Here is a 65,320-nt window from a genome sequence, read left to right on the forward strand (position 1 = left end):
CGGGAGGAGCGGCGGAGCCGGGCGCGGACGGACGGACGGACGGACGGAGCGGCCGGCGCGGGGGCATGAAGTTGGGCGCGCGCGGGGCTGGGAGCGGGGCCGCGGCGGAGCCGGGAGCCGCCCGCGTCTAGAGCCCGCTCGGTGCGCCATGGAGCTCGGGGGCCCCGGGGCGCCGCCGCCGCCGCTGCCGGCGCTGCTGCTGCTGCTGGGGGCCGGCTTCCTGCCCGGTGAGTTCCGGGGCGCCGGGCGGGCCCCGTGTCCCCCGTCAGGGCGGCCTCGGACCTCGGGCGGAGGGGGGAGGCCCGGGCTGCGGTCCCGAGCCGCGGGTGCGCGCAGCGGGTTGGCCGCGGAGGCCCCCGCCCCCCAGGCGCAGAGGCTGTGCTGCGGGGCCGCCGGGCCAGGAGGGAGTTAACGGGCCGAGCCGGAGCCGGAGCCGGAGCCGCAGCCGGAGCCGCGAGAGGGGCTGGTGGGGGCGGGGGCGGCCCTCCGGGGAGCTGGACCCGGCAGCTCCAAGTTGGGCCGAGAGAGGCGGGGCCGTCGCTCCGGTCTTCATCCGTCAGGCAGATTTCCCTGCAGACGCCCCAGCCGCCTCCCGGTTTGGGGGAGCCCAGGGGGCTCCCGGCCCTGGCGGCGCCCCCCGCCCCTGCTCTGCGCCCCCAGGCTCCCGGGACAGCTACAGCCTCAGCTCCCCCAGCCCCCCGCCCGCGCCCCCATCCCTGGGCTGGTCTGGGTGATGGAGGGAATCTGGGCGCTCGGCCTCCCCAGGGAGGAGTAGTCCCCCACCGGAAGAATAAGGTTGGGGGCAGAGTGAAGGGTGGGGGGGGGCTAACACTGACCTAGGGCGCTTGTGCACCCCCCTTAGCACCCCATGCGGGACTCACAGGTGAGCAGGGCCGGGCCTGGGGCAGGCACCTGGACCCTGTTCCCACCCCCAAATCCCTTCCTGATGCGGTGACCCGGGGGCAGGGGTCCAGGGGGTTGGCCTGGACCAGAGCGGCCCCTCCCCAGGAAGCAGAGTGCGTGGGGTCACCCCTGACCCATGGCAGGCTGTCAGAGAACAGGGGGTCCTGGGTGATCAGTCAGGGCTGCTGCAGCCCCAGGAAGCAGGCTCTCACCCCGACCCAGTCTGGGCCTCTCCCTACCCGGGCCTCCCCCCCCCCCCCAGGGCCTGTCCCCACTCCGGGAGTCCTGCGGTTACCCTCACCTTGGGCGTCCAGGCAAGGTTTTCAGAAGTCAGCTAGTAGCTGCAGATTCAGCCCCTCCTTCCCGAAGGCCCGTGTGGTGAGAGTAAGCCGAGTCAGCACTCAGCAGCTCCGTTGTGTGTATTTGGGGTGCAGGGTTGTCTGTATTTGGGGTGCGGTGCGGGCGTCTGAGGGGTCTGGAAGGGCTTCCCTGAGGAGGTTACACTTCCACCCAGAGGACAGGAGGGAAACCGAGGCCAGGGCTGGGGCAGGATGTGCAAATGTCCTGAGGTGGGTGGAACTGGAAGGAAGCCAGGGCTGGTCGTCCTGCCTGGACGCCTGCCACCCTCTGTCCCCACAGTGAGCAGCCACGTGGAGACCCGGGCCCACGCAGAGGAACGGCTGCTGAAGACGCTTTTCTCTGGCTACAACAAGTGGTCCCGGCCCGTGGCCAACATCTCCGACGTGGTCCTCGTCCACTTCGGGCTGTCCATCGCGCAGCTCATTGACGTGGTAGGTGCGGGGGACGGAGCGGGCCGCCTGGAGCCTCGGTGTCCCCGCAGCAGCAGAGCTCGCCCTGGGGAGCACCCCCGTGTGAGGGGAGGCGGGCCTGGCGCTGAACCACCCACACGCCCCCGTGGAGGAGCCCGAGGAGGGGGCGGCCGGCAGGCCCTGATGGCACTTGGGCACCGCCGTGGTACCGGGTGTGCCCCGGGCTCCTCACCTGTGAGCTGCGCTGAGCCGCGTCTGAGGGGCCCCGGGGGCAGGCCCACGGCCCCCTGCACGGACAGCAGGGCTGTCTGTGGCCCTGTGAGGGGACACCGGTCGCTCTGTCCTCAGTGGTGTCCCGACTGGCACCTTCGGGCCTCCTGGACCTGGGCGTCGAGGGGGCCCTGCCCTGTGCTTCTGGCGCCTGGGGTGCAGCGCTCCGAACCCCCCGGCCTTTGCAGACGTGGCCGAAGTGGCTGTGGACTGTGCCCCCAGGGCTCTTGCCACTCAGGGGCGCAGGGACCACGTCAGCCGCAGCGACTGGCCTTCCCCTGGGCTCCTCGGGGCTGGTCCCCTCCCTGCGCCGCCGCCAGCGTGCCCAGGAGATGGTGACGGGGCACACGCGGGGCTCACGCGGGCCGTGTGCGTGGAGCGGGGACAGGCCGTGCCCGGGCCGCGTGTGCCAGCTGCTGAGCGGCCTCCACACGTCCTGGGCAGTGGCCCGAGGCCCACGGCACGTCTGTGGGTGGTCGGGGTGGCACACACTGTCCGTTTGCAGGGCCTGTGTCCGGGCAGGGCAAGCGCACGGCCTCGGGGAGCCTGGAATCCGGGTGCTTCTGGGCCTGGGAAGCCGGCCGGGCCCTGCCCCTCGGAGCTGGGCCCGCGGAGCTGGGGTGGGGCACGTGCTCAGGCCGCTGGGTGGCCCACCCTGGGTGCTCAGGGGAGGCAGGGTCAAGGGCAGAGCCTGGGGGTGGCAAGAGGCCCGGTCCCCCCTCCCTGAACTGGCCGACAGGGAGCTCGTCCTCATCCCCCGGGGGAGGTGGGAGGGCAGGGCCCAGGCCTGCGCCTTTGGAGCACAAGACCCCCCAGCCCCCCCGGCCCATGCAGGCCCTGGACGCCGATCCCGTTCGATGGTCCCCTGGTTTTCTTTGGCTTCGGTGGTCTTGCCCGGTGGCCTGCGCTCCTGGTCCCGGGCCATGGAGGGGAAAGCTTGGGCCGTGACAGGCACGGCCCCCACCCCTGTGCAGCCCCCTCCCCGTGGGGCAGAGGCGCGGGCAGCTGCTCTCTGGGGGAGGCCTCTGTGGGTGGCGGGCGCTCCTCCCCCCAGCGGCCAGCCCCTCTCCAGTGGGTGCCCAGGGGGCTGGGGCGTGGCTATGGCTCCCAGAGGCCAGCGTTCAGCCCCCACGGATCCCACGGATCCCACGGAGGGGCTGTGAGGACCCCGAGGCTCCCGTCCCTTCAGGCCCCGTGTCCCCGCGTGGAGTCTCGTGTCCTCCCAAAGGCCTCAGCACGTGCTGGGCTCTCACCGCCTGGGGGACGGCCTGTCGTGCTCCCCCACAGACACTGTCGGATGCTCCACTAACCAGCGGGAGTCGGGGGTCAGTGGGGACACTGGCTGGTCGGGACTTCCCAGCACGTGCGGTCCACCTCCCCACCTGGACGGGTGACCCCACGGTGGCCAAGACGGAGCCAGTGGGTCTCCCGCTTCCACCTCCCCGTTCCAGCCCCTTACTCATCCACCTCAGGGTCCCGAGGCCCCGGACCCCCCAGCCCCCCCCGGTCCTAAAGGCCCTAAAGGGGCCGCTGTCTCGGGCTGAGCGGGTGGGACCTTGTGCATCCCAGGGTCGCGTTCGTGGCAGCAGGAGGGGCAGGTACTTTCTCCCCTAGGAGCCTGCAGACCAGCCGGGCGGGTCCACCCAGGAGGGCGGGGGTCCAGGAGGGAGGCGCTCCCCCCGCGGCCTGGGGGCCATCTGTGCACCCCCCTCGTCTGACCATGGCTGGGGGAGGGCCAGGCCCGGGCCACCTGCGAAGTCAGACAAGCCGTGTCCCCACTGTCCTTCTGGAAAGGTTCAGGGTCCTTCTTCTTGCCTCTGCGTCCCCTCGGGCTGACCATCTGCACTTGGTTGCCTCCAGGGATGAGGGACTCACTCCTTCCTGGGGTCACCTGTTCCCCATGTTCAACTGAGGCCTGTCTTTGTGGGCAAAGAAACTCAGGGCTGGGAGAGAGAGAGAGAGAGAGAGATGAGGAAGCAGAGGGAGAGGGAAAGGGAGGGAGAAAGAGAGAGGGAGGGGGAGAGACACCCAGGGGTCACAGCTGCCCTTGACCTTTGTGTCCTAGGATGAGAAGAACCAGATGATGACCACCAACGTGTGGGTGAAGCAGGTGAGTGAGCGGGGATGGGGGGGCCTCCACCCCTGGTTCCTCCCAGCCCCCCCCCTCACCGTGGCCTCCCCCTGCCCTGGCCCAGGAGTGGCACGACTATAAGCTGCGCTGGGACCCTGCCGATTACGAGAACGTCACCTCCATCCGCATCCCCTCTGAGCTCATCTGGCGGCCGGACATCGTCCTCTACAACAAGTGAGCCCCGGGACGTCAGCGGGGGGAGGTCAGCGGTTGGGGCGGCAGGCACCTGTGTCCACGTGCAGTGACGCAGGGGATCCAGGCGTGAGCAGGAGGCGGTGGCTGTGTGGGCTCCCCCGCCCTCCTCCCCCTCCCCGCTCCCCCTTCCACCCTCCGGAGCCAGTGCTGAAGCCTCTGGAAGGGAGAGGAGGGAGCAGGGAGGGGTGGAGGGGCCGGAGGGTCTAGGGGGCGGCAGGGGCCGGGGCCCTGGTGCAGTGTGGGCCGGGGTCTCGGGTCCGTCCCCGCCAGGCGGGCAGGGGGCACCGTCCTCCCCACAGGAAGCTCCCAGACTGCCCCCCCGCCACGGGCCTTGGGGACCTCTCCCCGGCCCAGGCCCCTCCCCGGCCCCTTTGGTCACGGTCGGTCGTGGCCGCTTCTGAATCTGCTCACGTCCACGGCTTATTCTGTGCCGGGAAGCCCGCGTTTGGCGGGCGTGGCCGAGGCCAAGGGGCTGCGGTTGTCCTTCCCGGGACCCCTGCTGGGGGCTCCCGGGCCCTCCTGTGTCCCCGTGTCCCGCGAGTCCCTGCCTGGCCAGCAGCGCCTGGGCTCAGAGATCAAGCAGATGGAAGCACTCAGGTCCCTGGGCCCCCCGCCCCCCAGGCCCCGGGCGCTGGGCCTGACCTATAAAGCGCTGCTATTTGATTAACAACCACTGGGCTCCTCTCCCAGCGGAACTGATTCCAGGAATGGCCGCGGGGAGAGCTTGATGGTTTTCGGGCCGCGTGGGGGGGTCCGCTCGTGAGCTGCTCTTCCCTCAGGGCAGGCTCCCTGCTTTCTGCAACCAGCCCCCCAACCACCAGCCTGGGGGCCCCCCGCCGCCCCAGCCTTCCTGGGCTCCCCGCCTAGCACCCGTTTCCCGGAGGGGCTGATTCAGAGACCCCGTAGTGGCGTCATCGTCCTGGGACGCCGGGAGCATCGTGCTGTGGCGCGAGCTCTGCCCCCCCCCCCCCCCCCCCCGGGCACACGGTGCCGGCTGAGAAGCGGCCTGGGACCCGGACGGAACCCAGGACTGCGGCCCAGGGAGCGGGGCGGCCGCCTCACAACCCCCCTGTGGGTCGGGGTCGGCACAGACGCTGTCCGGGGACGGTCCCAAGCGGGGGCCGACGCTGGCCGGGCCACAGCCACCAGCGGGCCCGTGTCCAGGGGCGGCGGGGGGCTGCTGACCAGGCTGCCGTGGGCTTGAGGGGGTCAGGCGGTCAGCCCGGCTGCTGGCGTATCTGCTGGCTGCGGGGGCCCCGGTTGGAGGCTGTGCATGCGAGCCCTGCTGTCCACTTGGGGCCGAGGGTCTCGCGAGGCCTCCCACAGCCCCGCGGACGGGGCTTCCCGGGGCCAGGAAGGCTCCTCTGCTCTGCTGGGGCCGCAGCTCCAGGGCCGAGGCCGGACGTGCTCGAGGTGCGCCCCTTCGCCCCAGCGCCTTCTCCCCTGCCCCGCACCTCAGCCCGCCCAGCTGGGGCCTCGAACCCAGGCCCCGGGCGAGATCGGCCGCTCGGCTGCCTTCCGAGAGCAAGTGGGCGGTGGACGTGAGATGCTGCCTCACGGGGAGCGTCTGCCCGCAGGTCCAGACCTCAAGTCCCAGGGTGGACGCCCTCCTGGGAGGTGTCTCGGGGATCTGGGCCAGGTCCGGGCTGGGGGCACGAGGCGGGGGCCACGGCCATGGGGGTCAGCGGGCTGTGCACCAGGAGAAAACTCTCGTCCTGTCTGTGGCATTGAACCCCCGAGACCCGGGCGCAGATTCCCAGTCCTGGGGCTGCTTTTAGTGAACTTCTGGAACATTCCCTGCCTTTCCTGGGGCATCTGGGCTACCTGGGCTCGCGCCGCTGACTGGAGCCTCTCATCTCCCTGCAGAATGTTTGCTGAGCCATGTTTGCTCGTCTGCTTTGTGCCTCAGAGGGCAAGGCTGTGGGTTTGGAGCGATGTTGCTGGGGGGACGGTCCTGCACCCCCCTGAGAGCCTCAGTCCCACGCTCAGTCCAGCTGTGGGTCCCGAGTGGACAGCCCCTGCCACTCCTCCGTGGATGCATCTGCAGGTCTCCGCCTGCCTCCGACCTAGACATCAGCGCAGAAGGGCTCGTGGAGGTCATAGGACCGGACCGGCACGGAGGCCATCGGGGGCCTCTGAGCTGGATGTCAGGCGTGGGGAGGTGGCCCCTGGGCTGGGGCTTCTAGGCTGTGGTGGGTGTGGGAGGCAGGGGTGCGGGCAGCTCGGAAGGCCGGGTTCTGAGGCCCTGGTGGGGCACCTGACTCACATCCAGGGGAGCAGCTGGCAGCCAGGGTGGACTGGGGCCCGGCCGGGCAGCTTCCCTGGCTCGGCGGCGGTGCCCCTGGGTTGTGCCAAGGCGGCATGGGGCACGTGGGTGCTGTCCTTGGGGCTCGTGAGGCCGTGGGGAGGTTCCCCAGCAGCGCTTCAGAGCCGAGCCGTGGGACCAGCGACCACCTCCACTGTGGGCCCCACCCACGGGCAGCGGACAGCTCAGCTTACACCTGCTGGGGACCCCGACTGGCACCCATGGGCTTCCAGCTGCGCAGCAGGGCCGGGCCGACTCCTGGAGCCCTTGAGGGGTGAGGGGTGAGGGCTCAGGGTGGTGGCTGCTAGCAGGTGTCCCTGGGCTCCCATGCACCGGCCGTGCGTGTCCTTGTGGGGGCACCGAGGGAAGCCCGGGGCCAGGGCCGGCAGCCCCGCAGCCTGCCCCAGACGGCACCAACACCCTGAGGCTGAGGGCGGGTGGCCAGAGGGGCCCTGTCCTTCCTGCTCAGGTGGCCTGGGGTCTCCCCCAAGCTCGAGCCGCATGCCGGGGGGATAATGCAGAGAGAGCACTGAAGGTGCTCGGAGGTGTTGGCACACTCGGTCTGTGGCGGGACGTGGGGCTGCTTGGCCCCCAGGGTGGCCCGCAGGGCATTCGGCTCTGTCCCGGGGGACCTGGCAAAGTTCCGCAGCGTGCTGCCCGGCAGCCACTGTCGTGCCCGTGCCCTCATGTCTGCATGGCATGAGCGGCCAGGCGGGCCGTTCTGGGTCCCAGGCGGGGCTGCTCGGCCCCCCAGCCCACCGGGACGGGACATAGGGATGTGGTGGGCGCCAAGGCCCTCTGAGGAGCCATCCCCCTGCCTTCCGCCCTGGGCCGAGGAGCAGGAGAGCCTGGGGCTCCGTCTGCAGAGTCGTGCCGAGGACAGGAGCTCCCCGACCTCAGTCCCTTCCAGGCTGCCCGCTGGTTCCCAGCTCCCGGACAGGAAGGGACCAGGCGCCTCCTCCCTTGGTGCTGGCAGGTGCATGGCCCCGGTCCCTGTCCGGCCCGCCGAGCAACCACCATGGTCACCAACAAGCAGCTGTGTCAGGGGCGGCCGTGGAGGGCAGCGCGATGAGCGGGGGCGGATGGGTGACGCGCCCGGGACCACCCGCCAGCCCCCGGGCCCCGACTCTGGCCAGTGGCCTGCCTTTCTTTGCTCCCCTGTGAAGCAAGAATGTGCGAGAGAGCTGGGCGGCGGTGCGGGTGGGTCTCACGCCCCTCTCTTCCTGCGCAGTGCGGACGGGGACTTTGCGGTCACCCACCTGACCAAGGCCCACCTCTTCTACGACGGGCGGGTCCAGTGGACACCCCCCGCCATCTACAAGAGCTCGTGCAGCATCGACGTCACCTTCTTCCCGTTCGACCAGCAGAACTGCACCATGAAGTTCGGGTCCTGGACGTACGACAAGGCCAAGATAGACCTGGTGAGCATGCACAGCCGCGTGGACCAGCTGGACCTGTGGGAGAGCGGCGAGTGGGTCATCGTGGACGCCGTGGGCACCTACAACACCAGGAAGTACGAGTGCTGCGCCGAGGTCTACCCGGACATCACCTACGCCTTCGTCATCCGGCGCCTGCCGCTCTTCTACACCATCAACCTCATCATCCCCTGCCTGCTCATCTCCTGCCTCACCGTGCTCGTCTTCTACCTGCCGTCGGAGTGCGGCGAGAAGATCACGCTGTGCATCTCCGTGCTGCTCTCGCTCACCGTCTTCCTGCTGCTCATCACCGAGATCATCCCCTCCACCTCGCTGGTCATCCCGCTCATCGGCGAGTACCTGCTCTTCACCATGATCTTCGTCACGCTGTCCATCGTCATCACGGTCTTCGTGCTCAACGTGCACCACCGCTCGCCGCGCACGCACACCATGCCCGCCTGGGTCCGCCGGGTCTTCCTGGACGTCGTGCCCCGCCTGCTCTTCATGAAGCGGCCGTCCGTGGTCAAGGACAACTGCAGGCGGCTCATCGAATCCATGCACAAGATGGCCAGCGCCCCAGGCTTCTGGCCCGAGCCCGAGGGGGAGCCCGGCGTCCCGAGCGGAACCCAGAGCCGGGGCCCCTCGCGCTCCCCGTCCTTCTGCGGCCCCGTGGATGAGCCGGCCAAGTCCCCGCCGGCCTGCAAGTCGCCCTCGGGCCAGGCCCCTGCTCTGCGGCCCTCAGAGGCGGAGGAAGCGAGCCCCCGCCCCTCGCCTGACTCCTGCCGCCCCCTCACCAAAGCCCGGTCCCTGAGTGTCCAGCACGTGTCCGGCCCTCCCGAAGGGGCGGAGGACGGCGTCCGCTGCCGGTCCCGGAGCATCCAGTACGGCGGTCCCCAGGACGCCGCCGCCTCTGAAGCTGGGGGCCCCGTGGCCGGCTCCCCCGCCTTGCTCCAGGCCAGCTCGGCCGAGCTCCCGGCCCCAGAGCAGCCCTCTCCCTGCAAATGCAGGTGCAAGAAGGAGCCGTCCCCGAGCGCCGTGCCCAAAGCCCGGGGCACCAAAGCGCCCCCCCGGCACCTGCCCCTGTCTCCGGCCCTGACGCGGGCGGTGGAGGGCATCCAGTACATCGCGGACCATCTGAAGGCCGAGGACACAGACTTCTCGGTAAGTGTCCGCCTGTGGCTCGGTCTGGAGGTGTCCCTGGCGCTGTCCCTGGGGGGACGCTGCTTCCTTTCCTCTTGGGAGGAGGGCGTGGCCCCCGACACCCAGCACTGGGCCCCTGAGCTCTGGGGGACCTGCAGCCCCCCCACCCGTCCTTTCCCTCCTCCCTGAGCATCCAATACCTGCGGGTGGCCCCTGGGGCCCCGTGTGGCTGGTGCGAGCAGGGGCGTCCTGTGTCACCAGGGCGGGGAGCCTGGCACAGGGAGGCCTGGCCTGGGAAGTCGCTGGCCACTGGAGTGCCTCTGGGGAGGCACGGGGGGGGGCTGCGCCCCGGGGCAGGGGTGGGAGAGGGGGAGGGCAGGGGCGGGAGAGGGGGAGGGTAGGGGCTGTGTCTGGGGCACAGCCCGGCCTCGCGGGCCAGCACCCCACATGTCAAGCTGGAGAGAAGGGGCGGTAATACGGCCAAGCTGCAGGACCTGGGCCCCGGGGACCCCGGGCAGCAGGAGGGACGTGGGGTGTCTGCAAAGGTCCAGGCTGGGGGGCAGCCCTCGGGTCAGGGGGCGGGCAGAGGGAGGGAGAGCACGCCGCCCTGGGCCCAGCCCCTGCCCCGCGGTGTCCCCCGGGTCCTCGTCGGCCGTGTCCTGCCGTGACGACGCTGCTCCTCCTCGTCCCTGCGTCCACCGTGGTCACGGCCCTGGCCCTGGACCACCCAGGGGGCCCTGCGAGCGGCCGAGCCGCTTCCCCAGACGCCCGGCCGGACCTCAGGAGGCAGGGGAGCCATTCTGGAGGTTTCTGGAAGGTCTGCCTGGGAGAAGCTGCTTCTCGACCTCATTTTGCTGCAGCTCTTGAGCAGCGGGCAGCGGCCCTGAGCCGCTCGGGGTGTGACCCGGACCCCGGGGAGCCCGGTGGGCGGGCGGCACTTGGCAGCGGGGGCCCAGCCCCTCGTTTGTGTGCGGGGCACGTGCGGCCGCCGTGACCTGGTTCTGGCTTCAGGCGGCGGAGGCCCCGGGGAGCGAAGTGCTGCCGGGGACGGGCCTCGGAGGCTCGGGTGGCTTTGTCCGCGAGGCTTTCATCCTCGGGGTGGGGGACGCACGCAGGGGACCAGAGACAAAGCAGAGGCCGCTGCAGCTCGGCCGCCCCAGAATGGACGGACCCGCACGGACTTTTTATTTATAAGTGACCTTGCCTGCTCTCCGGCGTCGGCTTGGTTTTAAACCATCGGGGAGTCTTGGATTCCATGAAAAAACAGCAGAAGGTGGCAGCGGAGAGCGCTCTGCACCCTGCCACCCCTTCCGGAGCCCTGGGCTGCGTCCTTTCCCGTCCCCCTGGGCCCGGGGAGGCTGAGGCGGGGGCTCGGGAGCCAGGCCCGAGGAGCGGCCGGCCTGGTTGGGGCCTGGGGTGCGTGACCGCGGCCCGCCCCAGCCCCCCTGTGCTGCGGGGTCCCCGGGTGCACGTGGGCAGCACCGCGGCCTTTCCCCAGGGGGGTGGCCCAGGGCCCCTGCTCAGTGGGCGGCATGTGACCTCCCCGCTTGCCCTCTGGCCTCGGCGTGCAGGACCCACCTCAGGCCGGGCCTCTCCCTCAGCTCCTGGCAGCTCTGCCCCACGCGGGGCCGGCCCGCTGTGCCTGCCCCCCGCCTTCTGCTCGTGTCCCCCACCCTGGAGGGGCTTTAGGGCCAGAGCTAGGAGACCCGCCGACCCAGGAGGGCCAGGGTGTGTGGGCGTCCCCCGTCTGGGCCTGGCTGTGCTCATCTGCTAACTGGGGCTCACGGGCGGCTTCCCACGGGGCCCCTCCCAGCTGCTGCAGCGAGAGCGGATTCCACCGTGAGGCAGCCTGGACCCCGGGGCCCGGGCAGGTGAGGTCAGGTGGGCCCAGCTCCGACCCCCGGCCGGGGTGGCAGTGGACCCCGCGAGGGCAGGCCTCGGCTGGGCAGCCCACGTCCCTGAGCCCCTCCGCCAGCCACCTCGGGGCAGGGGGTCACCGCGCAGGGTTGGCTCGTGTCAAGGAGGGGACGCGGAACCCGCCTCAGGGTCGTCAGGCTCTAGGAGGCACCCGTGGCAGGAGGCCGGGGGCGGCGGGCGGGCGGTGACCCGTGTGTCTGTTTGCAGGTGAAGGAGGACTGGAAGTACGTGGCCATGGTCATCGACCGGATCTTCCTCTGGGTGTTCATCATCGTCTGCCTGCTGGGGACCGCGGGCCTCTTCCTGCCCCCCTGGCTGGCTGGCATGATCTAGCGGGGCGGGGCGGGCACCCGCAGGCCCGGCGGCGGCTTGGGGAGGTCACCGGGGGTCTGGGTCCGGCCATCCGGGGACTGCTATGTTCTGTGGGGCCGCGCCATCTGCCAAATTGTCCCCCAGTTTCTGCGTCCTGCAGGGGGGCCTTGGCAAGGGCCACTGTCCCTGGGGGACCCTGCTGGCCTCTCGCCTGGACGGCCGAGTCCCGCCCACGTCTTATTAAAGTTGATCCGGAGCATGGTGACGGTGGCTTCCTGCCCAGGGTGCGCGTCTGCCCGGCGGTCCCGGGGCGCACTACTCCCAGCCCCCCAGCCCCAAATGCCCCTCTTCCCCGTGGGACCCTGGAGGCCCGGGCTCCGACCCCGGCCTGGCACCCTCCCTTGGACGACCCCAGGGCCTGGCAGCAGACCCTCACATCTCATCCCGGGGGGCGGGGGGGGCAGGGATGTTTTGTGTTATTCTGGGTAAATTAGGAACCAGGCGAGTGTTGTGCTGAGGGTTGAGTCCTTGGGCGTGGGCAGGCCTGAGGGGTCGCGGGACGTCTGCCATCCTGGGTCCTGGGAAGTCCTGGGCCGGGGTTGGCGGCCAGAGTCCCAGGGGCTCCGGGGCGCGTGTCTGAGCCCCCCAGGCTCCCTCTGTGCACAGTCCCCTGGACACCCACCCTGAAGCATGGACGTGGCAGCATGGTGAGGGGTCGCTGGGGATGGCTGACCTGGCTGACCCTGGGACCCTCGGCAGTGTGGGCGCCTGAGAAATGTCACGGGGGTGGGGGGTCCCCACGGCGGCCAGCACAGCCGAGGAAGCCCAGGGGCCCCCAACCTGGGGACCTGGTGCCGTCTCCCTATGACCCTGGGGCGATGTGGGGTGGGCTCTCCCGGGTTCTTCAGAGGCCTTAGGCCCTGAGTACCAGGGAGGGGGGTGAGGACGTTCATGGGGGACAAGGCCCAGGAGGCTGAGGAGTCTGGGCCCCCTGTTGATGCTCAAACCCCAGCTCCCCAGACCCCCTTACTTCAGGGGTGCAGGTGGGAACTGGCCCTGCAGCCCTCTCCCTGCCCAGAGGTGCCTGGGTCAGGAGAGCGGAGCGGATACTGACGTTCAGAGCCCAGCGCAGACTGAGCATCCGATGGACCTTGCTGCTGCGGGACTGGGGTGCGGGTCGGCTGGGGGCAGCTACACCCTCGCCCCCCCCGGGGCACCTGCGCAGCATGGACCCCAGCTGGGGCCCGGAAGGTCCTGGAGCCCAGGGGCGGGGCAGGGAGCCCAGGATCCTAATCCCGCAAGGTTGCCTCCCAGCCCCAGGGCATGTGGGTCCCAAGTGGGCCGTGACCTGCCCCTGCCCCTGGACGGCTGGTCCCCCGGAAGCACCTCCCTCCGTCCACGCGTGCGGGGGCTGCGGGGAGGGGCCCGGGCGCTCGGCCGCCCATGTGCTTTCCTGGGCGGGAGGAGAGCACGGCGCTGCTGGCAGGTGTCTCTCTCCTTGTTTTCGTTGTTTGGTTCTGATTTTTTGAGACTCAAAAATTGACGTCCGAGAATCCCCCCGAGAACTCCACGCAGGTTCCCGTCGCACCCGACGAGCCGCAGCCGCTATCCGGCATGTTTGCCTGCAGGGCTCTTCTCTCCATTGAGGCAGACTTCCCAGGTGGCCGAGCGCCTGCTCTCCAGCCCTCCCGTCAGTGAGTCTCCCACTCAGTGCGACACGGAGGCCCCCGGGGCCGGGGCACAGGGGACGCTGACGCCGCCGTGGCCGGGAAGGCGCAGCCCTGCGGTGACCCAGTGTCCGTCCTGTCTGCCCTGAACTCGTACCAGAAGCTGCGGGGCGGCGTCCCCCGTGTGCGCCCCCGTGTGCGTCCCCCGCTCCAGGTGTCGCGGCTCAGCGCCATGAGCGGGTTCTCCTCTCCCTTCCCGTTAACCATGTGTGGATATGGGGATCGGGTGTCATGAGGACATCCGGGGCCTAAGGGGCCGGGAGAGGGACGGCCCGGGGTCGCGGTCCCCAGGAGCGGCACTGGCACTTTGGCAGCGGCCGGGCCCCACCCCTCCCCGAGCCACTGTCGCCTGCCCACCGCGCCGGGGCCGGGTCCAGGCGACGAGGGGCAGCCCGTGACCGAGGGCCCTGCGCTGCCCAAAGCAGCCGGTCCCACCGCCCCCCGGCCGCCCTGACTGGGGCGCTAGGGCCACCCTCGCACAAGGCTGCACGCGGCTTCGCTTGGTCGCCCGCACGGCTGAGGCGGACACGGCCGTGGGCACAGGCGTTGAGCTGCTTGGTCACGGGTGCGGGTGACCGTGTGCCTCTGCTTTCCCGGCCCAAGTGTCTTCAGGTCCGCTTGTCCCCACCCTGGACGGCTCCGGGGCCAGCAGGGCTCGCCGGCCTTGGCACGCGGAGCTCAGGGCGCCGGCGCCTCCGGGAGACCTCGTGGCCCCCGCGGTGGAAGCTGCTCCCGCCGGAACCCTCGGGTTCGTGTCCCCGGGTGCGCCTCTGCAGCGCTCACCTGACCCTTCTACAGCCTGGGCTCTGGTCCTTTCGAGTCTAGAATTTTCCCTTCCTCTCTGAATAAAAACGGGAACGTGGGGCCGGGTTTCCTGACCTGCGCTCGGCACCGCACGGCAGCGGCGTGGCTCAGCAGGTGACGGCAGGTCGCCGCAGCCTGGGTCCCGGGCGCACCGCCCGACGCCGCAGCTTGACGGCTCTCCCTCACGGGCCGACCGGGCGCCCTCCCCGTCCTGCCCGCTGTTGACCTTCGCGCAGCCACCCTCAGTGGGTCCCCGGTCCCTCGGGCTCTGTGTGTGGCCACCCCCCCCCCCAGCCCTGTGGCCCTGCCGAGAGCACGGGCTGCTGCGTCTGCATCGTGCTGGTTGCACCGCGGGTCGCGGGTGGCGGGTGGCCCCGCGCAGGGAAGGGCGTGCACCCGCCGAGCGGGCTGTGGTCGGTGGCTAACCCGTCGCTGTGTCCTGTTGCCTGCCCGCCCCCGCCCCCCGTGGCTTCTGGCCTGGGGGATGCAGCTCGCCGCGGGGTCACCTGCATTCCTGCAGCTCCGCCGTGAGGCCGCCTCTTACCGGCCGTGCGTCACCGGCTCTGCTACGTGTTCTTGAGCTGGGCCAGCTTCCCGCCGTCCCGTGCGGCCTTCTGCGGCAATCCCACTCTAGACAGTTCGGTTCTACATTCTTGACACTTGTTTGGGGCCCAGCGCATGTTTGACAGGGGGTGTGGCTTGCCGCGGGGAAGGTTCCAGAAATGCCAGGCAGGTGGGTCGGGGGGGGCGTCTGCTGTGGGCTCTGCAGACCCGTCTCGGGTCTACTTTCCCTCCTGACTCCTGAGCGGGTGCCGGTGTTGTAGGGTCACTCCGGGGTGGCCGCGTCCTCTCCGCTTGGTCACACGGAGGGGGGCTGTCCTCCCGGCGAACGTCCCCCTTCGAGTCTGGCGCTGCCTGTGTTCTGAGTCCACCTCTTCTGACGATGACGGAGCCGTTCGGCTTCCTCTGGGGTGAGTTTCCACGTGTCACGGCCAAACTGGCTCAGGTCCGTGGACCCGTGGACGCCCCGTGGCTACCACCCGAGCCGACAGACGGGGCATCTCCGTCCCCAGGAAGCCCCGCCCCTCCCCAGGAGACCGCGGCCCGGCCGCCGTCACTCTAGAGGCTCGCGTGTTCTAGAACCTGGTGGACGATCCTCCTTTGCGGGTGGCCCTTTGGCCCGGCGTGTTGGGGCCGGTCCCCCGCAGCTGTGTGTGTGATCGCTCGAGTCCCCGCACACACCGCCATTTGTTCATCCGCTGGTGGACACGCGGGTGGTCTCGTGTGCGGCGCTGTGGTGGCTCATGCCGCCTCGCACACTCACACACGCGTCTTTGTGCGGACGTGTTTGCGTGTCTGGGCCGCACGCCTGGTGGAATTTCGGGGCCGCGGGAGCCTGGTGCTTCGGTCTCAGCGAGGAGCTGAGAACCCCGCGAGCACCCCCGCAGCCACCCCGACCCCCACCCCTGGGCCAGTGTCGCCCGCGGGCTTCCCTCGCGCCTCCCTGGGGCCCGGAGCGTTGAGCGCCGAGCGCGGCTCGCTGGCCAGGGGGTGTGCAGGGCGCCCTCTTCGTGGGTTGTGGACACTCCGTCCTCATCTGTGACCGTGTTTTTCATTCTCTTCCTGGCGTCTTGAAAAAAAGCTTTTAATTTCGATGAGGCACATTTTATGACTGTTCCCTGCTGTGGTTACCGCCTACGGCTCCTAAGAAATCTGCTCATCCCGAGGCGGCGTGTGCTTGTGTGTTTCCTTCCAGAAAGTTCTGTGTTAGCTTTCGTGTGTCAGTCTACGGCGTGTTTGGAGTTAGCGTCCGTGCGTGGTGTGAGGTGAGTGGGGGTCGGTGCTGCTGACTCCGGGCCCAGTTGTCCCCGCAGCGCCTCCGAACGCCAACGGCCGCCCCGTCCAGCCCCTGGCCTTGGGGGCGGGCGTCCGTCCGGTCCTGGCCGCTCCGTCCTGCGAGACGCAGAAGCTGGCTCTTGCCTCTCGACGCAGTTTGGAGAGCTCACGTCTTGATGAGTCGAACTCACTCATATTTACTGTGATTCCTGCGACGCTGGGACAGGTTGAAGCCGTTTCTGTTTCTTTTTTTTTTATTTTTTTTTATTTTTATTTATTTATGATAGTCACACACACACAGAGAGAGAGAGGCAGAGACATAGGCAGAGGGAGAAGCAGGCTCCATGCACCGGGAGCCCGACGTGGGATTCGATCCCGGGTCTCCAGAATCGCGCCCTGGGCCAAAGGCAGGTGCTAAACCGCTGCGCCACCCAGGGATCCCCCGTTTCTGTTTCTGTTCACACGTTCTATCCCGTCCCGTGAGAGAAAACTTGACCCTGTCGGCTAACCTCGAGGGCTGTCCGTTCTGTTTTTCCCTCCTGGTGGCTGCTCCCAAATGTCCTAAGAGTAATAGGTCGATCCCACACCGCCCATCGCCAGGGGAGCCAGCGCTTTGGTTGCTTTCGGGGACCTGGCCGCCCACACCAGCCACGCGGAAGGACCTAGAACCGTGGTGACCTGTGCGTGTGGAGAGCTTCATTGTTCACCTGGTAGCGAATCCCATCACGTGTTCCAGTGCCTGTGGGTCTGCTACGTATTGGGTCTGATTCCTGGTTATTCGGCCCTTTTTGCAGAAGCCCCCCAAGCGGGCTGCCGAGGAGGATCTCGTTTCCCCTCTGAGGCTCCGTGCACTCACGCCGTGTCCTCACAGTCTTTTCATTTCGGTGATGATTCCAGTGGATCTGAAATCTGAGTCTTGCTTCCTCAACACTCTGGGTCATTATGCTCCCGGGACATGGAGCTGACTCATTCTTCTGCAGAAAGACGTCTAAGGAGCATTTCCATGATCTTTGTCGTGTTTTGCATTAGAGAATCCAAGGGTGGTTTATTTGGGGGGCGGGGGTCAGAGGGAGAGAATCTCATGCAAACGCCCTGCTGAGCGTGGAGCCCGACCCTGAGACAGGACCTGCGCTGAAACCAAGAGTCAGATGCTTCACCGACTGAGCCACAAGACGCTCCTAAATATTTTAATTTTAAGTCACGTCCTCGCCCAGCGTGGGACTTGAACTCGCAGCCCAAGTTCGGCTCCCAGGCCCCACCTACCTACTGCGCCAGCCGGGCGCCCTCTAAGGGTGGATTTTAGGAATTGACCCATTTGGCTCTCGAAGCCTTTATAAGTCTCCGATCTTCTCCAATCCTCCGGTTTTTAAAAAATTTTTAAAAATCACGTATTTCAACATTCCCATTCCTCATTCACTCGCCGCCCCTTTCATCTCGCCACGTAGATGCTGACACATTCTCCCTTTTTCAACTTTTTTTGAACCTCGGGGAGACGTCTTCCAGCTGACTTGCTGCTCAGGTTCCCGGGCGGCCGTCACCGCCCCGCTGGCTCGTTGCTGGTAACTCTGGCTTCGTGTCATCACCGCCCATCCTTCCCTCTTTGAAGGTGTGATGTCCAGGTCCGCGGGCGGAAGGGGACGTGTCCCTGCCACTTCGTCTCCTGGACCTGACAGTGGTGCCGCCTGTGAACACGTGTGGGGCAGTACATTCGGGCACACGTGTGCGTGCGTGTGCGTGTGCACAGGGCTTGGGGTGCTGCAGCGGCCCACGTGACACGTGCAGTCAGCCCACGGGGGTGGAGGAGGGCGGGAGGGCGGGCGGCAGGGATGCTGCGTCTCCAGCCCAGTGGCACGTCGGGGCGGGCAGGGCGGGGAGCCGGTTCCTGCTCCGGCTGGGCTCTCTGCTGGACGCCAGCTCCCGGAAGAGGCGCCCGGCTCTGCTCCCTGGCACCCCCGACAGCGCCCTTCCCGGGGGCACCCACAGCCAGCCCGAGGCTCCCATCGCTGTGAGATGGCGGCCCCCATGCTTCTGTCCCCACGAGCCCCAGACTCCTACCCCTTCTGCACGTGGCCCCCTGGGGGCACCCACAAGCTGCTCTCCCGCCCAGACAGCTCTCAGGCCACTCCCGCCCCCCAGGGCTCGGCCCCCTGTCGCCCTCCCCAGCCAAGCCAGCAGCCCACCCCCACCTCTGTCTCAGGGGACGATGGACGAGGTCCCGGAGGTCTGACCCACGGGTCACGGAGAACACACACCAGGTGCCATCGGGTCCCCGCTCAGAGTCCAGGCCCCCCCCCAGCCCCGAGCAGCCCCCGTCGGGAGCTGACCCCGCCCCTGGCAGTGGGCTCAGCCTTCTCTGTCCCCGAGCCACCTGCCGTTTCTGGGCGTGCTGTGGTCCAGGCCTCCCGGTGCCCCGCTCCCGTCCCCGCTCCCCTGTTTCTGCCTCTGCTCCACCGTCACCTCGGATGCCCACGTTGGCCTCCGCAGCTAACGGACGCCCCTCCCAAGTTCTTCCATGTGTGTAGGGAAAGATGTGGTGGTAATAGGTGTGGCCCTGGGTGCTTCTGGCACCAGCTGTGATGTCCAGGCTGCGGGGTGGGGAGAGGGGGGGTGGGAGGGACAAGGCACGGGGCCAGCAGGCCGGGGTCCCCATGGGGCCAAGTCCTTGGGAGGTGAGCTGGACGTTGTGACGGCTGCTAGGGAGGTGGGGAGCCCCCGAGGCCTGGCTGGGCCCAGGAGGTGACGTCAGCAGGTGTTTGAGGGAGGGCTGGGCGCCGTGCTCGACTCCCCCCCCCGGGGGGTCAAAGTGCAGCTGAGAAACCGTGTCCGGGCTGGGCTTGGGGCCGCACCACCAGGACACGGGGGCTCAAGGGAGACTGGGGGGAGCCTTGGACTCCACTTGGCAGGGCCAAACTCTGGGCCCTGGGACACCCTCCCTGCAGTGAGCAGCCCCGTGGTGACAAGCATGCGGCGGTTTATCTGAGTGCGGAAAGCGTACAGAGGAAGGGCTCCCCACCGCCCTCCTTTCGCTCCAGGTCGTCCCGGGACGTCTTGGTGCTGGAGTCTGGGGAGGGGTGCAGGCTCACTGTGGGGAGCACAGGGGCCGTCCTGGCAGGAGACAAGGGAGGGCACGGCTGAGGGAGGTGCCAGGCAGCTGGCCCCCAGCCCACCCAGCGCCACAGATCCGAGCTCCCAGGTCTCCGTGGGTCCAGGTGGGCCAGGAGCCCACAGCATGAATCTGCTCCTCAGGGCGCTGCTCCCACGGGCCCCCGCCCCCTGGTCAGGGTCAGGCATTCCACGTGCCCCCCCGGGTTAGGTGCTCCTATGTGCCCCCCCCCGGTCAGGTGCTCCCATGTGCACCCCTCTCCGGTCAGGTGCCCACTGTGGTGCACACCCAGTCTACCCTCCTGATGCGCTAACAACCACCATGGGCCCTCCTGGCTCCCCCACATCTGCCCATGGGCTTGCAAGTCTCCCCCAAGGCCCCTGAACCCCCCTGTGCCCAGCCATCCAGAGGCCCTGCTTCTCGGAAGCTGCGTGTTTATCCGTGCTGCACCCCCACCCTGCAGCCCGCCTAGTCTCCCCTCCCCTGGGTGGGGGCTCACCCGTTCCTGCCAGGGGTCTCGGAGGCTCGCTCCCTTTCGGCCGAGGGCTGCCCATGGGACTGAGGGTTCTGGGCTCGCCTGAACAGAAGGGGGGTGTGCTAGAGCCAGGGGATGCAGATGGGGCCCTGTTCTGGGGCGGTGCCTGAGCCCCAACAGACACCAGCGGTCGGCTCAGTGGCCCAGGCTGACTGGCGGGGGGCCCGGTGGGGGTTTTCACCCAGCACTTGCCAGCCTCTGGGAACTACGAAGGGCCGTGGAGGGCAGGGGTCCCGTCCCCCAGCCCAATGGCTAGCCCGAGGGGGGGCCCTCCTTGCCCGCAGCGTCCCAGCGGCCCCCTGCCCCTCTATCTTCAACCCTACCCGGGCCCCCAGGGGCCCTACGTCCATCCTAGCACCTGGGCCGTGAGCAGCGCCGCAGCCCCAGTCAGATGGAGGGACGCCTGACAAGGTCACTGGACCGAGCCTCCTGCCGCATCAGAGCAAGGAAGGAGGGCACGGAGGACACAGGCGGGAGGGGACAGCAGGGCAGGAAAGGGCCCTACTCCGGGGCTTCCTGGGAGAACGGGGAAGGGGCCTCCTTGAGAAGCCAGGAAGCCAGGCAGCGTCCAGCCCTGCCCGAGGGCCCTGTGTGTGGGCTCAGGGGCCCTGCGTCCACACCCCGGCTCCGGAAGGGAGGGGAGGAGCGCACAGGATGAGCACCCGTACGGGGGACGAGCTGCAGGGCCCTAGACCCTCCCCCAGGGGGTCGGTACCTCTGTCCTCGGGGCGGGGGCTGTTCTGTCCTCCTTGTCCAGGGAGCCTGGGCGCCTCCAAGATGGGCCGGGGGGGCCTGGCGCTCTCGTGGAGGAAGGAGTGGAGCTTCAGCACGTGAGCTGGGGGGTGGGGTGCGGGCATCAGCAGGGTGGGGCGGGGGCGGAGGGCTCCCCGCTTGCCCTCCCACGACCCCGCGGTGCACGGCCTAGGAGAACGGCCACCCAGGAGCCTGCTGGTGACCCCTCCTGCCCGGCTGGTGTGTGCAGGGGCTGCGTGGTGGGGGTCACGGGAGGTTGTGGGGTCCTCCCGAGGGGGCTGCACCACTCACTCTGGATGGCAGACTCGCAGACCCGGCTCAGCAGCTGGGAGATGGTGGCCAGGGACTGTGGCTCGCCCTGCAAGGGAGGACGGGCCACGTGGCCAGCTGCCCCCCTGCTCCCCAGGAAGTGCCCGGACCCTAGACAGGGGCCGCCTCACCTTCTCTCCTCGCTCCCCTTTGGGTCCCGGCAGCCCCTGCGGTGGAGAAGGAGAAAAGCCGGTCAGCGTGGTCAGCGTGGTCAGCACCGGGAAACAGCCTGCAGCAGGACAGGCGGCCGGGCTCCCCTCCGGGCGGGGGCCTGGGGGCAGCTTCTCCGCCCCTGCTCCCCACGGGCGGCACAGCCCACCCAAGCCCGGGGCGCAGGCCAGAGTCCACCAGGCCTGCGAGAGGAGCCCCGACCTAGCCCGCGGCCCCCGTCTGTGCCCCGACCTGTGCAGGGGCGGCCCCCGGGAAGCCCCAAACCCAGGCTCTTCGCAGGCCTTGCTTTACAAAGCGGCCTGAGGGAGGCGTTTGCTCACATCTGCTCCCCGCCTCCTCCCCACTCCTGTCTTTGCTGGGGGGCTGCTGAGAGTGGGCAAGGGACTTACCGTGGGCCCCACGGCCCCCGGGGGGCCTCTCTCCCCTGCGGTGCCCCTGGCTCCCGCCACGCCCTGGAAGCCCTGCAGAGGTGCAGAGGTGGGGGTTCGGCCGCAGGCCCCGGAGGACGTGGCCCCTCCTCCCTCCGGCCCTGGCTCCCTGTGGTCTGGGGTCCCCGCGGCCCTGGACCAGGACCAGCCCCTGCAGGCCGCTCATCACCCGCCTCGGAGCTCGGCCGGGCCCCCTGCCCAGGGCACAGCCCCGCCCGCCCTGCCCCTCCGACGATTCTTCACTACAACACTCCTGGCTTTGTTCCGGCTGTGCCCAGTGTCACAGCTGTCCTCTTGCCCCGGGGCGGCCCCAGCCGAGGCCGCCCTGGACCTCCCCACTCAGGGTAGTGTGGACCCACTGGCTGGGGAGAACGAGGAGGGGCCCAGCTCACGTCCTGAAGCCAGCCTCACCCATGCACCCGGCCCGGGCCTACCGGGAGCTCGGGCACCTTCCCGCCGTACGGATCTAGTGCAGGGGGCCTGGGGCCGCCCGCCCTGCCCTGTGGAGGCCAGAAAGACCCTCGCTGGGCTCCCCAGGGCTCCCGGGGTCACCTCGAGGGGTGCCTGCACCCTGGCTGTGGCCTTGCAGACTACTGTGTTCACCCCGAGGAGGCTGGGGGAGGAGCCTACCCTCGGGCCGGGGGGTCCAGGCAGGCCAGCGCTCCCCTCCAGGCCTCTCATTCCCTGAGAGCAGAGGAAGGGGCAGGCTGGGGCAGGGAGTGCTGGGCACCCCCACACGCCCCTCCTGCGGCAGCGCCGGTGACCCCCACGAGTGACCGCACCAGAGCACCTGGACACCCGGCCCCCCGCCCCTTGAAGCCGCAGCACCCGCGAGCCTCCCCCTGAGAGCCAGCGAGGCCAACCCAGCGTGGTGCCTGCCTCCCACCCGGGCAGCGAGCACACGCCCCCCCCGCTGCCCAGGCCGCCTCCCCCACGGCTCTGTCCGAGCTCTCTCCCACCTTTGGTCCCTGGAGGCCGACCTTCCCGGGGGCGCCCTGGTGACCGGGGTGGCCCTGGAAGGGAACAGACACGCTGGCCAGGCTGGGGCCCCAGTATGAACCAGAGGAGGAGGCCCTGTCCCCGAGACCCAGGTCCCCGGCCCAGGCCCACCCCACCTACGTGCCCTGAGCGGGGTCTGGTGCCACTACCTGCAGGCCCGGGAGCCCATGGTCCCCCTTCTCTCCTTTGACCCCCGGCGGGCCCTGGAGAGGAGAGAGCCTCAGTGGCTGGTCCGTCGGGGAGGAAGGGGGTGGGGGAGGGGCAGCACCTACCACAGGTCCCTGCACGGTCCGGCCCTGGGTCCCTGGCGAGCCCTGCTGACCTCCAGGACCCTCGGGTCCCATCTGTCCGGGTGGCCCAGGCTCTCCCTGCAGATGCAGGTTGGGGAGGGGCTGAGGAGGCCCCGGGCCCCCCTCCCGGCCTCAGTGGCCCTCCTGACCCTCCAGCTGACCCCGGACCCAGACCTGGGCTCGTACAGAGACGTCATCACCATCACCGCCCACCCTGGGCTGCGCCACCCGCTCTACAGCCAGGAACTGAGCGAGGCCACTGGTCCGGGCCACAGAGCCGGGGAGCCTCCTCCCCCTTCGTGGCCGGGGGCCCGGGGGGCGCCTGGACCCTCACGGAGCTCGGAGGCCCGAGCACTCCGCCCCCGTGCAGCGGGACGGGGCGCCCACTAGCCCCACTGTGAGACCGCGGGGAAAGACAATGCTTCGAATCATTGCGGTGACTTAAGCACATCAAGGTCCCGACCTCCGTGAAGACTGCACGGTTGTGCGTGACCACGGGCGAGAACACCAAGGCCGTGGCCCTCGGCACCCGGGGGCACACGCGGTGTAGGCAAGCCGGGCGGGGCCGGGGGACGCCAAGGCCATCTGCACCTGGTGGCTCCAGGAGAAAAACCATCTGGCCGTGTCCCAGCAGCCGCGGAAGCACCGAATCCTACTAAACATCCGCACTTGAGGTTTTAAGTCTCCCGATAAGACCAGAGCCCACGGACGAGCCAGGTACACTCCGCCCCGGCCGCCCCGGGCAGCTCCACACAGACGCCGCCCCGACTCCCGGCACACGGCGGCAACGGCCACGAAGGACGCGTGCCCGAGGGTTAGTAGGAACGGTGACCCGGGGCACAGGGCTCAAAGGACATTTGTCCCACAAGAAAATCCCAGCAACTTCCAAAGGGTGTTGGAGCTGCTTTAGGAGAAATGCCAATTAAAACGGCGTCAGCACATGTCACCTGTCAGAGTCCCAAGGTCAGAGACAAGAAGACTTGTAGTTGCCGGGCGGGGGGGCGAGGGCCCGTCCCGGGGAGGACACCCGGCTTCTAGCTGTGGGGCTCACTCCTGTATTCTCAGGAAGGTAGGGTCCCCGCAGGGCTCCCCACAACTCACCCTGGGCCCCGGGAAGCCCCGCTCTCCTGGGGCTCCGTTCCTTCCAGGGAGGCCCTGCAAGGGCAGGGCGGGGCTCAGTGCTGTCCACCCGCGGGCCCACGGCATCGCAGCCCCGGGGCCGGGTGGGACGGGAAGGGTCTTCCAGGGTGAGGGGGACCTGGCCCACCCTTCCCTCCCACGGCCTCTGGGTACAGCAGAGTCCAGGCTCTGACACCCACCACATAGCACAGCCACATAGCACAGCCACAGACAGCTGGGCCTGGGTCCCCCCCGGGGAAACTGGGGGGACGCTGGATCCCACAGCAGAGAGGGATGGAGAGGCGGCCGGGGGCCTCGTGAGCACGTCCCACGGGCGCGGCTGCATCAACCGCTCGGTGCCGTGGTGGCGGGATGTTGCGGGAGCCCCTGGTCACCCCAGGGGAGGGCGGGTGACTCACCGGAGGTCCTTGGGGCCCCGGGGGCCCGGGGGTCTGCGAGGCGCAGGTGCAGGCAGATGCGAAGGCCGGGCAGGTCTCTCCGTCCTTCTGCAGGAAGGACACCCCACCCAGTAAGTGGGCCCCTCGCTGGTCCCGTGTGGGCTACAGCTCGGGGTACCAGTGCCCGGGTCCAGGCCTAGGAGGTGGGGACGGGGGGCCCATCCTGGTGCCACCCCGCAGGCTGCCCGGCTGCGCCGTCTCCCAGCCCCGCACGAGTCCCTCGCCTGCCCAGGCCCCGTGTGGGTACAGGGTGCGGAGGCCGCCGGAGACTCTGGCTCCCCCCGGCCTTGCGGGCGAGCCCCTTGCTGGCCTGCTGTGTACACCCAGCTGTGCCCAGGGGAGGGGCAGCGGCCCCCCGACTCCCTCACACTGCGGCCCGCCTTGCCCCCAGGGCCTCCAGGACACTTGCATCCAGCTGCCCAGGGCTCTGGCTCTGGCCCAGAGGCCACCTCCTCCAGGAAGTCTGCCCTGGCCTCTCCCAGCACCGTGACGACGGGCACCCTGTGGACCCCCAGGCTCCCCGACCCTCGGCGGCACCAGCCGACCTACCGACGCAGGGAGCTCGCAGCACACGTCTTCATCTGCCCAGGAGTCACTGCACACGATCTGCAGCATCTGGAGCTGGAACTGCAGGGGGAGCGGCCCCAGGTAAGGCCGGGCTTCCGCGGCGTCCCCTGCCAGCCCGCAGCACAAGGCCCACGCTCACCGAGGCGGAGCTGCTCCGGGGCCCGCGCGCCTTGGCCAGCCTCCCCAGCATCATGAAGCCGGCGGCAGGCGGGCTGCCCGCCTCCCCGATGGGCCTCTCGGCCACCTTCCTGCAGTCCACGTACAGCCCGACCTTGGAGCGGCCCACGGCCACGTGCACCTGCCGAGACACAAGCTCCCCTGCAGCCCCCGCCAGGCGGCCCCCGTCTGTGCCCGCAAGGCCAGGCCTTATGAGACACCTCCCCGGGCCTCACTTTCCCCTTTACCCCATGGACCAAATCACACCTGCTGCAGACCCCTCCCAGGGAGCCGTGGGACCCAGTAGAGAGGACCGTGGGGGCCGCGGGAGCTGCAGCATCAGGGACAGGGGCTCCCGCAGCCCAACGGGGCTTCCAGGGAAAATGGGAGGGGGTAGGGAGGGGGCGAGCCCCGGGTGACGGCGGCCCACGGTGGGAGGCAGGCACGGCTTGTGGGTCCCGGGGGGGTCTGCTCCAGAGCCTGGGGGCCGGGGGAGGGTCTTAGGGGACGTGCGCTGCCGTCTTTCAGGAACCTTCCAGGACCTTGTGGAAGCTTCCGAAGAATATCCTCTTCACTTCGGGCAGGTCAAAGGTGACCTCTTGCAAGGCGGCCGTGCGGTCGTGGTGGAAGTAGGTCAGAGACCTCCTGCCCGCTGCAGGGGAGGGGCGACGAGCTCAGCGGCCCAGGGGGGCTGCACACTGACTGCCTGGGACCCGCGAGCTGCGCCACCGCCCTCGCCCCCGACTGACCGTCCAGCAGGACGCCCAGGACGGGCTGGAAGTCGTCGGCCGTCATCTGCCACAACGCGAAGGTCTCCCGGGGGGTCTCGGGCAGCACGCGCAGGAGGAAGACCACCGTGTGCTCGGGCGGGGGCGCAGCCAGGTCGGGGGCACTGTCGGAGCACGGGGGCATCTGCAGCGCGGGCTCCAGGGCCAAGCTGGCCACTCCCGCCCCCGTCCCCAGGAGCAGCACGGGTGTGTGAGGGGCAGAGCTGGCGGGGTTCAGCAGGACCCCAAGGTCCAGGGTCTCGGGGCCTGCGTCCTGGGGTCAGGAGCCCACGAGCGGCTTCCTCTGACCTGAGCTCGTCGGAGCGCTCAGACGGGCCAGGCGGGTTGTGCCCCTGCCCACTGGGGAGTGTGAGGGCTGCGAAGGGCAGGGAAGGTTAGGTCACCCAGTAGAATTGCTCCTAAAGGCCAAAGCCTTGCTATTCGCCCTTCATTTGCTCTTAGGATAGCCAAGAACCCCAAGGACCCGGCCTGGCCCATTCCTGGGGTTCTTCAAGCAAACTGACCCCAGGGCCTTGGCACAGGCGGCTCCTTCTCTCCAGGGCCCTTCCCCTTCCCTGTTGTCTCTCCAGGGGCCGCTACTTGTTGCCGCTTCCTTGGGGCACCTTCCTGGCCCCCCGCCCCAGGCTCCTGCTCTGGGGGCCCCCCCACTCACGCTCTTTGTGCCTCTGTCTGCAGTCAGTCAATACAATGTTTACACAGAAAAGGCAATGCTGTGCCTATCACAGCTCCCGCCTTGACTCAAGACGGCTCCGCAAGCAGGTCGGGGCCATGCGATGTCGGGAGCCACACAGCCTTGCTCAGGGCCTTGCTCGCTGGCCCCGCGAGCCAGCGGGACCCTCACTTGGACGACGAAGGGCCCTGGGGAGTGCAGGCTCTGGGGGGTCTCGGTGGGCAGTGGCTGCCCTCGTACTCCAGGCTTGCTGCGCACGCAGGCCGCCGGCAGAGACGCAGGGGCCCTCAGGGCACGAGGGTCGGGGCCTTCCACGGGGGAGTCGACCGGGAAGAGGCCCCGCACCAGCCATGTCCCCCGGTGGGCCCCCAGCCTCAGTGCCCAGGGAGGGACACGGGGGAGGTGGCCGCCCCCCGCAGCCGCCCCGTCGGACCCCCGCCCGTCCCCGCTGTCCCACCTGGCCCGGCGGCTCAGCTGGGCGTCCCTGAGGATGGTGAAGGTCCTGGCGCGGCCGAAAGCCGAGGGCTCCATGGCGACGCCGCGGACGGAGGCGTACTCCTTCTCCACCAGCCCGAAGGCCCTCATGAGGTCGAAGCCTGGGAGGCCAGGCAGCACGACGTCACCGTCCCCGAGGAGCAGTCAGAGAGCGGGAGGCGCAGGGGCGGGAGGCACCGCACCGGGAAGCGTAGGAGTTGGGGGGGCGGGGGGGCCGGGGGGGGGGCGGGAGGGCATCTCCAGCCGGCAGACATGGGAAGAAGGTGACTGCGGAGACCGCAGACCGCAGGTGGGCACAAACTCAAGCCCTCAGGCGCTCGGGGGCCTGGGCCTCCCGCCACGCTCCACGTGGACCCCACGCCTGGGGGACCCCGGGGCCCAGCACCAGCCACACCACCTGCCCCTGCTCACCCGGCTCAGACCGCCCACACCTCCTCTGACTACAGTGGGGAAGGGGAAGAGGGTGGGGCGGTAGGGGGGAGGGGCTCAGCTGTCACACGGGGGTGGGGGGGCGGGAGGGCCTACCTGGGAGGGGGCTGTCAGGGCTGAGCGCAGGGCAGGCTGCTGGGGGGCAACAGGGAAGGGTGAGTGCGAGGGGCCTGGCCTCCACCTGGAGCGACCCCGTGCCCAGGTGCCCGGCCCCGAAGCCCACGGGTGTGCTGGAGCCACCTGCAGGTCTTCAGGCCCGTGGTCCCCACTCCCCAGGGAGGGGACAAGGAAGGGACAGGGATGGCGTCTTGCTCCCCGGGAGACAGTGCCCAGCCAGGGCTGCTCCATGGGGTGCTGCACCCCAAGGGGGCACGGGCCAGCAGCACGCTCCAGGTGGCAGGGGCGTGACATGCCAGCCTGGGCCAAGTGCAGGCTTACTCCACCGCCGGGGACATGGGGGCGCTCAGAGCTTGTCCACCGGCCAGTAAGGGCTCGCCATCCCCAGAGGCATTCAAGCCAGAACGAGGTGCCCCACGGAGGCACACAGGGACGCTGGGGTGGCCGGCTGAGTGGCCTCAGAGGGTCCCCTGCTCTGAGCGTCTGTGATTGCGCAGGAGCCCAGCAGACAGCAGCCACGCACAAGCAGCGAGGTCCTCCCGCTGGGTCTTGGCTGTGGGCAGTCCTCCAGGGCCCACGGGTGCCATGTGCGTGGACTCAGTGGGCGCAGAGATGCCAGCCTGGGCCTCCCTAAGTAGCCTCCCGGGCCCCTTGCCCGTCCCGGCAGTGATCTGTGTTCGGCTTGCCCGGGACTCGCCGGGCTGCACGTCTGACCCGCGCCTCCCGAGGCAGATGTGCAGTCAGGGGCCCATTCCCAGCGGTGGGCATCTGCCCGCGAGGTTCCAGCCAGGAGCCCCCCGCCGCCTCAGCCTGCACACTTCCTATTGGACTGATGTGGTCTTAACCCCTGGGTAGTGGTGGCCCCACGCGGGGGAAGGTTTCAGGGAAAACCCCAATCGGCCCTGTGCTAGCTCTGCAGGGCTGGGCTATGTGCGGAGCATGACACATAGTGCAGGTTCTAGAGGCTTCTGGGGGCCGGGCTGGGGGTGCGGGTCGGGGGCCTGGCTGGGTCCTGGTGGTCTTGGGGTCCACTCACCGGTCCGGCCTGTGGCAGACACTGTCAGACTCTCCCCTGCTCCGTAGATGGCCGAGACCAGGACCCTGTATTTGGTGGCTGCCAGCAGGTCGGGCAGTGTCACGTGGCTCCTGGGTCCTGGGACAGAGATCTGGGGTGGGGGTACACGGTCACCTAGGTCCCCCTCCCGCTGGAGCATCTTTGCTCATCTGGGCATCTGAGCTCTCACAGGTCTGTGTCCTGCCACAGAGGAGGCACCACCCTCATCGGGGGGCTGTCTGCCCCCTGCACCCGGGACCTGGGGGCACGAGGGGCCACGGCCTCCCCGCTCCACACCCACCGACTTCTCGGGTCCCAAGCCTGAGGCCAGCGCATAGGTGAGCCGGTAGTGGAGGACGGGGCCGCTCGGGGGCGTCCAGCTGACTCGCAGGCTGTTGGGCGACTCGGAAGCCAGGGTCAGGTCAGACGGCGGGCTGCGACGTGCTGGGAGGCAGGCAGCGCCCAGGGCTCAGGGGGCGGCCGCGCGCCCTCCCCCAGGTCCTGCTGCCCCCTGGCCCCAGCTCCCCTCCGCGTACCAGGTGCGATACCAGGTGACATGAAACCTCGGCCAGCCCGGGACCCCTGCCTAGCGGGCTCAGGGGTGGCCTGCGGGCCCCGGGGTCAGGCCAGAGGGCTGGGTGCTCGGGGAGCTACCCGCCAGCAGTCCTGGGAGGATCTGGGTCCCCCCGGGCTGTCACTGCTGCTCGGCAGCTGAGGGCGGGACAGGGGTCACCTACGGGGGCTGTAGCGCAGGGACACCGGGTCACTGCGGGCCCCGTCCCTGTAGTAGGCCAGGATGGTGATGTCGTACTCCAGGTGGCTTCGCAGGTCAGGCAGGACCGCCATGGCCCGGCTCCCGGGGACGGAGACCTGTGCAGGGAGGGACAGGTGTGCGCCCCGCGGACAGGCCGGCTCATGGGGCTGGAGGGCGCCCTCCCCTCCCCACCCCGCACCTCGTGGGCCTTCCCGTCTCCCAGGGGTGTCCACTTGATCTGATAGACGAGCACTCCGGAAGCCGCCGCCCACTGCAGCCGAGCCTCGTCCCCGGGGAGCCTGGTCACCACGAGTTGGCTGGGGCTGGGGACCTTCCCTGGGCGACAGAGCAGGGACACGGGGCTCAGGGCGGCCCACCAGCGAAGGTTTCACAGCTGCGGGGCCACACCTGAGGGCTGCCGGGGCGCGGGCAAGGGACCCAGGCCCACACAGCACCCACGCCCACGTTGGCGCCCCCCAGGGCCAGCAGCTCAGCAGGTGGAGCCGGGTCGTGTCCGCGAGGCCCCGACGCCCCGCATCCCACCTGTGCCCGCCTGGCTCAGCAGTGCACACAGCAGGTGCCCATGCGGTAACCAGGTCATTTGAACCGTCCATCGGGGGAGGGACGCAGCCGTCCCGGGGACCCCCCAACCTCAGCCCACTCACGTGTGGTCAGGTGGCCGGTCAACGTGGAGGAGCCGCCCCCGGGGGAGAGGCAAGTGACGCGGACAGCATACGTGGTGGAGGAGGACAGAGGGCCCAGAGAGGCCGAGGTGGCATTCCCGGGAACCTCCACCTGCCAGGCAGCCAGGGTGAGGCGTGGAGCCCCGTCCCCAGGCCATGGAGGGGTCGGCCCCGGGGAGGAGGGACACGCGCCTGGGACCTGCCAGCCCGACCACCCATGAGCACCCCCGGAGCGGGGACCCTGGACATGCGCTGGGGGACCTCCTGGGGCCTGGACGCCCTCACAGCACCCCCTGCCCCGCGCCCCTTCACGATGTCATTTGTGGGTTTCTGATGCCTTGCTTCATGCCTGTGTGTCCCCCAGCCCTGCAGACCGGCCCCCAAGGACCGGGATGGTCAGGGCTGCCCTCTGCACCCCATGCCAGGCCAGACACCCACCAGCTGTGAATGCGGGGTGTGGGGCCTGGGCCGTCCCCATGGGGTGCCGGGCCCCCCAGTGGCCCCCAGGCAGGGCTGCGCTCACCTGCCCCGAGTGGCTGCCGTCGCTGGAGACAAAGCTGACCCTGAACAGGCGGACGGGCCTCGGGAGTCTGTCCCAGAACACACGTGCGGAGTCGTGACTCACATCCGAGAAGCCCAGGTGTCTGGGGGGCGCCAGGGTGGCTGCGGAACACATGGTGGCCTCAGGAACCAGCCAGCGCCCTCTCCCAGCTGGGGGGTGGGGGCCTGGGGGCAGCCAGGGGGGCACTCACAGGTCCTGGCGCGGATGCCCCGGGCCTCGCTGGCCTCTGTGCCCTGCAAGCTCTGCACCCGGACATCGTAGTCCCTGCCAGGCTCCAGGCCGTCCAGCAGCACCTCGGGCTGCCCCACCCGCACCTGCAGGGAGGTGGCACCTGCTGGCCGCTGCCCACGCCCCGCCACCCCCGCTCTCCCTCCTCGCCTCCCCATCAGCTGGCCACGGACCTCTCTGCCCTCCTCCTGGCCCGCAGGGGAGGCTGGCAGGCATCGCACCAGGTATTGTGTGGCCCCGGCCGAGGGCCGCCAGGTGAGGCGGATGGTTCTGGGTGTCACCGCAGCCACGGTCAGCGCCTGGGGCGGGGGCAGAGGCGCTGGGGGAGGGCGGACACTTTAGGAAGGCAGCATGCGGCACGGAGCACCTCCGCGAGCCAGTGGGACCCTCACTCGGACGATGAAGGGCCCCGGGGAGTGCAGGCCCTGGGGAGGGTCTCGGGGGGCAGATGTCGGCAGAGGAGCCCCTGGGAGCGTGGGGACGCCCCACAGACAATTCTGACTCTGCCCCCCCGACTTCACTTGGGGCCGAGTCTCCAGCTCACATTCCCGGGGAAACACGGCCACCTGTGGGGTTTCTGCTTAAAGCCCCTGCCCTGAGGGTGAGGGTGCCAGGCCCCCAGGGCTAGAAACCCCACGAAGAAGCCAGTCAGTGGTGCCGTCCACCAGAAACGGCAAGTCCACGGACACAGACGCCAACCGGGGATTGCCAGGGGCTGGGGGACGGGTGGGCCGCCGGGCGCAGGCCTTCCCTCCAGGGGCGAGGGTTCTACAGGCCGCTGTGAGGCACTCGCGGGAGGTAACAGGCAGGCCAGGGGCGGGGGGGGGGGGGAGGGCATATAAGGAGTGAGCGACTCAGAAGAGGATCCTGAGGGTCAGAGGGGCCCCGCGACTGGGTCTTGGCCACGCAGCGCCGGGCTGAGACGGCCTGCCTCTGCACCGGCCTCGTGACCCGGCCCCACCCCACCCACCTGTGGTCACCAGGCCCCGCAGGCCCTCGCCGACCCCGGCCTCGCCGACGGGGATCACAGACACCAAGTACTCGGTGCCGGCGGCCAGGTCGTGCAGCTCCGCGGATGAGGTGGGCCCGTCCACCACCACCTGCCACGGGGGCCACAGTGCAGCTGCAGGTGGGCGCCGGGGCTGCGGCCCTGGGGGCGCTGAGGTCGGGGCTCACTCCCCACGGTGCCACCACGGGCGCCAGCACCCACACGTGCCCCATCTCCTCCACTTGGCCATCGGGGCTCCCGCCGGGGGGCTGCCGTGGCTTTGGCAGGGCCAACATCACCCGGCTCGCCCCGACTTAGCTGGGGGCAGGCAGAGAGCCACCCCTCACCTCCCGGGGCGGGCCACCCTTTGAGGGCCGCCACATGATCAGATACTTGAGGGGCAGCTGGGCGGCTGGAGTCCAGGACAGGTGGGCGCTGGAGGAGGTCACCTGGGTCAACAGCAGGCTGCTGGGAGTGAAGAGGGTGTCCAGGGCGGAGGTGGCTGCTGCCGGCCGGGCTGGGTGGGGGGAGAGGACGGTCAAAGGCCCGAGGGCAGCCTGCGTCTGCGCTGCACCCGCTCTCCCGGCGGCCCCCGCAGGTTCCCCAGGCCGCAGGCCCCTCGGCCGCGAGAACCGAGGCGGGAGCGGGTGCGGGGCGCACCGTACAGGGGTCCCATCCCTTTGCCCAGAGCGGCCAGGTGGGGCCGCGGCCAGCGAGGGTGACTGCTCACCCGGGTCCCTGCTCCCGCCCTGGACCTTCTGGCAGATGAGGCGGCCGAGCAAGCCGGCCAAGGTGCCGAGCTGCGGGAAGTCCTGCACGTTGTGGACGGTGATGTCCAGTGGCTGGGACGCCAGGAGCTGCAGCTCAGCCTCGTCCGCGTTCTTCACACCTGCTCCCGGGCGCGGCGGTGAGGACGCAGCTGACCCCGCCCACCCAGGGCTGTCGTCCCATCTCACAACTAAGACCGGGGCCCCTGCCCGAGTCACCCGGTGGTCTGAGGGGGCCTCCCAAGCCTCGTGCCCGCGATCCCACAGGCCCCCGAGAGACGGCAGCTGGGTGCTGGCACAGGTGGGGCTGGACCCCCGAAGACCCCTCGCAGGCCGTGCCGTGCCTGCTGGGTCTCCACGGGGCTTGGGGCCCGGAGGGAGGCCAGTGTGCTTTCCTTGGAGGCCGACCCAGGAACCCGGGGCCTGAGCAGGGGACCAGGGTCACCAAGGAAGTCCCCTGCCCCCAGGAGCCTCCCAAATGTGCAGATCTCTTCCCAAGAGACAGAGATAGGAACTGACCAATGACGTGAGCAGGAGATCACCGGGGCACCGGGCGCTGTGGGGACGTCCACACGTGGCCCCCAACTCAGTGTGTTGCTGGGAGCCCCACACTACGTGTCCTCCTCCCTGCCCCCCGAGCGCCCGTTGGCCTTCAGCTCCCGGAGCAGAGACCGGTACTCACTGTGGCACAGACGCCACGGGACCTCCAGCCCGGGGTGCAAACTGCCCCTGCAGCCAGGGGGGACCCAGGGGAGGGCCGGGGCTGCTCACCCACAGCAAAGATGGCAACACCCAGGTCCTTGAGGATGCGGCCAGCAGCGCGGGCATCGTCCTGGGATTTGCCGTCCGTCACCAGGATCAGCACCTTGGTGGCCTCGGGCCGGGGCCCCGCTGCGGGCCGCAGGTTGTGCTCGAGCACGTGTGTCAGCGCCAGTCCTTGGGCACAGCCAGAACCGAGGGCATGCAGCCCGGGTCCCCTCCCGCCCCCGCCACCGACCCTAGCGCCCGACCCACCGCGTCCTGACCCTGCCAGCTGGGGGCCGCTCCGCTCCCTCAAAGGCAGCCTGAGACCCAGGGGGTGCCCGGGCACTTCCCGCAGGGCCCCTGCCCCGCCCACAGGCACCCCCAAACTCTGCCCCCGGAGGCTGCCCAGTCCCAGCCGGGGCCTGACAACAGGGGGGTTTTGCTCTTGGGGGAGGTGTTTACACCGCCCGAGGGACCGGCTCCAACAGCGCCCAGGGGTGTGTCCCTCTGAGGGGTCGCGGGGCCCGGGCGCACCGGTGAACGTGTTTCCCCCTTTGTAGCGCAGACGGCGGACAGCTGCCAGCACGTCCTCCTTGGTGCGGAGGGTGTTGAGGTCCCACTCGGTCTGGGGGTCTCCGCTGTACTGAGTCAAGCCTGGGAGGGGCGGGACTGGGAGCTGAGCCGCGCTCCCCGGACACCCGGGAGGACGCAGGCCTGCACCGGGGAGGTCAGCGGAATGTCCCCGGGCCGGCTGTCCCAGCAGCCCCGTGGGGACCGCCCCCGCCCGGGCTCCCCAGGAGCCCCGTCCTCAGAGTGGGCCCCCGGGGCACTGGGAGGGCTCGTGGGGACACTGGGGGCAGGGCCGCGGGGCAGGGCGCAGGTACCCACCGACTTGGACTTTACTTGGGCCGATTTCAAAGGGCTCGATGACGCTGGCCAGGAAATCTTTGACCTGCTGGAAGTGACTGTGGCCGATGCTCCAGGACCCGTCCACCAGGAAGATCATGTCCACGGGGCTGGGGGGTGTGCAGCGGAACTGGGGGCCGGCTGGGCGGGCAGGGAGGGCGGTGAGCACCTGGGCCAGGCCCACGTCACCGGTCACCACGCGACCCCCCTCCCAAAGCCCCCGGATCCCCTTCCCGGGGTTGGTGGAGGCTGAGGGGCCGCAGGGCTCATGGTGGCGGGTGCTCAGGTCCCTCCTGGACTCAGAGAATGCCACGCGACCCTCGATGCATCGTGTCAGTCCCCTAGGCGCCCCAGGGCGGGTTACTGAGACCCCCGGGAGTTCAGGGCCTCTGCCCTCCAGTGGCCTGGGCCAAGGTGGTGCCAACCGGGGTGCGGGCAGCATGGCTGGTGGCTCTGGGCTGAGGCCTCGCTGGCTGGGATGGTGGCTTGTCCTGACGACCCAGGAGCTCTTCGGAGACAAAGCCACCGCCCGGGTCTGGGGCTCCCTGAGAGTCTACACAGGCAGCGCCTCCAGGCTGAGCCCCAGGCCCGGGACAGGCCCCCGTGAAGACTGCTGGGCAGGGCGCGGGGGCACCGTCTCCCCGGCACAGCCTCGCCCTCAGAGCCCTGTGTTGTTGGGGGGGCCGTCCTGGAGACCCCAGGCCACGGGGACGGGAGGGCGTGGGGGAAGGCGTCCATCTGAGGAGACAGCGGTGGGCCCCCCGGGTCTGGGGAAGGTCTGGGGAGGGGGCCCGGCCGGCAGCGCCCGGGGCCGACAGAAACGCCACCCACCCGTCTGCCTGGCCTGGGTCGCCGTGACCCCACCCAGAGCCCGCGGAGGCTGGCGCCCTGGGGGCTCTACCCAACGTCTCCCTCGCTCCCGCGGAGTCCGTGGCATGGCCCTGCCTCTCGGGTCTGCGGTGCCTGAGAAGGGCCCTGCCCTCGGAGTCCCTGGGTGGGCGCTGCTCCCCGCCAGGCCATCCTGGGAGGTCACTGGCGTGTCACCTCTCAGCTGCCACCCGCGGGCTGGGAGGCAAGGGGCGTGGGCCGAGCACACCCCCAGCAGGTGACCTGCCCCCGTGAGGCTGAGCGACTCAGGACAGTGAACCCGTGAAACCTTGAGACGCGGGGGTCACTCCACCTGCCGGACTTACCCTCGCCCCACTCTGAACCAGCAAGGGTGGGCGGGTCTTGGCTTGGGGACGAGGTGCCCAGGGGCTCAGGGTCCGGGCGCCCCACGTCGGGGGGCGTGGGCTCCGGGGCGGCCCCCAGGGGCTTCCGGTCGCTCCTGCTCCCAGAGTGACTCTTCAAATCCTCGACTGCAGAGAGAGGCAGGGTGGGAGCAGGCCCGGGGGCTGCGTGGGGGCCCAGCTCCCCCAGAGCACAGCCAGGTGCAGGACCGCGGACTTACTCACAAACTCCCTCTGCGCCAGCAGGGCGTTCCCTGAGCCGGTGAGCTCGAAGATCTGCACGGTGTAGCCCTTGGAGGGGCTCAGGCCCCCCACCGTGGCCTTGGGGGTCTTGGTGGTCAGCATCACCTCCTGTTCCGCGTCCCCTGTGGTGGGGGTGGGGAGAGACGGAGGCCGCCGGGGGGCAGGTGTGTGTGGGTGTGTGCCGGGCCCCCCCACCCCGCTCCTGCCCTTCAGCCGGGAGAGAAACCAGGGACAGGTCTTTGCGACTCTCCGGGGACCTGATGGGAGGGACCTGGGCGCGTAATAAATTGAAAGACAACGCATCTCAGTGGCAAAATTAATCTGTCCTTTAGGAAACCTCCCCGTAGGGATTTGCCCCCCTGAGAATCCACAGGCCCTGCAGGAGCCCCGCACGGCGTCCTCGCGGACACCGTGAAGACGTGAAGGTGGGGGCACGGGGGGAGCCCTGAGCACAGGGGCAGGACCCGTGGTGCCGGCAAGCCCGGACCAGCTCCGGCTCCAGACTCCATGAGCCTAAGCAACTTCCTCGTTGTCCTGCTGCCCCGGCCCCAGGGTGGCTCCCCGCAGGCACACGTAGGTGCTGGGGGGCAGGAGGGGGGCACAGAGCAGCACGCTGGCCGCCAGGCCTCACAGCAGCGGAGGGCCTGGCCCCTCACCTGCCATGGGCTTCACCTGGACCAGGTAGCCAAGGCTGCTCCCCTCCGACTCCCTCCACTTCATCTGTAGCCGGTCCTCAGGCAGCACAGCCAGCCTCAGGCGGCCGCTCGCTGGGGAGACGAGACAGGGTGCTCAGCCCTGAGCCCGGGACAGCTGCGGGGGCCCCGGGACGGGGGGACCTGAGGCCCCACCCGGGTCCCGGGGGCCAGGGCCACCTGCTGGCTCGTGAGGAGGCTGCTCCCACCCAGGGAGGCCCACCTGGCCCAGCTAGGGGTACCCCCCGCCCACGGGGCCCAGGCTTGCATCCAGGATCGGTAGGAACAGCCCCGTTGGCGACCACGGCCTGGAGCCACTCGAGGGCCCTGCTGGGTGCCGTGGCTGTCCCGGGAGGAGGAGGGGGCGTGGAGGACAGAGCCCAGGGACCCAGCCTGGCCTCCCGGGGAAGCATCTGGAAGCTCCATGGCAGGGGTGGCTATTTTTGGAAAAGAGGGACAGAGATGGGCTTCTTCTGGCCTCCCCACCGAGAGCCGGGGCGTGCGGAGGAGGGCGGGCTGGGGCGCCCAGGACGGACACAATGAGCAGTGGTTCAGAGTGGGAGCAGCTGGCCGGGCCCCCGGATGCGCCCACTGCTCCCCGGGAGCACCAGGCCGAGCGGCAGGAATGTCGACGGGGCAGCTATGAAAAGCCGTTTGTGAGCGGGGGCCCCCCCTCCCGCCCATGAAGAGCCCTCTGTGTCTGCTGTGCCTCTGACGTGGGGGCGACACTCCCCGCTGCCTTCAGGGTCTTGCTGGGGCCCAGGACGGACGCGGGGGCCTGCCGGTGGGAAGGCCCCCGGGAGCGCCCCCTCGCCAGGACCATCCCCAGGGAAGGCAGCAGGGACATGCGGCCCCCACCCGCCCTACCCTCCTAGGACCCGGGGGGACCCTGTGGGCGAGGGCACCCATGTGCTGAATCCCGGGCTCAGAGGGCCCCTGGGCTCACTAGTGACGTGGCCCCACCTGGTGACCCTGTCATGTCACGGGGACCCGGGGACATGCCCTGCTGGCCGTCGCCAGTGTGCACGCTGACCCAGACCCGAGGGGTGAGCGGGCCAGGTGGCCGCGCTTGGGGTCGGCGGGCGAGGCCCCGGCGGGGCAGGAGGGGAGTGGCTGGGGGCTGACGCGGGGCGAAGAGGGTGCCCGCAGCTGTGCACCGGCCTTCCCAATCCGTGGGAGCTACAGTCCGCGGGGAGCTGGGCCAGGGCGCACCGTGGGCGGCTGTGTCCCTTTTGGGGCGTTACTCCAGGGTCCCTCCGAAAGGAAGCCCCGTGAACACCCAGGAGGGAGTGGTGAGAGCGAGGAGGCGCGGGCCGCGTGGTGGCCGGAAGGAAGCGGGGGGGGGGTGCTGCGCCCCGGGGACAGGGCCTCCCTCCCGGCTTCGGCTTCTGCTGCCCGGGAACATGCAGAGGGCTCGCAGCAGCGCCCCCCGGTTGGGCTGATGGGCAGAGGGCACGGGTGGCCTCGGGCGTGGGTCCCCCGGGGCGGATTCCCCTTGGGATGGCTGCTCCCGGGGCATCCCCCCACCCCGCCCCACCTTACCTGGTCCCTGGCTGAGTCCCAGAGCAGCACCCAGCCACAGGCAGAGGCGGAGCCCGAGCCAGGGGCCAGCGGGGGCAGTCATGGTCATGCCTGGGGGAGGACAGGCTGTTGGGCGACTTCCTCGTGTCCAGCGGTTTGTCCATCCAGCCACTCCTGAGCTTCTCCACCCACACCAGGCGCCCCACAGTGACCGGGGACACCCCACAGCTGCTCCACGCCCCGTCCACGGAGGACCGGCGTCCTGCAGGGCCCGGGCAGGTGCTCCCTGGGGCGAGGGCTCGCTGCCCCTCTGCTGCCCACCCCCGGCGTCTGGTCCTGTCACAGCCTCTGGCCCCGCAGCGCACCCTCAGGACGCTCACAGGCCAGCACCAGGCCGACTGCGACCCGGGCACGCACTCACCACTGGACAGACTGGGACAGCTGCTGCCAGGGCCACGGGGCCTGGGTACGGGCGGGCCTGGCTGCGGCCCGAGGGCGTCAGAGCCGGGACCGGGACCCCAGTCTGAGCACAGCTGGCCCCTGCCAGTCCAGGAGGGTGTCCTGGGTGGGGACTGGCCCAGAACCAGCCTCTCAGCAGGGGGAGAGGAGGTCCGTGGGGGCGGGGCTGGGTCACCCTTCCATCCCCAGGCTGCACACGATGCCACACCCAGGGAGGTCGCAGAAGTGCTGAGCCCGTGGACGTCCATGGGGCGTATGGGGCTGGACGGCAGTGCCCGGGAGTCCCCTCCAGGCCCCCTGCTCAGTGGGACCCCTTCCCGGGGCACGGGGGTCACAGCCTTGAACCAGGGTCCTCTGCGCACCACCTGCCCCTCCTGGCCCCGGGCCTTGGCCAGAAGGCAAGACCCCCCCTCACGTCACAGGCCTGAGCAGGCCCCTGGTGGCCCTCCTCGCCCCCCCCAGCCCCCCAGGACCCCAGGCCAGTCACCGACCTTCTCTTGGGCAAGGGTGGCATCCCTGGGTCCCCCCGTGGTCCCGCCACAGCCACAAGAGCCCGGGGCTTCTGAGGGCCCCTTTCCCTCGGACGTCACCGGCTCAGCCCAGCCCCTGGCCCACCCCGGCCTCCTCCCTCCCCAGGCTCTCCACCCTTCCCAGCTGCAGCCTGGGAGCCGGGGAGGGGGGGTGCGTCCCAGCGTGAAGGACCCATGCGGTGGGGGGGTGCCCCAAGGAGGGGCTCCCGGGGCAGGCGCCACCATGCGTGGATGGACGACGCGCCTGGGAGCCTCAGCAGCAGCCCCCAGCGTCGGCCGCAGGGCCCAGGCCCACACTGGCCCCCTGCAGCTACCCCCACAGCCCCAGCCGGGCCCCCAGGCCTGACACTTGGGCGGGACACTGGCCAGACCACACCCTGTTCCAGTCCCTGCCCTGCACCCACCTGATCCGGGACCACCTCCCAGGCAGCTGAGGGCAGGGGGAGCCGACGACCAGGAGCCCGCAGGACTGGCGGCCGCCCTGGATCCAGCTTCTGGGGAAGAGGCAGGATGGGGGTGGGCACTGCACGGGCTCCAGGGCTGGGATGGGCCACGGTCCAGCAGGGCTCACCGGGCCGCGAGCACTTGGTGGGCAAAGGTGGAGGGCACAGGCTGCTGGGCAGGGGGCTTCCTCCCATGTGGGCTCATCCCCTCCCCAGACTCCGGGCCCCCGGGAGGAGCCAGCTCCAGGGCCTCACCCCTGCCAGCCCACAGCCCGAGCGTGGGGAACAGTGCTGGGGGTGGGCGCACAGGCCTGGGCCATGACACCGAGGGGCCTTTGTCCCTGGTGCCGAGTGCCCCTCTGGCTCCCCCCGCCCCCGTCCTGACCGCTTTGTGAGTCCCGCTTCCGGCCCGGACAGCAGCGCTCCTGTGGCGAGGGTGGGCCCCAGGCCCCGGGCCAGAGGAAGCTCCCTGACCCGCCGTAGCCCGGGAGCTGCCCGAGCCTGGGGACCCACAGCTGGACCCCAGGACACGATGACGCTGGTGGACGCAGAGCCCGGGTGCCAGTCCCGGGACCCACACCGGAGGGGAGACCAGCAGAGGGCGCTGGGCCCAGCAGCCACAATCCTGCACTGGACGCACCGTGTCCATCCGTGGCCGTGGGCACTCGGGGCACACGAATGCACTTGCACGCACCCCGAGGCGCCACCCTCCACACGTCCTTGGCTGGAGCCTGCCCACCCCTCAGCCACGTGCCCACCCTGGGGTCCTGCACAGAGCAGGAGCTCATCACCTGTGACCCCGCACACCACCCAGCTCACTGTCGCTCTGTGCCAGGGGCCTGTATGGGGACGACCAGGTAGGTGGGACGGGGACATGCTCAGGCCCCTGCACCGCCTGGGCCCCACCCCGGGCAGCATCTACCAACACAGGACACCTGTCTCCTGCCCGTGGGGCGGGGGCGTCTTGGGCCACCACGTGAGCACTCCAGAAGGGGCCGGGGGGTGGGGGCAGAGTGCCCCCCCGCCAACATGTCAAAACACCCAACACCGTCCTAATTACACTGGCATTGTGGGGGCTCCCAAAACAAAGGGCAGCTCAGTCCCTACGTAACGTGGTCTCAGGACAAGTATTACAGATGAGCCTGGCACCCCCGAAGCCTCTAGAACCGCCGGCCAAGGGACAAGCTCCCACCCGGAGGGCGGCCCAGGCACACCTTGTGCTCTTCTGAGGACCATCACCCCGGGATGCCTGGTCGTGGCTGGCAGGCTGACCATCGGCCCTGGGCTTCCCCGAACCCCGAGCTCCTGGCCTCGGGGGCAGCAGGCAGCTGGGTCAGTGACCGAGATCCTTACGCCGCTGCCGCACACACGGGTGCTCCACACCGTGCATCCTCAGGAGAGAGCCGTGGGCTAGGGGACTGGCCCGGGGTGGCCCCTCTGCGACCGCGGCCCAGACACCCCCACACCCGACCCTGCTGCTGCAGCCTGGCTGGCGGCGCCCACGCTGGGAGGGCCCGTCCCAGGACGTGAAGGGCCAGCAGCGGCCAGGGCCTGGAGTGTGCACATTCCACGCAAATCACACAGGAGGACCCGGGGCCACACCCGCAGTCACAGCGGGGCCGACGGCATCATGGGGGCCAGCGAAGGGGTGCACGGACGGAGGACCCACCACAGCCTCGGTCAGTTGTCAGACTGACGGGAGAAAGGCCCCTCGTCAGCAGTGGACGGCGGAGATGGGGCTCGGTGCCAGGTAGGTTCCGGTGGACAAGGAGACCCACGCGACACCGCGAGCCGAGCCAGGGGCACAGCAGGGACACCGCCATGGCACAGCGCGGAGCCGGCAGGGACAGGGCGGCCACAACCCACCCGACAGAAACGCAGCCCTTCCCCGGACACCGTGCGGGTCGAGGAGCCCCCCCTGCCGCCAGGGGCCCCCAGGCCGGGCTCAGAGGGCGTGTGCTCCCCCCCAATGCCTCACTTCACGTCCTGGTCCCGCAGCCGTCTGGGGCACCCTGGGGGCGCTGCCTCGGCTCCGAGGAGCATGGCTCGGTGCAACCACGGACAAAGGGCCCAGGGGTAGGGGACAGCGCAGGACAGCGGCACAGGCAGGGAAGCGGGGGAGGACCCTGCGCACGCCCCTCACGCGGGAAGGCCGGCCTGGAACAAGCCTGGACCCCTCGCCTCAGGACACGTGCCTCACACAGGACACTGCACGGGCTGCGCTGCGGCCACTCGGGAGGGTTTATTAGAGGACGTACGGGAACGACGGTGCGGCCTGCGTCCCGCGGGGGCAGACCCTGCCCTCCGCGTCGCCCCGGCCAGATTTCAGCGGGCTGCCCAGGAGCCAGGGGAGAGCCGGGACCCGGACCGTGGGCAGCACGTGGCCTTGCAGGGCGGGCGCCCATGTGAGCCAGCAGCACCACCCCCGCGCCCACCCGAGGTGCTGTCTTGGCGCCACGACTGGTTTCTGGGGTCACACAAGGAGGCATGAGGGCAGAGTGCACACACGGGCCGCTGCTGGCACCGGGCACGGCGCGCCTACCAGTCCTGGTTGTCCCAGCCCTCGTCAACCGGCACAGCCGGCGGCACAGCCTTCTTGGCGGTCTTGGCTCTGCCCTCCCCGCCGCCCCCCCATGCCTCCCCGAGGTCGCTGTGGTCGCTGTTCTTATTGTTGGATGCGGAGCCCGAGCCCCACACATCCCAGCTGTCCGAGCTCCTCTTCTCAGCCGAGGCGTCCGCGCACGTCCAGCTGTCGCTGCTCGGGGACCTGTGGCCCTTGGCAGGGTCCGTGCTCCCGAAGCTCTCCCAGAAGCTCTGGTCCATGGTGCGGTTCTGGAGGTGGTCCCCACCGCTGTTCTGGTAGCTCTGGCCCTCCAGGGGCCTGGGGGAGACAGGAGGACGCTGAACGACAGCCCGAGCCACCAGGCCGTCCCTCGGGGTCCTGCCCCCAGGCCACGATGCCCACAGGAGCACGGGGCCTGGAAGATGCTGTGTGCACAGAGCCCGCCGGAAGCATCTGGGTGGGCCTCCTGCCAGCCAGGCCCGGCTCCATCAGTCCCACCCCAAAAGGAGCGTGTTGTGAAGGAAAAGGTACGAGGCTGGTTTTCCACAGCGACTAACGGAACAGCGCAGCCCTGAGCGCGCTGTCAAGCCTGATGGGCCCCGCTGAGCAGTGGCCCCCACCACGGCCAGCTCCCACCCCCTACCCTGCAGCTGGAGTAGGGGAGCCCTAGCCAGATCGGGGTTCAGCACACAGGTGTGGACAGTGAGGGCGGGGATGGGGTTGCTGCGGGGCCCCTGCCGGCCCCACCAGCCCAAGATGGGAGACAGTGAGATCAGCACTGGCCCCTCTCGTCTCCAGGCCCGAGCGGCAGCCGTAGCCACAAGGTCAGTATCTCTAGGGTTCTGGGAGCCGCCCCTGGGGGTGACAGGCCTGTCCGCCAGCGGGGATGCCGAATGCCTCTCAGAGACCTTGTAGGAAGGAACCCAGGGCACGAGGGCGGGGATGGGGGACCAGCATACCTGTCCAACGTGTCCTCCGCTCTCCCAGAAAAAAAGGTGGTGACGTCCCGCCATCCCCTACTGCCGACCCCCTGGACCTGGAAGGGGATGGGAGGTGGCTGCTCAGGGTGGGTCCTCACAACGCACACACGGTCCCGCTCAAGGTCCCGGGAAAGCTTAGAGACCCGAGCAGCATGGCCGGGCTCAGGCCCGAGGCCTTCGTATGCTCCTCCCGACAGGAACGGTGCAGGGGACGCCCGGTGTGCACACAGTAGTGGCGGCGGGAGGCCCTAGTGCTCAGCTCGAGGAAACAGCATGCAAGCAAAGCCCCTGCGGCAGGCTGGGGAGGGGGGGCCATGCGCACCCCAACCCGCCTAGAAGACAGCGAGGCCCCGGCCCGTCAGATGGCACTCACCAGGGCAGGGCAGCGGCGGCACAACGAAGGCAGAAGAAAAAGAAGCAACAGTTAGCAGACCTGACAGGGCCCCCCACCAAGCTGTGTCCACATTCCTCGGGCAGCCGGCACCGGAGCGCTCAGCTGAGCTGCCTCACCGCCCAGTGGGCACCTGGCGGGCACCCAGGCTGCGGGAGCGTGCGGGGCGCGAAGAGCCCTCCTGCTCTCGGCCCGGGCGCCCTGGAATGTGGAGACTGGCTTCCAGCTGCGCCCAAGCTCCAGGGCCTGCCCTACCTTGGACGCCAACTGAGAGACCCCACTGGACACATCATCAAAAATCTTTCCCTCTTTCACCTGCGTGGGTTAAAACACTGCCATCAGCCCAGGGGCACAGAGCCCATCGTCGCCGTCTCTGACCAAGGACAGTGCACGCCAGAAAGAGCTGTGGCGGCAGCTGTGTGCGACGTCTCCCCCAGGCAGCCCCCTCCCCACGCGTGAAGGGGCCGACCGTGCCCAGGCTGCTGTAATGTGGCGTCTTCCTGGGGAGCCTCTGGGTCACCCACAATGTCCTGCGGACAGGTCGGCACCGCCCCCCGAGCCCCAGTCTGCTGGGGGGGCTCCCTGGCCGTCAGCCACCTCCGCGCTGCCCACCCAGCCCACCCTGAGGAATGGAGCACAAGGCTGTGCCTCACGGAGCCCAGGGATGGGGGCCCAGTGGACGGAGTTGGGACTGCTGGACAAGCCCCCCAGCACCCACTGCTCCCCTGGAATGAGGGCCACAGGGGGGTGGGGGGCAGACAAGGGACACCGGGCATCGGGGGCGTTACCTTCTCTTGCGCAGGTTTGAGAACATTCTCGTTCAGGCTGTGGCCCAGCTCTGAAGCCTGTTTGATGAGAGGGAAGTCAGGTGAGCTCGGGCAGCATGTCACCCAGGACACTGGTCGGCACGGTGGCCACGAGCCCAGCACCCAGGAGGCCCCCACCCCACTGTCATGGCAGCCGCGGTGCCTGAGGCAGCTGCGCGGAAGTGGCCCGCAGTCACCGTGGCGATGGGGCGGCCAGAGACCACTGCCCCAGGCCTCCGCGCTCTGGAGGGAAGAGGCCCAGAGTGGCAGCAAGGCCTCGGGAGTCCATCCCACCCAGCGGCCACCTGTGGGTCTTCCCATCAGAGCCACGCAGTCCCATCCCCAGGACGGCCCACGTGCTGCAGCAGGTCACATGCTACCCTTCAGCTGGAGTGCAGGCAGTGCACCTCTGGTCACTGGATGAGGTTGAAGCCCACCTGCCCTCCAGCGGCCACCTGACCCAGAAGGAAGGGGACAGAGCCAGAGGATGAGCCAAGGTGGGTGGGGCGGCAGCGGGGCGATGGGGCAGCTAAGAGGGAGAGCACCAAGCAGCAGCAGCCTCGAGGCACAGGGCAAGCGCACAGCGTCAGCACCTCACCACTGCGATGACAGCCCCTCTGCGTACTTAGCAGGAAGTGATGAGGTCATGAAATGAAAATCCTGCCACACAGCTCCCGGCACCCCAACAGGAGCAGTGCCCCCGGCCCCGGCCCCAGCAGGTTGGTGAGAAGCTCTGAGGGCGAGCACACGTAAGCGAGGACACACACGGGCCACGGGCCAGGAACGCTCAGGGCAAAGCACGTGGGCAGCACAGAGAACGGGGGAGGCATGCACGAGAACGGACGTGGTGCCTTACCAGCTCGGGCTGCTGCTTGGTGCCCCAAAACTTTACCCAGATAGCAAGGGAGCAGGTTGGGGCGGGGGGGGGGGGAGAGGGAGAGAGTGAGAGGCAGAGTGCGCACGAGCAACAAGGAAGCACCTCCAGACACCTTAATCAGCCTCACGTTCTGGTGGCGTCACCCCAGCGGGCGTCCTCAAGAGTGCCCTCGGTGCCCACCTACTACCACCGACCCTCGCTGCTTTCTATTCTACTCTGAGGTACAACTTCCAGAACTACGTGAGCAAGTCAGGAACCCCAAACGGGGGCGCACCACGCACGGAGAGCGACTGCCCTCCCTCCTGGGACAGCCTGTAGGGCTGCTGCCTCCGGCCCGAGTCCTAACCCCCACACCGGGGGACAGGCAGTCCAGCGCCCTGGCACCACCTGGGGACTGCAGGGCCACCAACCAAGATTGGAAAAAAAAGACAAACACCGACCACCCCAAACCACCACTTACAGTGAGAAACTAACGGGGAACCGAGGTATTTCCGCAGAACCCAGACCCACCGCCCCAAGGAGGGGCTGCCCCACGGCCCTCGGCCCTACCAGGCTTCCCTCCCCCCGCGGGCAGGAACCACACAGGAGCCGTCCGGCCGGCCGGGTGCCCAGGCAAGGATGGACAAGGGACCCTGGCCTTGCCCCACAGGCCCCGACAGACGCAGCCTCCCACCCCACCTGCTAAACCCGCAGGCGCCGGGGCACAAGTCTGTGAGCACAGGCCTGAGCTGCAGAAACGTCCCCTCTCCAAGCACAGGGCCTGACGATGGCAGCCCGGGCAGCGTCCAGACGCCAACCAGACGTCACACTAGAAATTTTAGCAACACAAAACGCAGAAGCTTCCTTTGTTACCTTCTGACTCGCTTGAGATCCGAATTTGGTTGCCTGGAAAGAGACACAGGGTTTCCAGCTCGCCTGTCCTGACGCCCGGCCCCAGGCTGCGCTTCCCACCCTCAACAAACGCCCAGTCCAGGCCTGTCCCGTCAGCCACGCCCCCAGGGGTCCAGCAAAGCTGCCCGCTAGGCCAGGCCCCGAGGGAGGGAGGCCGTCGGGAGGGGCAAGCCCGCAGCACACAGGCCGGAGGAAGCAGGCCCATGGCAGGAGTGGCTCCCCCCAGCCCCGGCATCTATGAGTGTTCCTGCGGCCCAGGCCGTGCACCTACTTGGCGCCCAGTGCGCCCCGTCCCACAGCTCCCTGCAGCACAGCACCCTCACCCCCAACCACGTTCACGACAAAGAAGGAAAAGGCCTGGCCAGGCGTTCCAGCTGGAAGGCACCTGGGCCTCCCGGCTGTAGCCCTCCAGAGGCCACGAGCCAAAGCTGCGGTTCCACAGGGCCTGCTGCTCCTCGAGGCTCCTCCCGGGCCGGACAGGGGAGGATGCAGGGCACATGCACCCACGGGCAGCACAAGCAGTGTCCGTGGGGCCTTCGTCCCAGCCCAGGACCAGCCCTGTGGCTCCTGCGGGTCACGCGACAGCAGGCACCGTCTGGCCCACCGTCTCCTGGCCCTCGGAACATTCCTGTCCCGGTCTTGCGTGCCAGGCAGCCCCTCGACCCTGCCCTGGGCTCTCCGTTCTCCAGGGCACCTTCCTTACCAAGGCCACACCTGCCAGACCCCCCAGTACTCCCCAGGGTGATGGCCCCAAAAGGTTTCTGGCCTGTTCCTTTCTAAGCCCAAGGCTACTGTCCACCTGCGTGTCCTGACAAGTCCCCAACCCTCCCGCACTTGGGCAGAGGAGCAGGCAGGACTGAGAGAAAAGTCAGACGAATCCTGCTCTGTGCCCAGCAACAGGCGCTGGAGGGCTGGCGGGACCCCTCTGCCCGCAGGGCTCACAACGTGCGGTGACTTGGCACGGCACCCCCTCCAGAGCCGGCTGGCCTCTGCACACAGCTCACCCTGATGGGCGGGCGGGTGCCTGCTGCTAAAGCAGCCAACGGCGGGCCCTGAGACTGGCCGTGGCCTCGGGGACCCGAGAGCATGCCTGGGGGCCAGGAACGCCCCCTACTCCTCGTGGAGTGCCCTCCAGACCCTTCTCTGCCCCCAGACCCCAGACAGCACAGCCTGTGAGGGGCCGGCGGGTGGAGTGCTGGGGCGGGTACTCACTCCCTCCTTAGCAGCCGAAGCAAACTTGCTCGCTCCAGTGGTAAAACTGCTCCAGCCCTGCAAGGAAGCAAGAGGGGCCACGTCGAGGTTCCATGGCGGCGGCCCAGCAGGCTGTCGGCCACGCCACCCACGGCCCAGCGCAGAGCCGACGGACTCTGCACCCAGCTTCGCAGGGAGGCCACCTCCGGGAGGCCCTGTGCACAGCCGCAGCCCCGCTTCCCGGGAGGAGCGGGCATTCCTGCTGCAGCACCACGCACCCCACCCCGGCCCCCCGTGCCAGGCTGGTGGGCAGAGCCCTGGGATTCATGTGCCCGGTGCGCTCGCGGGAGAGCAGGGCCCGGCAGGTGCCCCGCTTTGGATGACGCGCCTGCGGACTGGAAACGCTTCCCCTAACAGCAGCTACACCCACTGGGACCAGAAGGAAGGCGGCAAGCCGGTCGCACAACCTCAATGAGGGAGGGGAGGCGTGCGTGGATGGTGGGGCTGCGGGGCGCGGGGTGCAGGGTAGGGGACGGTCCTCACCGAGCACAGGGACGACACGGCGCTGCTGAGGAAGTCCTCTTCCCTCTTCGGGGGCGGCACCGTGTTCCCGAACCCCACGTAGCGGTTCTCCTGGGCCCTGACAGGAACACGAAAGGCAGCACCCCGCTGCCCAAGGGGCTCGAGAAAGGAGAGGCCCAGACCCGGGAAGGATGAGGTCCGCAGCGAGGCGGGCACACAGGGCAGGCTCTCCTCGGCTCCCCGGAGAAGACCCTCCTGCTGCATTTGGGCAGGGAGCTCGGTGCGACCCGGCAGCCCACTAGTGCAAGAAGCGTCAAATTACTTCCTCGGACAGCCCCGGGGACAAACACGCGTCCACAGGTCAGCTTGCTTCCAAGAAGGAAAAGCATTCTTTTTCCCTCAACTGAGGTTTTCCCTCCACTCACACTCTTCAGACCCGGGCTGGCCCTGATTTGCCACAGTCAGCGGCGCACGGCCTGCACGCAGGACCCCAGCCCCGAGGGACCCAGAGTCCCTGAGCCACCAAGCCCCCTGCTGCCCACGCCTCACCCCTGATAGGAGCCAAGGTCGTCGTTAAGCCAGTCTTCAAAAGCCTTGTCTGAGGACGAGGTCGAGTTCTGCAGGTGGCCAGAAGCTCTGAGAGGGAGGATCAAAGGGCAGTGAGGTCAACGGAGGACAGGCACGCGCAGGGACCGTGCGGCGCTCCAGGACATGCTGTCACGTCCCCCAGCATGGAGCACCTAAGGCCATCTGGCCTCCACCTCCGAAAGGCGGCTCACTGGCCGCGGCGGGCAACAGCAAGCGGACACACTCCGGCCCAGAGAGGACCCCACGGGCCCCTGACCGCTGCTCCAGGCCTGCCCACGCTGGCGGGAGGCAGCACAGAGGCCGGAGAGCCGGGTGCTGAAGCCGGCATGTCAGCAGCGGCCCACCGAGCTCCCACGAGATGCACGGTGCGGGCGTGGGGTGGGGGTCCCTGGGCGCCCATGGTGCAAACACAGAGCCTTCCCTGACCGGTCACTGCAGATCACCAGCCTGACACTTGAGAGGACGCAGGACGTCTGCCGTGGGGATCGACCTGTCCACACCACGCCTGCGCTCCGGGGGCTGGGTAGTGCTCGGGAGGACAAAGGATGGAACCACCACCCAGCAGGGACGTTTCCTACAGAAACTTGCGGTCATGGGTTCGAATCTGAAAGCACTGTCCCAACGGGCAATGGAGAAGTGCGGAGCTGCCCCCTTGGCCCTAGACACAGCTTCCAGGGCGCTTTTACTGAAAACCCCTATCGCATAGGTTGAAGACAACCTATGAAGCTGTTTTCCCACTGACTCCTGGGAGTAGCTCACAACGGGAGCCATTCCCACAACAGCACGGGGGCCCCAAGCTACGGCTAAGATCGGGGCTGGGCCCAGAACAGCCGGGACCCGGACGAGAGGCCAGAGGAGTAGCTACCGGTGAGCAGCGGACGGCAGTGTCTTGGGCTGGGGTGGGGTCCAGTTCTGGGCAGGCGAGGACTCCAGACACCATTCTCTGCCCTCAGCCAGGGTGGCTACCTGCCAGGGGACACAGGGATTTGAAAGCCGGGACCGTCAGGACTGGTCGGCGATGTCACCCACTCTAGCCCATCCTGCCCGCTGTCCTTCCAGGCTCAGCGGGCACGGGCCGGGGTCTCTGTCACATGTCAACACGGGGACGGGGTCTCAGTACGGAGGGGCCGGCACACGATGCTCCCCCCGAGGGCAGGGAGAAAGGCCCATCCTCTCCCCGGCTAACTACACGCCGCCTGCCTCCCCCAGGGTGGGACAAGACAGCCCACACGTCCTGTCTGTGCGCCGCAGTCCCAGACTGTGCGCGGCCCCCGCAGGCGTGTCAGACCCACAGGAGGACGCCAGCTCCCAGAGCCATCCAAGCCGCCAATGGGCGGAGCCTCAGCACCACTGGCTGGCCGGTCCCTACCTTGTCCCTGAAGAGGGCCGCGGCCTTGCTGTTGTACTTGTCCTGCAGGGACCAGCAGGGGTCATAGTCCTCCTGAGACTCCAGGAACTCCCGGAATTTCGCATTCCCTCCAGCTTTCATCTTCTCAAGCTCCACGTCCTTCCACTTGTCCATGGTCACCGAGCGCACGAAGCTAGAAACCAGAGCGCCAACCTACTTGTCAGCACTGGGTGTCCAGGAGCCCCCACCCCAGCCAGGTCGTGAACCTGACGCATGAGCTTCCAGTGACAGAAGCACCTGGCCGTGACACCTCCGAGGGCAGAGCTGGCAAGGCAGCACGTGTTACCCCGTCACCCTGCAACCCACAGCAGGCCCTGACCGCGGCTCAGGATCCCTGAGGAGCCCAAAAGGCACGAGGGGCAGGGCACTGACCTGAGGTGCACGCCAAGCCCGCGGTGCTTCCCCGAGCACTCCAGGCAGATCCAGATGCCGTAGGTCACACTCACCCACTGAGGGTTGAATGCACCACACTCAAAACACACCTGCAGGAAGAGCCACATGCAACTCACCCAGGCATTTGGGGCAGGGCCCAGAGCCCCAGAGACCCGACAGGTGGCCCCAAGAAGGAGCAGAGGAGAGGCTGGCCCGAGCCTAACAACAGCAGGGAGAGCTCTGAGGCTACAAGCAACTTCCGGGAGGTTTGCTAGACCTCAAAGCATCAAGCAAAGCAGAGACGCTTACGTTGTTTTCATCTTGCACCCTGACTTCTTTCAGGACTTTCCTGGTTCTTGGGCTGGCCATGATGCTGCAGGGAAGAAAAACAAAATTTTAAGACTTACAAGTAGATTACTTTACAAGAAAACCCATTGGTGCAAAAACACAACACATAGCTTCGGAGAAATCCCACTAAGCTGCTGGAAGCTATGGGGTAACGTCACTGCTCACTACAGGCAGCACCAGGGAACTACTCATGGGACGAATCTGTCCCTTACACGCTGAAGAAAAACCCAGAGCAGTCTGGATGTTTCCAGGCCAAACACAATGCAATTACCGAGAATAACGTAATTATCGGTGTCCGCTTTGCCTAACCGTCATGAACCGCCAACACTACAGAATTTACAAAATGTCCCCCCCACCTTGTGGTGCAGCCCACAGCAAGGGCCGACCTCTACATGACGTACAGACTGGCTGCTAAACCGGGCGCCCACCTGAATGAAGGGCCAACGTATCAGACTCGGGCCAGCAACCTTCGAGGACAGGGAACCCCAGGTTCTCTGCGCGCGGTACCTTCCTTCCCCTCCCCAGCCTGTGGCGTGGGGCCGAAGTGCTCCCCGTGACCAGGAGGTGTGCAGAGGTTGGCCTGCGGTCAACCACGGGGCCCCCGTGGAGGGTGGAAGTGACCGACAGCATGACCACAGCAGGGCACACCTGCCACCATGCCTCACAAGGACACGCTGGGGCACAAGAGCCATGTAACTCAGGCTGAAGACAAAAACCATTTCTCTTTATAAATCTCCCAGCTCCGGTAAAACCCAAGTTCAAGCAACAGCGCACTGGACTCATGACCAGGAAAACCGACGTAGATTCAAGCTGGAGAACGCGCACGGGAGCAGGCAGGGTGCTGGACGCAGAGCGACCCCACGGTCCTGCACGCACCACCTGGCCCTGGGCCTCAGGGCACCTCTCCCACCACCAACGCACAACTGTGCGGGGGCCTCTCTGAAGCTCGCCCTGCTCTCACTTGTGAATGGCGCCTGTGAGCTGTTGCCCTAATTCCCGGCGGCACGCACCCGCCGGGGACCCCGCCAGCACCCTGGAAGTGGCACGGATCCGACACCCACACGGCTGCTGGACGTTTCACGCAGCCGCTCTGCTGCCCTGCTGCACAGCCAGCCTCCCTGCCGACGGCGGAGCTGGAGCTTTCCACGGACACGCAGCCTCAACAAGCCAGGAGATCCCGCGCCGTCCCTCACCCGTCATCTCAGTCCGCGGGAACAAGTCACGGGTGGCAGCCCTGACTCTGCACAGCCACGCTTTCTAAACCTAGACGGTCGGGACTCCCGTGGTCGTCAGCGCCCAGCCCGAAGCCAGCTGAAGACGACAGACGCGGTTATCTTCCCATAACTGACAAACAAGACCCGAGGTCCCGAGGTGCAGCTCCGACTCCTCTGCACTCCGCAGTTTTCCGTGCTACGCAGACGGCCAACCGACGCCGCGGGCACACTCCCGAGTACGGGCGCCCGGCCGGACTCCTTTAAGTGAACGGACTTTTGTCGCCGCTGCACACGAGCTGCACGGGGGGGGGGGGGGTCCCCAGGTACACCCACACTTGGGGCCATCCTGCCGGATCTGAACTCACAAAGCCCTCTGCACACGTCCGTCTCATGGCGACCACCGGAGAGCCCTCTGTGGGCGGCTGCGCGGGGCTGACACGCGGACCTGCCCCATCGGGTCTCCATGCCCAGCCCCTGGGCTGTCCAGAGAACCCTGCCTTTCCTCAGAGGTTCGCATCCTGGTCGAAAGGGGCACCAAGCAAACGAGAGCCAGAACTGGGTTGAATGTGCCCTGAATTTCTAACTGTGTAAAATAAAATCAGGCAGAGCCAAAGTCTGCAGAACTAGTGGCAGGTGACCTGTGAACAGGAAATGACCTGGATTGAAAATGAACTCTCCTCGGTGACCAGTTTTGATGGGCGTGACCTTCAACTCCCTGAAATGCTAACTTGGATACGTGAAATGCGTCCTAATTTTCAAAACCGCAAACACGGTTTATCTCGAAAAACCATCCAAGGATTTTTTAGTGCCTGAAACCAAGGTGGTAAAAGGTGGCTCCCTGCAAGTGGCCGTAACTTCAGGGAACGCTGACCAAGTGAGGTCACTCCCTCCGGTCCGCCCTGTAAGCAGCTGCAGAACCTGGCCCTGGGGTTGGGACTCTGATCGCATCCGAGATTCAAAGGGATGACCGGGGGGGGGGGGGGGGGGGGGCACTGCTGGGTCCCAGGATGACCGGGAGGCACCACTCGGTCCCCGGGATGACTGGCAGGCTGGGTCCCAGGATGACTTGGGGGCACTGCTGGGTCCCAGGATGACCAGGAGGCACTGCTTGGTCCCTGGGATGGCCGACGGGCACTGCTGGGTCCCAGGATGACCGGGGGCAGGGGGGTTGGGGGGGCACCGCCGGGTCCCAGGATGACGGACAGACACCGCTGGGTCCCCAGGGATGACTGACTGGTGGGCTGGGTCCCAGGATGGGGGGGGGGGTTGGGTTGGGGGGGGCACCGCCGGGTACCTAGGATGACCGGGGGCACCGCTGGGTCCCAGGATGACGGACAGACACCGCTGGGTCCCCAGGGATGACTGGTGGGCTGGGTCCCAGCATGATGGGGGGGTTGGGGGGGCACCGCCGGGTCCCAGGATGACGGACAGACACCGCTGGGTCCCCAGGGATGACTGACTGGTGGGCTGGGTCCCAGGATGGGGGGGGGGTTGGGTTGGGGGGGGCACCGCTGGGTCCCAGAATGACTGGGGGGGGCACCGCCGGGTCCCTAGGATGACCGGGGGCACCGCTGGGTCCCAGGATGACGGACAGACACCGCTGGGTCCCCAGGGATGACTGGTGGGCTGGGTCCCAGCATGATGGGGGGGTTGGGGGGGCACCACTGGGTCCCAGGATGACTGGAGGGGGCACCGCCGGGTCGCTAGGATGACCGGGGGCACCACTGGGTCCCAGGATGACCGGGGGCACCGCTGGGTCCCAGGATGAGGGGGGGCACCGCCGGGTCCCAGGATGACGGACAGACACCGCTGGGTCCCCAGGGATGACTGGTGGGCTGGGTCCCAGCATGATGGGGGGGTTGGGGGGGGCACCGCTGGGTCCCAGGATGACCGGGGGCACCGCTGGGTCCCAGGATGACCGGGGGCACCGCTGGGTCCCAGGATGAGGGGGGGGCACCGCCGGGTCCCTAGGATGACGGACAGACACCGCTGGGTCCCCAGGGATGACTGGTGGGCTGGGTCCCAGCATGATGGGGGGGTTGGGGGGGCACCGCTGGGTCCCAGAATGACGGGGGGGGCACCGCGGGGTCCCTAGGATGACCAGGGGGCACCGCCGGGTCCCTAGGATGACGGACAGACACCGCTGGGTCCCCAGGGATGACTGGTGGGCTGGGTCCCAGCATGATGGGGGGGTTGGGGGGGGCACCGCTGGGTCCCAGGATGACTGGGGGGGGCACCGCCGGGTCGCTAGGATGACCGGGGGCACCACTGGGTCCCAGGATGACCGGGGGCACCGCCGGGTCCCGGGGCTCCTCCCAGAGACCGCCCGAAGCACTCAGCACAGCCGCTGTCCGAGCACCGAGCACCGAGCACCGAGCACCGAGGCGGAGGCCCCGCGGCCCGGGCACGGCGCGCAGGAGCGTGGGGCCGGCCCTCCGCGGGCGCTGCAGCCTCCGGCGGGGCGCGCACCCCACGGGGCCCGGGGTCGTCCACGCGCGGGGCGAGCAGCGCGGGTCCCCGGGCCGCCTCCCCGCACCCGCCGGGCGGAGGAGCCTGAGCTCCGGCCTGGGGCCGTCTGTGCGGCAGCGGGGCCGGGCGGGCTGCGGGGGCGCTCCAGGGCGGGGGCGAAGGGCCGCGCGCCTACCGGGGGGTCCGGGCTCGATCCCGCGCGCCGGGGTCCGTCGGGTCCGTCGGGTCCGCGGTCGGGCGCGCCGCAGGCTGCTCCGGGGACGCGCGCCCGCCGCCCGCCCCGCCGCCACCCGCTTCCGGCTACGTTGCGCCTCGCGGGGCATCACGGGAAGCCGGGGGAGGGGAGGGGAGGGGAGGAGAGGGGCGGGACTTCCGCCTCCGTCCCCGAGCGGCAGCGCGGCCCCGCCCCCGTCGCCATGGGAACGCGGGGGCGGCGTCGCGCACCGCGGGGCTCGGAGCCGGCCTCGGGGCGGGGCGGGGCGGGGCGGGGCGGGGGGGCCGGGCTCAGGGTCCCGCGGGGGCCGGGGTTGGCCCGCCCACAGCGGCGGACACGGAAGCGCAGCGGGAGGTGCAGCGGGAGCAGGACGGCCGCAGGCAGGGGGGACCCGCCTGGGAGGGACCGAGCCCCGGGCCGTGCCCGGACCCGCCGAGACCCCCGCCCTTGGGGCCGCCGTGGGGGCGGGACCGGGGTCGCGAGGCCCCGAGCGGCGGAGCCTGTTAGAAGAGCTGGTCCCGGGACGAGGGGACCCGCAAATGATTTTCGGTTTGCTTTGCACTCGGTGCTTTTTTGTGGATTTTGGAAGGATCACGTGTGACGTTTTTATTAGGGTGTAAGTACAGGCTGTGAGATGTCCAGGGCCATGACCTGACGGCTGCATGCCCCGGGCGGCCACCGCCATCAGGTCACCGTTAGGGACCGCTGGGTCGCAGCAGCCACCGTAGGGTTAGGTCCTCACCTCTTAGCTCGGCTGGTGTAGGCATCTGTAAATAAACGCAGAGTGTCCTCCCAGTGGCTCGCTCCGCGGCTTGACCAAGACCCCCTGGCTGCGGGTCTGTCCCAGGCCTGGCACAGGAGGGCCACCTACCGAGCCGTCCACTCAGCCGGCGTTTGGGGACTCATCCATGTTGCAGTGGCCGCCGCCGCTCCTTTGCATCGCTGAACAGTATTCCGCTGCGTGCAGTCCCCTCGTCTGTCCATTCACCTGCTGGACACTGGAGTCACTTTTAAGTTTTCCGTGTCACGAATAAAGATGCTCTGAAATTCGCCTACCAGCTTTTTTGAGGGCATATTTTCGATTCTTCTCGTGTAGTCCCCTAGAAGGAAAATTGCTGGGAGATGGGTGGGTGTCCTTTGAACTTTACACAAAGTTGCCAGTCTTCCAGGTGTGTGTGTGTGTGTGTACCATTTATTTTTCCACCCACAGTAAGACAGTTGCTCCACCGCAGCCTCTGTGGGCCCACAGTGGGGTCGCAGCATCTCCCTTGGTTGTTGGGTGACAGCTGCCCCAGTGCTCATCCTCCCAGCACTCCCCGCCTGCCTGTGCCGGCTTGAGCATCTGCACCTTCCTGCCCCAGAGGAAACCCTCAGGAAGGAGCCAGAAGCACTCACGGGAAAGACGGGAATGACAGGCACACCAGTGTCTACACAGTGGCAATACGAGACTAGATTTCAGCACAAGAGCCTGGGGTCAGCAGTGTTGCCTCCCCAGGTTCAGACAGTGAGAGCCGTGTGCCGCATTTACAGTGGGCCTCCTGGAGGAGGTGGGCTCTGAAGGCTGAGCGGATGCTGGCGGAGAGGAGGGGCGGGGAGGAGGGGAGAGGGGGGGAGGGGAGGGGAGAGGAGGCTGTCCTGGCACAGCACAACTGGGACCAGCACTGGGCACCAGCCAGACCAGACAACCAGTGGAGGCTGAATGTTTCCTGATCACAAAGCATGAAAGTTGATCAGGATCACCCACTGCCCTAGGCTCCGGGAGGTCTGAGGCGAGGTTCATCCCCAGAGCAAGGGACACGTCCGGGAGCCAAGACCAGAGGGGGGGCCTTCCAAGGACAGGGCAACACAGGGCAGCTCCTTCCTCCTCCTCAAGGCTCTTGTAGTGTCCGGATGACAGGAGAAAGCGCTCGCTGAGCAGAGCGGAATCTGGGTGGTGAAGCGGTGAGTGCTGCAGAACGCGGAGCTACAAATTGGAAACGTTCTATTACTCCATCTTTTAAAAAAAAAATATATTTATTCATGAGACAGGCAGAGGGAGAAGCAGGCTCCCTCCGGGGAGCCGGATGCAGGACTAGATCCCGGGACCCGGGGTCACACCCTGGGCTGAAGGCGGACAGACGCACACCCACTGGGCCCCCAGGCGGCCCTTTATTACTCCACCTAAACTATTCAGACAATTTGCTTTTCTTTTAGAACCGCCGCCGGCAGTCCATTAATTTTCAGTTACAGTAATAGGATCCTGTCTGTGGTTTCCTCCGGGGCAGGGAAGCCCTGGGTGTGATAGGACGACGGGAACTCCTGGGAGCGAGCTGCAGGCCCGTGGCGCCAGCCCGCCAGCCCGGCGCACAGGGTGAGCCGGGGCAGGAGTGCAGGGCGCCGTGAAGCGCAGCGGGAGCCGCGTCATCCCGCTACTTTGCCCCAGCCTCCGTTTCCCCAGTGCTGAAGAGAAGTCTGCAGTTAGTTCCCTTTCAGGCCAGGAGCCCACACTTCCCGACACTCTGCGGACGTCAGGCCCTGGGCTCGAAAGGCAGAGCCTGTTAAGCTGCACAACCACTGCGCGTGCTCTGGTGTGAACCCATTGCTCAGATTTGCCCGCAGTCCAAAGGGCGGTTTAAGGGGCCAAGGACCCAGCCTCTGTTACAGCCCCTCAGGGGAGAAGCCGGCGCATGGAGCTGGGCAGCCACGCGGGCAAGCGGGCATGTGTTCGGGTCAGGACGCCCAGCACCAGTCTCAGCGGCCTTGTCTGGGCCCCAGGGCGGGGTCAGCTGGGTCCAGGGGGTCCGGCCAGCTGCTGGCAGCGGTGGCAGAGGCTGAGGAAACAGCTGGAGCTCCACCCAGCTAGTGAGGGCTGTGGGTGTGCACACGTGTAAGCGCACATGTCTGTGAGCGTGTGTGGGTTTGCACATTTTCGCATCATGCACTTATGTGCCTGTGATGTGTGTATTGCTGTGTGTGCTTGTGTGTGCCTTCAAGTGTGTGAGGTGCGTGTGCACACAGACGTGTACACTTGTGCATATGTGTGCTTTTGGTGTCCATGTGTGCATGTGAGTCTGCACATGTGTGCACGGGTATCGCGTGTATGGGTCTGTGCCTGAAGGCTCCCTGGGCTCAGGCTCGTCCAACTTAGTGTCCCGTGTGCAAAGCGGCAGCAGGTGCGGGTCTGGGGTGTCCCCAGGTAGAGCCATGACCAGCTTCCTCCAGAGGCAGGTCCTGCTGTGTCGCCTTTGCACAGCGCAGAGGCTGAGACGGTCCCGACCCCCGCGCCCGCCGTGGCAGCAGCTCCGGGATGTGGTCCGGGCAGCTCCGACCCCAGAGGCCCTGGGGGGCGGCCTCATTGGAACATCCCCGGAGGAGCAAGGGTGCAGCCCCCACACGCGGGGGCACCCCAGCAGCGGCGCCCGGGGCTCCAGGGCGTGGGGAGAGTAAAGGCTGCCTCCGCCTTCCCTCCCAGCGCTTCTCCACGGTGCATGCTTGGCCCAGACCCGGGGTCTGTGCGGCCCAAAGCCGGCGGGCACCGGTGGTTCCCTTGTGCTGTCGCTGGAGGTGGTATGGGGCCTCGTGCGCTCCCGCTGAACCCCACGCGCTCCCCGATGCAGGCTCCTGCCACCCCGCGCACACTCCCGTGCCAGCCCTCGGGCCGCGCGCCTCCCGGGAAGCCCACTACCAGCCTCAAGGCTCAGCCAGCTTGGGGACGGCCAGGAGCCTCAGATGTCCCCGGAGCCCTCTGTCACCCTGGACTCTCGGTGTGGACTTGGCATTCCTGTCCTCCCAGGAACTTGGGCACTGCCCTGGTGGCTGCCCTGCCCCTGCGTCCTGGGACTCAGGCCTTGCTCCCCGTGCTCCGCTCTCATTCCTCTGGGGCCTCCTCCCTGCCCTGCCCGGCTGCCTTGTGGTCTGCGGGTGAACTCCTAAGGCCCAGCTGCTGGGTCCCACTTTGCCGCCAAGATCACAACAGGTTCAAGCCACAGTGGGTGGCAACGGGCCGAGGCTGGGAGCCCATTTGCCGTGTGGCCGGGCAGTGGCCTTGCAGGGCTGGAAGGACCCGTCCCGCTGCCCCGGGGTGCCTTGCGAGGCCTCCTGGGTCCCAGGGTAGGCCCTCCAGAGCTGGCCACGGCCGCAAGTTTGGGGTGAACTGACCCAGCCTGGTTTTCCCAAAAAGACATACATTCAGACCTGGCTCCGTGGCACTTCGTGTCCTCTGCCTTTACAGCGGGACCTCATTCCTCCTAGCTGCGCGTCAATGGTATAATTTCTCTAGTGTACTGGGGTTCTCGTCGCCGTTATTGCTTTGTGATTATTTTGCTTCATCTTCATGGTTTACTGGACATCTGTGTGCAGCGACCTCCCTGTTCGCGTACGTATCGTTATGGCATCGATCCCTGGAAGTGGAAGCACTGGGTACAATCCGATTATCCCGCCGCTCCCAGAATCTCCGTACCAAGTGCCCTGCCGTGAGCACGCCTGTGTCCCGGGTCCCCCCCCCCGCTGCCGTGTTCCTCAGGCGCTCGCCCTGTCCTGCTATAAGCACGTACGCGTGCACACTGCTGCGTTGGTCTTCATTCCGTACTGGTGGCCGGGCCGACGACCATGAGCGTACCGTGCTGAGGACCTCCAGGTTTGTTCTCCACCACCAGGACCTCCCTGAAATGGCTTCGTCCTGCCTGGAGAGAAGACCGCGACACTGGTTGGGCCGGGCCGGCCCACCCCATCTGACTCCCTGGCATTGCCATGATGCGCAGGATGAGACTAGGCCCGAGGCAGGAGACAGAACACGCGGCTGTGCTAATCTGAGAGGCTGTGCAGATGCTGTTCCTGAAAACCCGGAGCTACCATCCCACTCACACTCCCCCCCCCCCCGCAGCTGAGCCGAGCGACACCTGTCCACGCTGGCTCAGGAGTCACGGCTAAGAATGTGTGGAGACTGGGCCCGCTCCTCAGGTTGCAGGCCTGATGGCTCAGATCCTGGCAGAGAGTAAGGACCCCACACCTGCCTTAGCTCCTCCCATGCTTATCGTAGGAGTATTTCTAGATGCGAGTTGATAGACACGGAAAATCCAACTCCAAATGGCTTAACAACAAAGCCAAGCTATTGATTCATGCACTGAAAAGCCCAATCAGCCGGGAACTGGCTTCCGGGCAAGGCTCGGTCCGACGGCTCAACCGTCCTGTCGGAACCGTGTCTGCCCTGCGGTTCCTTCTTTATCCTAAGGCCCCAGGGTGCAGCTGCTAAGGCTGCAAGCTCCCTGGTTCACACCCAGCTTTGTACCAGCGTCCCGGGGATGCTGGCCTTGCCTCTGATTGGACTAGCTCGCGCCATGTGTCCACCGCAAAGCTAAGCACGGGCCCAAAGGATGCTCTGTGCCAACTGTGGCATCTGAGCATCAGGCTCCGGCCCTGGGAGCCCGGGGGGAGGTGCGTTCCCTGGGACCCAAAGGACACCCAAGCAGAAGTCGGAGGAGCTGGGGAGCCAGAGGGCAAGGCTGGAGAGCGACGAGTCCATGACCCCGCACCGCTGTGCAGCCCGCTTCAGTGCCCTCTGGGGCCCGTGCCAGCTTTCCCCAGGGCCGAGGCTGAGGCAGGGTGTTGCGGCCCCCTTCTGTGTGGCAGGGTGCAGCACGACTCCAGGAGGTGACAACCAGCGTGGTACAAATGCTGGTGACGGATGGGCGGGGCTCTGCCTGTCTTCTGTTTTCTCAAGGCCAGGCTGCTGCTCCATGGAAGACAGCCGGGGCAGGGGGACAGCTGCATCTCAGGAGAGGCGGGAGCTTGGCTGGGGTGGGGGAGGGGGTGTGGGTCCAGATGTGGGCGAGTCCAGTTTGGGGCACCCAGGGAGGCTGGAAGGGAGAGGACATGCACGCTGGGGGACCCCCAGGAGACAGAGCCGCTAACTGACCCGCTCTGACCCCCAGCCACGGGACAAGTGAGGTGCCGATCAGCAGCACTGAATGCAGTGCACTGAAGACCAGGGGCCCAGGGTGCTCCCCCCAGGGCTGCACCAGCTGTCACAGAGGGAGCCTGCAAGGGGCAGATCCTCCTCCCGGGCGCCCTGTGCCGCTCCTCCCAGCTCCTAGGTGCAGCGGTGAGGAGGCACGTACAGAGCTCCTGCTGGAGCCACACCAGCCTGGAGTCAAATCCCACCTCTGCCATTTCACTCAGTTTCCCCATCTGTAAAAGGCACCATCCGGCCCTCCCTCTGTGGACCAGACTGGGGTTGGGTGGCCCGGAACCCATACCTGCCCGGGGGGCCAAGGGAGGAGCAACAGGAGCCCCAGCCTCTCCCGGGGCCATCGTGCGTGTCAACAAACACCCTCTCCAAGTTTGTTGGGAGTTTATGGTCCCCTCTTCCCAGAGGCTGAGAGCTGGCGGGCAGGGAGGCTCTGGCCAGGCCGGGGAGAGGCTGCACCAGGACCCAGGGGACTGCAAAGCGCCAGAATCGGAGGTCCCGCAGCTGTGGTCTGCCAATAAAACTGTCAGGGACACAGGCTGGGCCGGCCTGAGGTGCAGGGGACACAGGTGGGACAGCAGAAGGCTCGGCCAGGACCGGGGCCAAGTCCCTACCACGCCTGGTGCCAGGGGATTGGCCTGGGGCGCCGGGGCGGGAGGGGAAGCAGGGGTTTCCAAGGCAAGAGCCCCCGGTCAGGTCAGCGCACAGGGTGGGGTGGGGTGGAGGAGGAGGTGACCTGAGGTGGGGGGGAGCGTGTGCAAGGGCGTTTCCCAAATTAACAGCCACCCCGCTGGCGAGACGCCCCTCTGTGTGGGCACACGTCTGTGATGCTGCCCGCCAGCACCCGGAGCGACGCCCAGGAGCTGAGATGTGCTTCTGTCCGTGCACCCCCAGCTCTTGGGCAGAGACCCGCTGAAGGGGAGGGCAGGGGAGCCGGGCCAGCCGCAGAACCCACCTGAAGCTCGGGGACCGGGGGGGCAGGAAGGCCAGGGAGCCCGGGGCGCAGGCTCAGTGCAGAGACCAGCACCTGCTGGCTTCGGGGGCCTTGCGGTCAGCTCGGGACCCGCAGTCCCGGGTCAGCGTCTGACGGGTCACGCTCGGCCGCCCCGGGTGTGAACCGGCCCAGGGGTTGGCATTTGTATCAAGACTCAACCACCTGCTGGGCTGCACCGGCCACACTGCCTGCTGCAAGCGGTTCTGGGGATCCGCCTCTGTTTCCCCCAGTGTTGGTTGATAGAAATTTCTCCCAATTTCATCCAAAAACATTAATGTGCGTGGCAATCTCCACGGCTCTGGGTGAGTGGGGACATGAAATGTTTTGACAGTGGAGAGCTTCCTCCGGCCCGGGGTGAGCTGACCCCACGCAGGCACCCAGGGGTGGGGGCTTTCCCTGTTGTTCTGGTGCGGGGAGGGCCAGGCTCTGCTGGCCGGGAGGGGCAGGGGTCCCAGACCCTCCATCCCGCCTCTCCAAGTGGAGCAGTTGAATAGTGGTCCCCAAAACATGTGTCCCTAATGCCTGCAACCTGCGGTGACCTTTTTAGGAAAAAAAGATCTTTGTAGATATGATTGAATTAGGAACCCCGACAGGAGACTGTCTAGGGTTAGCCGGGTGGGACCTAAATGGTGTCACGAGTATTCTTATAAGGGGACACGCAGGGCGGAGACATAGAGGAATGCCACCTGAGGACAGAGGTGGAGGGTTACGGCCACAAGCCTGGGGCGTCTGGAGCCACGTGAGCTGGAACTGAGGGATGGTTCCCCACCCCAAGAGGGAGCACGACCCTCCCAACACCTTGATTTTGGACTTTCGGCCCCCAGATCTGTATGAGAATGAACGTCAGTTGCTTTAAGCCTCCAAGTCTGTACACTGTAAATTGTCACAGCTGCCACAGCAAACACCACACCGGGTCTACGCAGGAAGAGGAAGAAAGAGCGCAGGTGGTCCTGGCCGGAAGACCTCTGGTGTCCCGCAGCCCCCACCTGAGGCCCCCCCCAGGAAGAAACAGCCCCCGGAAGCCAGGGGCACCCCCCAGTGGCTCCAGTCTGCCCTGCAGCCCCCAGTGCAGGGTTCCCCGACTTCTGTTGGCTGAGCCCGTGGGCAGTGTAGACACCTGCAGCCTGGTCCGGTGACTGGGTCCTCGGCGGGGGTGTCGGGCTCCTGCCTCGTCCCCCAGCCGCCAGCCCCCCGCACGGTCTGGAGCGAGGACTGCGGACAGCCCACCTGTGCCTTGGTTACGACTCACCACACTGCACTTTCTGGGGGCCCCGAATGCGACTCGGGGGAGGCCCGTGGGGCCCTGACTGCCGTCTTCCCCTTCGGGCGCCTCCGCGGAGTGAGGCTTGGCATCCCTGCGCTTCCCAGAACCGTAGCGCTCAGCCCGAGGCACGTGAAGTGAGGTGCTCTGCAACCCGAGGTGGCCGGGTCCCAACACTGCATGGGGCTGCCCACAGTGTGACCTGGGCCTTCTTACCTCTGAAACGGGTGATTGCACCCTGGGGGTCCCAATGCCCTGCATAGCAGTGTGCACCCCACCATGGCAGGCGGCGTGGGCGTATGCACCCCACCGGTCCCTGCAGACCCCCCATGCCAGAGGTCCGTGTCACAGCAGCTCTGGGGGCCCCCAGCCCCTCCACCAGGACTGGGACTTCTGCAGCAGGCGGCGGCCGCCAGCCCTGGCACTGCGTGGCGCCGGCAGAAGGAGGCTGGCCCGCTCCCATCCGACCTGGTGTTTGATATCAGGAGGAAGAGCCGACAGCGGCTGTCTCGCTTCCTGTGACATTTTCAACGTCCGCGCGCGGCATGGGGCGCGTCAGAGCTGGATTCCTACTGATACCGAGGGCCACTCCGCTGTACGGATCTTTTAAAGATCTGCTCATCTGTCCGGGGGCACTTAGGTGTCTCCCCTTTGGGCCCTTGCAGATGACGCGGCTACACACAGGGTGCATGAGCGTCCGCGCGGCCACCCCTTTCCTTCTGCCGTAGGCCTCGGAGCGGAATTGCTGGTTCCTATGGTAACTTTACAGTCAACCTCGGGAGGAGCTTGCCAGACGGTTTTCCACTGCGGCGGGCGGCTGTTCGGCTCACAACCGCAGCGGCGTGTGCCAGGCTCCGCACTTGGATTCCAGTCACCCTGGTGGGTGTGAAGGGGTGTCTCACGGTCGTCCTGATGCGCATTTCCCTTCCCAGGTGTTTAGCTGGTCTCCTGTGTGGGCCTCGGGCTGTCGGGCCTCTGGCTGTACCTGGGACGGCGACAGCCATCGCCCACTCGTCCTGCTGCAGGTGGGAAAACGTATCCAGGGGAGACATTCCGAGAAGCCAAGGAACCAAGACCTTGCCTGCTGTCAGGGGGTCACCGGATCTGCCATCCGGCCCCCAGGAGCGTGCATGGACTTTCCCTTTGATAACCCCGAGACCACATTTCACAGCCGTGACGGCTGTCCCGGGGGACATTCGTGTGTGTCTGGAAACATTCCTGATGGCCATGACTGGTGTGAACACCGTGGCACCTAGTGGGAAGAGCCCAGGCGTGCTGCTGGACCCCCATAGTGCCCAGGACCCCCACAGCACAGAGTCACTGTCTGCAGTGCTGGTTTTGAGGGGCCCAGTTGCATATAATCTTTTCCCACCTATTCTTTTCACTGAATAATTTTGTATGAACGTCTTCCTAGAAGTCCCTTCATTCTGTGTCCTCTAAAGGTCAGGACTTTCGGGGCACCTGGGAAGCTCAGCGGGTGAGCATCTGCCTTCGGCTCAGGGCGTGATCCCAGGTCAGGGGATCGAGTCCCACGTCGGGCTCGCCGCTGGGAGCCTGCTTCTCCCTCTGCCTGTGTCTCTGCCTTGCTCTCTGTGTCTCTCAGGAATAAATAAATAAAATCTTAAAAAAAAATAAAGGTCAAGACTTGCAAAGAAGATCAAAGACCTTGGGTGGTGAGTCCAAGCTTCCCATGCGTAGTCTTGCCGCCAGAGAGCCCCCCATGAAGCCCAAAGCCTGCTGAATCATCCCGTCGGAAACTGGACTTCACATGGCGGGGGGGCTTCAGAGGCCCCTTCTGGTCCCCGAGCGCAGCCCCATGAAGGCTGACCTGCGTGATCTCCAGGGACCTCCCTGGGCCCATCCTGCATGCTCCCTCCTTCCCATCTGCAAACACCCCCCATCTGGGAATACTCTCCCTTCCGCCAAACCTTTCCTCCCAACTTCTCCTGTTTACTGGGGTCTGAGAGCTGCACCCCTCAGCAGAGCCTGCTTAGAGACCTGGTGTGGCTTTCCCCTCATTTGCTGGAGACCTCAGGAGAACTTGAGCTTGCTCTTCTGTTAAGTGGACCATGGGACTTCAACCAACATCAGACAGGTAAAAACCCGGGGTGGTTTGTAAATCCCACGAATGGGGTCAGGAGTGAGGTCACCTCCGGAAACTGATTTCAGTTCAGCCCCCTACGAAGGGGCTACTGACACTGGGGTGCTCCGAGCTCCTAGGAGCCTATGGGGTGAGTGCTCTGCAGATGCCCCTTTGGCTGGGGGAGCTGCTCAGCCGTGGAAGGCCTTTCTTGTCACTGCCATCACCACGGGGCTGGCACCTCTGACCCTGGACTGCTGAAGCCAAGGTCAGTGGCCCAAAGCTGAAGTGTCCCTTGCTGTGCCGCCCTGGAGGCGGACCCTTGTCCCCACACCCCCTTGTGCTCTGTTCAGGGACCTCTCTAGGAGCTGACCAGGACCACTTCCCTGCTCCGAGCATGAGATTCACTTCCCGAGGACCCCTTGATCGTGGCCCCTATGACTGAGGGATAAAATCCAAGCCAGAATGTGTGCAAAGCCTCTGCATCGCACCTCACTTGCCTACCGTCTCCCATCTGCCCCCTACCCTGCTGGGTCCCACCTCCACACCTCTGCAGAGAGGGCTGTCCCCCAGCCGTCTCTCCAGCACAAGGGACCTAAGCCTCAAGGCTGCCTGCAATGCTGGGAGCTCCCAGGGTCCCTACTCCTCAGGCCTGACCCTGCCCTGGCCCAGACACAGTGGGAACAGACTTGGTCTACAAGGGTCCCCACATTCCCTGGGCTGCTGAGCTCTTGACAGACTATCCCATCTGTGCTCCTACTCCTGAGTCCTCCAACCGGGGAGGAGGACCTCTGCGTGCCTGGGGGATGGGGTGCCTCTTGGGGCTCCAGGAGGGAGGATGCTGATGGGGGGCACACTGAGGACCGGGCGCGGGGGGCGGGGGGGGGGGCGGCAGGCCCGGGAGGTGCCCAGCGGGAGGTTGTAGGCAGGGAGGGGGCTGCGGATTGTCTTCCGGCCCGTCTGGCGAGCAGGCTCCCGGCGCCCGGACGCTGTCCTGGGGCCCCTGCGTGGCCGGGCCGCAGCTCCAAGCCCCGCCATCGCCCCTTTAAGAAGGGGTCCCGCGTCCCTGCCCAACGGGCATGAAGCCCCCAGACGGAGGGAGGGCGGGGCGGCGCTGGGCCGGGGCGGGGGCGGGGCTGCGCGGGTGGGATCCCAGGCGGCGGCCCAGCGTGCGGGGCGGGGATGGGGCCGGGGGCGGGGATGGGGCCGGGGATGGGATGGGGCCGGGTGCGGGGATGGGGCCGGGATGGGATGGGGCCGGGTGCGGGGATGGGGCGGGGATGGGATGGGGC

At 67.9% G+C, this 65,320-nt stretch overlaps 3 protein-coding genes across 9 annotated transcripts; 1 reads left to right on the forward strand and 2 right to left on the reverse strand.

Moving 5' to 3' along the window:
* Positions 1 to 148: 148 nt before the first annotated feature.
* CHRNA4 (cholinergic receptor nicotinic alpha 4 subunit) lies at positions 149 to 11,601 on the forward strand. The gene is made up of 6 exons (XM_055304399.1): positions 149 to 227; positions 1,543 to 1,694; positions 4,009 to 4,053; positions 4,139 to 4,248; positions 7,806 to 9,150; positions 11,254 to 11,601. The coding sequence occupies exons 1-6, from the start codon at positions 149 to 151 to the stop codon at positions 11,377 to 11,379; spliced, it is 1,857 nt and encodes a 618-aa protein (XP_055160374.1). The 3' UTR covers positions 11,380 to 11,601.
* A 7,170-nt stretch (positions 11,602 to 18,771) lies between these two features.
* COL20A1 (collagen type XX alpha 1 chain) lies at positions 18,772 to 37,957 on the reverse strand. Its single transcript, XM_055305183.1, has 36 exons — positions 37,905 to 37,957; positions 37,505 to 37,594; positions 35,927 to 36,037; positions 35,249 to 35,392; positions 35,010 to 35,156; positions 33,781 to 33,939; positions 33,427 to 33,546; positions 32,920 to 33,084; positions 32,112 to 32,270; positions 31,729 to 31,886; positions 31,364 to 31,493; positions 30,567 to 30,712; positions 30,356 to 30,479; positions 30,127 to 30,266; positions 29,586 to 29,715; positions 29,120 to 29,256; positions 28,904 to 29,036; positions 28,468 to 28,610; positions 28,149 to 28,278; positions 27,092 to 27,127; positions 26,529 to 26,667; positions 25,363 to 25,505; positions 25,156 to 25,265; positions 24,597 to 24,755; positions 24,440 to 24,517; positions 23,852 to 23,938; positions 23,415 to 23,468; positions 22,173 to 22,226; positions 21,984 to 22,037; positions 21,655 to 21,708; positions 20,986 to 21,057; positions 20,557 to 20,592; positions 20,426 to 20,474; positions 20,079 to 20,198; positions 19,328 to 19,405; positions 18,772 to 18,830 (listed from the first exon to the last, which is right to left on the reverse strand). The coding sequence occupies exons 2-36, from the start codon at positions 37,590 to 37,592 to the stop codon at positions 18,805 to 18,807; spliced, it is 3,813 nt and encodes a 1,270-aa protein (XP_055161158.1). The 5' UTR covers positions 37,593 to 37,594; positions 37,905 to 37,957; the 3' UTR covers positions 18,772 to 18,804.
* A 3,181-nt stretch (positions 37,958 to 41,138) lies between these two features.
* Positions 41,139 to 53,831, reverse strand: ARFGAP1 (ADP ribosylation factor GTPase activating protein 1). 7 transcript variants are annotated; one of them, XM_055305197.1, is made up of 14 exons: positions 53,711 to 53,831; positions 49,814 to 49,877; positions 49,505 to 49,614; positions 49,094 to 49,265; positions 48,590 to 48,690; positions 47,686 to 47,772; positions 47,158 to 47,254; positions 46,636 to 46,692; positions 45,385 to 45,417; positions 44,512 to 44,541; positions 43,638 to 43,694; positions 43,105 to 43,164; positions 42,438 to 42,514; positions 41,139 to 41,796 (listed from the first exon to the last, which is right to left on the reverse strand). In XM_055305197.1, exons 2-14 carry the CDS (start codon positions 49,871 to 49,873, stop codon positions 41,454 to 41,456), a joined length of 1,284 nt encoding a protein of 427 aa, XP_055161172.1. In that variant the 5' UTR covers positions 49,874 to 49,877; positions 53,711 to 53,831; the 3' UTR covers positions 41,139 to 41,453. The 7 variants fall into 7 exon arrangements, with proteins under 7 accessions (XP_055161172.1, XP_055161205.1, XP_055161182.1 ...); XM_055305230.1 differs by lacking the exon at positions 49,505 to 49,614; XM_055305207.1 differs by lacking the exon at positions 44,512 to 44,541.
* Positions 53,832 to 65,320: the final 11,489 nt, after the last annotated feature.

The sequence above is a fragment of the Nyctereutes procyonoides genome, unplaced genomic scaffold, assembly GCF_905146905.1.
Source record: "Nyctereutes procyonoides isolate TBG_1078 unplaced genomic scaffold, NYPRO_anot_genome, whole genome shotgun sequence".
Classification (NCBI taxonomy): Eukaryota; Metazoa; Chordata; class Mammalia; order Carnivora; family Canidae; genus Nyctereutes; species Nyctereutes procyonoides.

Coding starts and splice junctions, on each gene's coding strand:
- COL20A1 (XM_055305183.1), bottom strand. CDS start 37,592: ATGACCATGACTGCCCCCGCTGGCCCCTGGCTCGGGCTCCGCCTCTGC. Junction 35,157..35,248: donor GGCGCAGAGGGAGTTTGTGA/GTAAGTCCGCGG, acceptor CTCTCTCTGCAG/TCGAGGATTTGAAGAGTCAC. Junction 29,257..29,585: donor GACCGGCCACCTGACCACAC/GTGAGTGGGCTG, acceptor TCTGTCGCCCAG/GGAAGGTCCCCAGCCCCAGC.
- ARFGAP1 (XM_055305197.1), bottom strand. CDS start 49,873: ATGGCCAGCCCAAGAACCAGGAAAGTCCTGAAAGAAGTCAGGGTGCAA. Junction 44,542..45,384: donor GATCTCAAGCGAGTCAGAAG/GTAACAAAGGAA, acceptor ATCTGGGTAAAG/TTTTGGGGCACCAAGCAGCA. Junction 43,165..43,637: donor TCAAACCTGCGCAAGAGAAG/GTAACGCCCCCG, acceptor TAACCCACGCAG/GTGAAAGAGGGAAAGATTTT.
- CHRNA4 (XM_055304399.1), top strand. CDS start 149: ATGGAGCTCGGGGGCCCCGGGGCGCCGCCGCCGCCGCTGCCGGCGCTG. Junction 4,054..4,138: donor CCAACGTGTGGGTGAAGCAG/GTGAGTGAGCGG, acceptor GCCCTGGCCCAG/GAGTGGCACGACTATAAGCT. Junction 4,249..7,805: donor GACATCGTCCTCTACAACAA/GTGAGCCCCGGG, acceptor CTTCCTGCGCAG/TGCGGACGGGGACTTTGCGG.